The sequence below is a fragment of the Diabrotica virgifera genome, chromosome 1 (assembly GCF_917563875.1).
Source record: "Diabrotica virgifera virgifera chromosome 1, PGI_DIABVI_V3a".
Lineage (NCBI taxonomy): Eukaryota > Metazoa > Arthropoda > Insecta > Coleoptera > Chrysomelidae > Diabrotica > Diabrotica virgifera.
Window position 1 is genome coordinate 31612398 of NC_065443.1, and position 72089 is coordinate 31684486.

The 72089-nt window shown below is 33.0% G+C and overlaps 1 protein-coding gene across 1 annotated transcript; it reads left to right on the plus strand.

Annotated features, from left to right (window-relative positions):
• The first annotated feature begins 27615 nt into the window (after nt 1-27615).
• On the plus strand, nt 27616-43511 carry LOC114325633 (uncharacterized). The gene is made up of 3 exons (XM_050655704.1): nt 27616-27878; nt 38848-38955; nt 41997-43511. The coding sequence occupies exons 1-3, from the start codon at nt 27861-27863 to the stop codon at nt 42129-42131; spliced, it is 261 nt and encodes an 86-aa protein (XP_050511661.1). The 5' UTR covers nt 27616-27860; the 3' UTR covers nt 42132-43511.
• The last annotated feature ends 28578 nt before the right edge of the window (nt 43512-72089 follow it).

Genomic DNA, 72089 nt, shown 5'->3' on the forward strand with positions numbered 1-72089 from the left:
TTCCTCCTTGAGGTAAACCACCCATCGCTAGTCTTGGACCAAATGTGTTATTATTTACCGATATATAAATTTTTCTACAGTCATACAATTTTATTATTTTTTGAAACATTCTGGCAGATCTATTTGTATCATTTTGTTATATAGTATATTTAAATAAAATATACTAATTATTTATAATTATAATGACTAAAATATGTGTAAATGACAATAGTTGGCCTTTCTTTAATAAGTCTTTATTAGTTTATGAATAGACATGAAAAGCTATTATACATGTATCTTAAATTGGTGGTAATTCTATAAAACTACGAAGATTTAAAAAATTACATTTTTTGAGACGTCATATCATTTGAATTAAATTTTTGAGATTTTTTTTTAATGAAAAATTATTTAATAAGTTGCTTGAAAGATAAGTTGTGCAAAATTGAGGGATTTATAAGAACAATTGTATTAGTTACACATTTTTAAATCATTTTTAAACAAAATTCATGTAAGGCTCACTTTCCGCCCCCACCGTACTTATGCCCATACATTTTATTCCTTTTTATTATAACCATAAGATAGCTTAGTTATTTTTCTTTCATGTACAATTTGTAAAATTTCAATTGATCCATTAGTTATAGTTAACGAATTACATTAAAATAACTTAACCGTGCACTTCGCCGTACGCTAGTTTACAGTGCGCCAATGTTTGTGAGAAGGGTGCCTTTAGCGTTATAAATAAAAAATTATAGAAGATACAGATTTAATTTTAGAAAATTCTTTATATAAGTTTTTTTTGTAAAATTTTCTGAATTTTTCAATGGTCAAGTCAGTTTTTTTCTAAAATTTATATTTTCGGAGTTATTTAAAAAAAACATCAAATTTCGTAGTTCATTTGTTTAATAAAAAATGAAGCACCCACTTCTCGAGTAGAACTTTTTGATATGTTTGTTTATTAAACATTTCTTAATGAAATTACAAAAAGTTCTATCTTGTTTGATTTTTTCCGAAGTGGAAATACATATGCACTCCCCTAAATTGCACTAATTCACGGTCAAGTGAATGAAAATATCTATTATTGAAAGAAGAGAGACTCATTTCCTTTATGCTCATTTGCGTGTTGTATATGAATTCGTGGTCAAAAATAGATGCATCATATTTTAGTCTTCAGAAAACCTCCGAAAAGCACTCAGAAAACTGAAGAAGTGCGATAGAAAATGTGTTGCTACAGCGACATAAAAATTATCATGTTGTCATGAATGGTTTAGACATCCAATACCAGCATGGCTGCAGTTCTGCCATATCTTTAGAAAATTACTGAACAGTGGCGAATCTAGGGGGAATAGGGTAATTCCCCCCGTAACACGATCCAGAATTAAATTAGAAATTGTTGAAACTTAAAAAATACAAAAATAAAATAAAATTTTTATTTTTAATTCAGTTGCAATGCGAAGGCAAAACAATCTTACTTTTCAATTAGAATACGGAGCGCAGTCCAGTCCCTTGAATCGTGATTTTCGGCTCTTATTGGAGCCTCATCGGAAAGAACGTAGGCTTGTTCATGGATGGAGAACAAGCCTACGTTCTTTCCGATGAGGCTCCAATAAGAGCCGAAAATCGCGATTCAAGGGACTGGACTGCGCTCCGTATTCTAATTGAAAAGTAAGATTGTTTTGCCTTCGCATTGTAACTGAATTAAAAATAAAATTTTTATTTTATTTTTATATTGGTCTTTACTCCTTCGAGTAACTAGGTCCATTTTCTGTTGGAATTTACCAGCTGAACAGACGGGGTCGTGAATTGTAAATTTTTTGAATTCCCTCTTGTCTTCTTCGCTTCAGCATCCATTTGGCTTGCAAATTTTAGAAGCCTGGAGGTGTTACCAAGGAAATGGACCAATAAGTTTTCGATTTAAAAATCTTTTAGTAATATTTTAATATTTTCTAAATATTATTAATAATGCTATTAGGATCGAAAACTTCATCTTTTAAAAAATACAGTCTGTTCAAACGAAAATTTGACCTCCTCAGAAACTCAGAAACCAAGAGCTTCTTCAGAATTTAAAAAAACACGTCAATTTTTAATGGAAGGGGGACGAATTTTCATGCAAAATTCATGCCCTCAAATGTAACCCCCTACTGCCCCGCATCGACCGCCACTTTTATTAAATAGCAAGTGTGGTCGAGTGGCACATCATTTGAATGGTGTTTTTTTCTCTACACGACACTATATTTTTTATTTACGTAATAAGTGTGAAGAAAATTTTGGACTTAACAAATTTATTATAAATCAGTTAAATCCAAAATTATCTTTAAGGTTATTCCGCAAATAAAAAAAATACTCGACCACTCTTGCTATTTAAAATAACTGGGGGCTGACGCGGGGCAGGGAAAGCGGGACGAATTTTGCGTAAAAATTCGTCCATCCCCTCAATACAAATTGACGTGGGGATCAAATTTTCGTTGGAATACTCTATACAGGGTGTCCAGAAACTCTACCGACAAACGAAGACAGGAGATTTCTTAGATAATTTTAAGACAATTTAACCCAATTCACCTAGTCCGAAAATGCTTCTTAAGGGAGCTAGAGCTCTTTGAAGATGGCGTCATGAAATTAGTTTTTCTTAAATACCTCCCGAACGCGTCTATTTAGAAAAACTAAAATTGGTGTGCGTATTTACTTTTCAGAGATGAATCGATTCCATTCATTGCAAATTTCTAGTACTGGTCATAGGCGTCCGTTAAATTATCTTAAAATTACATTGCGTTTGTCATGTTTCTTATCTCTTTCAATGTTTTCGTTTAGAATATGGTGTGAAATGTGTAGTATGCACATTCCATGTAAATCAATAATTACACACATAATGCATTTTATTTTTAACAAAATGTGTTAAATTATCAACTTGTAAAAAAATCGTTATTTCTTTATTGAGTTAGGTGTTCCATTAAAAAACGGTGTGTCAGCCGGCCCAAAACCGGGGCTTTTAGTCAAAATAAGATAAAATAGGAAACTAGATGGAAAAACCCTACAACTATATGTCAAATATTTATCTCCGTGGCTTACATCCATCATGGCCTAAAATACCTAGCTCCTTGCTTTCACCCAGGTGAGCCGGGTTCCATTCATTCCCTACGTTGGAAATTTTTTTGTTTTTAAAATTGACATTTAGATTTGAAAAATAATTATTTTTATAATACCATGTTTTTAATATTTATACGACACAATATAAAAAAGTCTGTATGTTCTTTATATGTAGCATCATAAACTATGCATTTGATCATAATAATATGATGACCTCAAGCAGGGCCGGCGATAACGGGCCTGCAAGGGATGCACTGCAGGCGGGCGCCTCTGTTTGGGGGGCGCCAGAATGAGCTTTTTTTCTGCTGGTGTTATGCAAAATACTAAAATAGAAAAATTCATTTTTTTTTAATGTGGTTTAAATTCGTCATAATACCCGAATCAGTGTTTGTTAGTTTTGCATATCACACATGTAAAATATACAAAAATATGCAATGCCGCATAGAATTCTTACCATGTAGTAATATAATTTATTGGTCAAAGATATTATATTTCAACCAAACAACTTTGCTCTAAATGAGAATGCTTTGTTTATTTTCTTCAAATTTCTTGCAAGTTGTTAATTGTATCAGCAGTTATGAGAGGAAATGAATGATTTCTAGTAAAATGAACACGATTGTGATACTGTTTTCTTGCCGCCTGTGTAATTTAAGTATTATGTACTTATTAATAGGTATCGAGTATTAATCCCATAAAAACATAATATTTAAAATAAACATGTTACTATAGTTTAGTTTAGAGATTTTTAGATTTAGATTTAGTATTATTTCATGTGATTATACCTATACTATTAATACAGAATAGTTTGTCAGTTGTACTCTGCAGTTAAAGAATCTATAGACTAAGAGCCGCTATGGGCGAAATTTCTTAATAATTTTAGGCACGATGTGACCCTATAACTTAAATAGTAGAACCTAAAAGAAAACGTTTGAACACTGTGCCGTCACTTTTCAGTGGCACATGCGTCGACAGTGGCGCATCAAACTTTCCACTTATGGACGGGATAAATAAATTAAAAGTTGTCCTCCCTTACTAACAGAATTATTTTTTTTTATTTTTTTAAGTTCTATGTGATTAACACATAGGATTCAGCGTAATTTTAACCCACCACCCCCTTTCCCCTGCCACCACCATCAAAAACTTCATTTTTCGTTTTTATTTTTTTTTGTGGGATGCAATCAATTTTAAAATTTCAAAAAATTCACACGCATAGCTGAGGCTTTTATAAAACATGCTTATTTTTTATAGACCCATAGGTAGAGTGTATATCACCTCAAAAAATTAAACGAAATTTTTTTTTTCAAAAAAGCGTATAACTGTTTTTGAGGAATAGCTGCAGGTCTAATTTTTTTCTTAGTCTTGTGTGTTTTATCAAACACTATATTTTTAATTTTTTTCAGATTTTTCCGTAAGGCTCCCCACCTTCAAAAATCCGAAAAACTGTTTTTTGGGGGGTTATAGACTTCATAATATATCAAATCAATAGCTGTCATTTATTTGGATCAGCGACCAATACACTTCTAAATAAACTTGAAATTCAAAAAAATAAATGCTTAAGATTATGCCTAGGTTATTTAAAATCCACTCCAGTCCAAATAATGGAAAATGAAGCAGTGGAACCTCCATTGCATTTACGCCGCCAATTTCTCAGTGATAAATTTACAACTCGAATTCTGTCCAAAAAATGTAAATACCTTCAAGATCTACATGAGCTATCAGTTTTAGACCTCACTCATAGGTACTGGAGAACTAAAAAATCTATACCTTTGGTAGAAAGTTATCTAAGTACGGTAAAGTACAGTGAAGTTATCTATAAAAGCCAAATTCCGCCTTACTACAGTGCAATGACAAAAACATTATTTTCTAACAAGGTTAAAACATGTTATTTAAGCTCACATTTACCGCCAAATATGTTTGATATACTTATTAGAGAAAAATGGTCAAATTTTCAGTACATATTTACCGATGGGTCAAAACACGCAAATGGAACGGGCTGTGCAGTATTCCACGAAAATACAAATTACCATCATCAATATAGCCTACCTATTGAATGCTCAATATACACAGCAGAAATGATAGCAGTAATGTTTGCTGTTCAGTATGTACTACTGAATCCAACTAGCAATTATGTTATATTTACTGACAGTAAAAGCGTGGTGGACAGATTAAGTAACATTCAAACAGTCAAACACATAAACCACATTGAATTGAATATACTTAAAACTCTGTTTGAAATTACACAATTAGGAGTAAATGTAACAATTGCTTGGATTAAGGGTCATTCGGGAATAAAAGGCAATGAAATAGTTGACAATTTTGCTAAATCAGCTTATGTAATCGGAGAAAAAATAAACAAAAATTTAATTCCAGCTTCAGATATTGATACTTTTAGCAGACAAAAACTTAAAAATAATTGGCAATTGCATTACAGAGAATGTAATACTGGCTCAAATTTTGCTCATTGTAACCCTAGGATATTCTCAAAAAGATGGTTTTATACAGAATATAACAGACATTTTATAAAGACCATTAATCGGCTGAGAGCCAATCATGCTCTTACGCCATATTACATGCATAGAATCGGCTTGTCAGATACTCCCAATTGTACTTGTGGCAAAATCGGAGATCTAACACATGTCATATTAGAATGTCATTTAAACATAAATAACATAAACGACCTTTATAAAGAATTAAAAGATTTAAAATGTTTTTTCCCAATAAACCTTAATACTTTAATATTTACAAATGATATGGAAATTCTTCATCTCATTTATAAACATGTTAAATTATGTAAATACAAGTTGTAAACTTAATATAATAGGCATAATTTGTTAATGTGGTTTGAAAAAATAAAAAAAAAATATATATATAAAAAAAACACATAATAAAATAATAACAAAAAAAAATAATAAATAAAAAAAAAGAAAAAAAAAATAGAAACAAACATAAAAAAAAAAAATAGAAACAAACATAAATAAAAAAAGAAAAAAAAAAAAATAGAAACAAACATAAATAAAAAAAGAAAAAAAAATAGAAACAAACATAAAAAAAAGAAGTGTTTCGCACAAATTAAAATATATTTTATATTTAAAAAACAGTAAAATAATTTAAAAAAAAAAAACAAAATAAAAAAAAGCTACACAATGTACCAATGTATCTATAAAAATAATATTGTAGAATGTACTTATGTTTATAAGAAATTTATGACTATGAATCTGCAATCAATCACAAACAAGTCTGGCTAATTGGCTCTGCCAAAGCCATTTTTCAAAAAAAAAAAAAAAAAAAAAAAAATTTGTTTTTATAGGTTATATGTATGTAACTTGAAGTAACTGAGTCCTTTAGAATATTTAAAAATCATAAAAACACGTTCAAACCCCCAAAACCCCCTTAAAAAACAGTTTTTTTGGATTTTTGAAGGTGAAAAAAATTAAAAATTTTTTGAAGTTATGTACACTCAACCTACAGGTCTATAAAAGATAGACGTGTTTTATAAAAGCCTTAACTATGCTTGTGAATTTTTTGAAATTTTAAAATTGATTGCATCCGACAAAAAAAATAAAATCGAAAAATAAAGTTTTTGATGGTGGGGGCAGGGAGAAGGGGGTGGTGGGTTAAAATTACGATGAATCTTATGTCTTAATCACATAAAAAAATGAAAAAAATTAAATTCTGGTAATGAGGGAGGATATTTTTTAATTTATGAATCCCGTCCATAAGTGGAAAGTTTGATGCGCCACTGTAGACGCATGTGCCACTGAAAAGTGACGGCACAGTGCTCAAACGTTTTCTTTTAGGTTCTGCTATTTAAGTTATAGGGTCCCGTCGTGCCTAAAATGATTAAGAAATTTCACCTATAGCGGCTCTTAGTCTACTAGTGTTGCATTCAATTAATATAAAATTATATTTGTTAAGTACTCAGTACTATTATTAAATTACGGTTTCATATTACTGCAGGAACATAATCTTGAGGTTTTAAAGTTATTATTTTTATTTCGTTAAATAAAAATGGATTCAAAAAAAAATTATCTGGGGCACGAACCGAAGAAGACAAGCCGAAAAAGAAGAAATGACAAAAACAATCTTAGTTCTCTTAGCCAATTTCTTAAAAAAATTAAAATGAAGTTATTCTGTCAGATCATGGATCCAATAAAACTGTAACCGAACTTTATTTACCGGGGACATTTGCGGATAGGGGAACACCGACTAAGTCGATGCCTTGCTGCCTGGAACACACATTTTTAGGACACAAGTCCAAAATCAAGTCATTAATATGGAGAAAAGCTCTTCTAGGTACCCTTACAATCAGGTTGTTTAACCACCTAAAGTAATACAGAGGATGTCCCATTACCCAGGGTATCCAAGGAAACGTTCAGTACAAAGCCTTCTCATTCGTTATGTACTGCGATGGGGTGGGGTGGTGTTATAGCTTGGGGGTTAGATAGATACCACTCCAGGTTATGGGCGGTCAGATAGGTAGGTTAGTGACCAGTTTGATCTTCGGAAATGTGGGTCTCACTGTTTCATTAAAACACACATAATGTCCCCAAAGCTGGGGTTGTACGAGTATCTGCATGGGCGCCCATGCAGGCACGCTGTCAGGAAAGCCGTGCCGCCCCCTAGCTTTTCGGGTGCTTTAAACTATATATTGTCATCCAAAGTATACAAAATGTAATGTGCAACATCTTCACGTCTGGCCCCACCCTAAAAATTTTTATATGGGCGCCCATAAGAATGTGTGTGGGGGGGGGGGGCGCCTGTGCTAGTTTTGCAGGCGGGCACCTTATACCCTAGCGCCGGCACTGACCTCAAGCAAAGTTGTTGTACATGAACCCGGAAAGGTTTCTGAGTTAATACGACCAACCTAAGTAATCATTATTTGCGCAGACAGCACAAAAGACTATTGTTTATTTGAAAAAAGGGCTGTTTAGGGTTGTATGTATCTTTTGGTTCTACATCATATAAAATTAAGAAAAAACAGTTTGTCTAAAAAAATCTGTCAGTGCGCTTAACGTGAGATATTCTCTCATCGCGCGACCATCGTGTATAATATTATTCAGCATTACTTTATAGCATTATTTTATTTTGTATTTGCAATATGAATCGTGCAAAGATAATTTTAGAACTTACCCTGTTGCAGAACAATAAAATAAAGGTACTAGTACAAATTTGAAATTTATATTGAAATATTAAAATTAATATTATTTCTACATTTTTAGATTAGGTTAAAATGTAACAGCGCATTAACAGTCACATTGGGGTGTATTCTGTAACATTTCCGTTAAATTTAAGAGGCCTCTAAAATTTAACTTTTAACGGTCCCCTAAAACTTTTAGGTTAGATTGACATTCTGTAAACACATATATTATAGAGGACCGCTAAAATAATATCTTTTTAGAGGAATCCTCTAAAAGGTTTTGGAACAAATACGGCAACGTCGCACGTTTATCGTTTTTGAACTACTTTTAACCTAGAAATTGACCGAAAACTGACTGTCAGAGGCCAAAAACCTTAAGAAGGAGAAGAAATTCACAGTTTCCTAGAAAATAATATTTATTGTATTTAAGTAATTATTTTTTAGTAAAACTCCTATTTTCCAATTAATAGTACATTATATACCTCGGGACTGAAGTAGTACATTTAATCCTGAAGGTAAAGTTTATGGCCCGACCGCAGGGAGGGCCATAATTTACCTGAAGGATTAAATGTACTTCAGTCGCAAGGTATATACGATACTTTTCGTACTTCCGGTATGATTTTATTAATTATTTCAATAATTTCAATCAGTTTTTTCTCTCTTCAACTCATTTAATAAACTGTCTTTAAAATAAGTTACCATAGTAACATTGCGTTGTGACAGTTATAATTTAGAAACATTGTCATTACTAGTGTCATTGTAAAGAAACATTGTTATTGATAATTATTGGTATCATGAGTGAAGAAGGTGTATCTGATATTGATAAAAGAGCAGCCGAAGTAGGTGAAGAATTGTTACCACCGAAATCTAGAAAACTATACGAGCAGCAGTACGATGCTTTTAAAAAGTGGTGCCGCTTAAAAAATGTGAGACAACCTACTGAAAATGCGCTGTTAGTCTACTTCGATGATAAATCAAAAGCGGTTTGTGCCTCAACTCTCTGGGCACATTACTCAATGCTGAAATCGGTTATTAACATTAGAGAAGATATTGATATAAGTAAATTTCCAAAATTATTAGCTTTTTTGAAGAGAAGAAATGAGGGATTTAAGCCAAAGAAGTCAAGAATTCTCACGTCTGAGCAGGTAGATCAGTTCTTACGGGAGGCTCCGGATGATAAATATTTAATGCTTAAGGTAAATTTGGAAATTTGTTTATATTCAGAAATTTTAAGAAATCAATTTTTTTGTAGGTTGCACTTATTTTGGGCGTTGCGGGAGCTTGTCGTGGAAAAGAGTTGGTTGATTTAGAAATCGACGATGTGAGAGATTTGGGCGATTCCTTCCTAATTGCGATTAGAAACACCAAAAATAAAATTGACCGAAATTTTGTGATCAAAAATTCAGAAAACAGTGCCATCAGTTTTGTGGCGATATTTCGGAAATATGTGGCATTGCGAAAGACAGGGACAACTCATTCAAAATTTTTTGTTCAATACATCAACAAAGAATGTACTACGCGAGTAGTAGGAAAAAACATGTTTGGTACAATTCCACGGCAAATAGCAGCTTTCTTGAAATTAGAAAATGCGACGTCTTATACGGGACATTGTTTTAGACGCACATCTGCGTCTTTGTTAGCTGATTCGGGAGCAACAATAGACGTGCTGAAGAGACATGGAGGATGGAAATCCTCCAACGTGGCCGAGGGATATATTGAATCGTCTATTAAAAATAAACAAAAAATTTCAGATAAAATATTTGGTCAAGTCGCCGATTCGTCCACTATAGTTATGCCACAGTCCTCATTCTCGCTTCCTGTTTCCGCAGGATCTTCGAAACAAACACCAGTTCAATATGAAAAGGACCTATCTGTTACTCGTCAGTTACCTGCTGCATTAACCCAGGAAAGACTGGTCAATATGACGAACTGTCACAATATTAATTTGAATATTAACGTTAATTACCATTCTAATTAATTATATTTTTCAATAAAATATCCCTTAAATTCGTTTGTTTGTGATTTAATCGTTCCGGGAGTTTCGTCAATATTTAATCCCGGAGGGATTAAATGTGACACTTTAGTACCTGTCACAAGGGAGTGAAGTTGTCACTTTAGGCCCGGAAGTACGAAAACGTTTTTATTTATAAAGTTATACATTAAAATATTGCTGAAAAATTGCATATCTTATTTCTTCTCTCCTTCGACACTAATTTTGGTCAAATGTTATATTTTCAATAACATTAAGGTCATCTTATTAATCTGCATCTGGTTATATAAACCTTCTGAAACTTCACCTTTATAAACATTTGGTACGTTTTGTAATGTTCCACAATAACTTTAAATAATTTTACCTGCATTAATTCGCAAAATTAAATTCCAACAGAGGGCGCTCAAAATTTCAAAGATGGACGACAACGCTAGGAAAACAATTCATTTTGTCATTTGAATTCACAGTTCTAAAACGTTAAATTAAAATCATTTACAGGAGTGTTTTGCCAAAGTAACCACTAAGTTTTGCAACTAAGACATCTTATAACTTAAAGACGACTCAAAATTATGTTTAATCTGTATGCATTCATTAAAATTTGATGCTAACTACTGATTTGTTTTTACCTTTTTTTCATAAAAAAAATCTGGCCCCCGATATTCACACAGCGTTCTAAAAATTATTAATCTATCTTAGGATTTCTAATTTTGTTTTTAATTTAATTAATAGGTGTACTACAGTTTATTTTACACCGACGGATAAATTTTTAATTAAATAAAAACTGGAAACTAAGTAGGTGAATTTATTTTATAATAATTGTGTTCTGGAAATTACGAAGTGGTCGGGATATTTTTCATAACAATGTACATTCTATGTACATAATATATACTACATTTTATTCATTTATTTAATTTTGCAGTCGCTTAAATATTAAAAAAATACTACGTTTAATACAAACGTTAAATTAACAAAAGGTGTGATTTGGCATTGGTTAATTTAGGTCATTACGTAGAGTATATAGGAATGAATACTGAGGAACACTGCAATAGTTTTTTTTAAGTCGAAATTATTGTTAATTACAACATAAACTGACCGCAAATATGTACACAAGTTAATGGCAAACTCAATGTTTTCCTTGAGTTGATGCTTTTCAAAATCGCCACCAGGCGTCCCCCACTTTGCGGTTCCTCGCCAATAGGATTTAATTGCTTTGACACACATCTTTGACTTCCAACACTTTTTCAATCGCATTTCTAGGTAGGTAGGTACTTACTTCCTTTGAAATGGTAATTGTAGTTACTTTCAGGTCAATTACTTTTTGTTTTTGTTGTAATCTGAAATCAGCTCTACAAAAAGAAACAAAAATTTGAATTTTGTTACTTATAGGTGTAGTGTGTCGATTGTAAAGTAAAATGAGACTTACTATTCATTATTATTTATTAAGTACCGACTTCTTCACCAAATACATTATAAAAAGCCATTTGCCATTTAGCGGGTACGTTTTGACATCCTCTAAAATATTTTTATTTAGAGGGAGTTTTAACGGTTTAGGTTATGATTTTAACGGATGTATGATTTACAGAATACCAAAATATTTTTAGCGGGCGCTAAAATTTTAGAGGCCTCTAAAATTTAACGGAAGTGTTACAGAATACACCCCATTGTGTAAAGCTAATAATAACTTTATTAAGTTTAAAATCTATTTTGAAAATTATATTTCTTAAAAAAAGGCGAAAGTTGGATACCTTTGTGAGAAAATCTCACGCGCGACCACTCACGTAAGAACCAACCTAGCGACTAATGCCGGGTTAAGGACAGTTAAGGTCTAAGGTCAACATAATAATGATCATATGCATAGTTTACAATTTGTGTCGTATAAATAATAAAAACGTGGTATTGGCTCCGTGCGTCTCCCCTCTACTTACAGTCACGTGACACGCTGTCAGATTTTGTCAGGACGTTTTAACATTGAGTCTTATGGGATTATTTTGTTAAACTTGAATATTTTATTTTGTAGTGATAATAACCGAATACAATTGTTAGAATTCATTAGTTATTAATTTATACTGTAATTTATAGTGCAATAAAAATATTTTCTTTTTCGTTAATAAAGATTTATTGGCATAAACTGCGATAGTGAGGTTATGTATACAAAATCAAACTGGTAATCTTTTTTAAATGTCTCATTTAAACATCCCACATAACAATGATGTTCGCATCATGTTCAAAACATATACTACCAACATTCGTCGGAGTATATTCTTTTTAGTATATGCGTAGTACAAGCGTAGCATGTACCATAAAAAACATTCTAAATTTCATGTTCTTTGCATATACTTTAAGGAATATCCTCGTACCGAATATACTGAGTACATTCGTGTAAGTAGTATCTCGGAATATTCAAAAAAGTTTATTCTTAGAATATACCTTTATCGAATATTACATAAAAGTATATACTTGTCACATACTTATAAGTACTTTTAAAATATCTTAAAAGGAATATGTGTATGGATAGGAAGAATAATGTTAGCCTATATATATTATATAGGCTAACAGATTATCAACTTCGTTATGAATAATTAATAAAATTTAAAAATATATGTATGTAGGCAGTACTATTGAACTACCTACCGAATTCATTATTTAAAATTGTTTTAATTGTATGGTAAAAATGTTTAAAAATTAATTGTATTAACGAAAAAGGAGAAATTCTCGTTTCGCTTTCATCATTGAAATGCATTTACTATTTTGGTTTAATAAGTTTATCATGAGTATTCTTAGAATTTTATTTTTACATGGAATTGACATTCAGATAAGCTGAGCCAAAACCCACAAACAAAGAAGAAAGGACCGCTTCATACCTGCATAAGGGGTAAGGGGTTGGGAACAAAGGCAAAATACAAAATATGAAAAACAGTTAGGCAAGGCATTTGGCATTTGTATTTGTATCTACACTCAACACTATCACTGTCATGTCACTGTCTATGCGGGATGTGTATTTTGGTCTGTGCTGTGTTATGAGGAAGACCGAGTATTTCTACAAGGAATAGGAACATGCATAATTAACCTATTTATTTTGTTTGCGGTCAACTTACAAATAAAAAATTCATTTTGGTACTTCAATATTACTTAAATAGTAAGTATGTATATAGGTACATATAAATTTTAGTTATTTACATACATATTTTACATAATATATATTTGGGTACTATAGGTATATTCAGCATTTTTATTTTTATATGCAAATAAACTAAATATAATAAAAATGTGTGTACCATTTTAAAGGTAAGTTTAAAGTAAGTTTTCAATTTAAAAATCTTTTAGTAATTTTTGATATTTTTCAATATTAATTATTTGCTATTAGGATTGAAAACTTGCTTCGTAAACTAAATATAATATATACCTAAATATATATACCTACTTACCTATATAATATTTATATAACTAACAAAAATTTATATATTTCATATTTACTTTTTAAGTAATATTGTAGAATGTACAAACTACATTCTCATATATAATATGTAAATTTAGTAGAAAGTAGAACCTAGGATGAGATTCGGTGATGCTGAAAACGTACTTCTGAGCAATATATAGCACTTCCTTGGAATATTCTTCCCATATACTAAAAAGTGCATTCTTCCTATATACTAAAAAGATGTGCGGTAGTACATTCTAAGTATATAAATAGAAGGTTTACAGCACCTCCTTAGAATGTTCTAAAACGGATATTCTTGGTATATACTGAAAAGAAGTGCGGTAGTACATTCTAAGTATATACATAGAACGTTTAAGTACTGTAATGTAGTATATACTCAGCATCTGCTCTGCACATTCCCAATGGTAATTACGCATATTCTCAGCATATACTTTTTCTGAAAAGTATGTTCTATGAATATACTAAGAACATGAAATTGTTATGTGGGATACACAAAGCGTCCTGATAAAATTTCAAAAAACCGCCACCATGAGCAGGTCGGTCGATTTTGCTTTGACACTTTGTTAACGCTCAGAGCGAATTATAAACCTAATTATTTTTCGAATCAAAATGTCAATTTTAAAAACAAAAAAACTTCCAACTTCTCACCTGGGTGAAAGCCAGGAGCTAGGTATTTTAGGCCATGATGGATGTAAGTCACGAAGAAAAATATTTGACATATGAGCCGTTGCCGATAGTAAGAGCGAATTCAACATTAGGTCAAACATTTTTTTTTTGGTGATACTTACCATTTTAAATTAAATTTCCTACATTATAGAACTGTCGAATTGTTGAGTTCGACCTTGTTTCGCCAGAAAAATAAATCTTCAAAACTTGTTTTTGTTGAGTTTGCCCTTACTACCTGCATTTTTAAACCCAAATTTCCCAAAACTTGCTTTTGTTGAATTCGCCCTTACTATCCGCAACGCCTCATATAAGTTGTAGGCTTTTTCCATCTAATTTCATATTTTATCTTTTTTGCCTAAAAGCCCTAGTTTTGGGCCAGTTGGCACATCATTTGTTAATAAGCTTTAGAACACCTAACTAAATAAAGAAGAAACAGCCATGCTAAAATGCTCAGGTCAAATTTGACACTACCTATATAAAGGCCGCGTCTCACGATCAAATAATTTGATCAAACTGGTTTGAGCAAACTGAAAGTGACAGTTAGTGACGTCACATCCTGAGTGTTTATTGTGGATAATAATGAAAAATTTTAATTTTAAATAAAGTACAAACAAGTTAGACAACTCAATACAAAAAATTTGATCAAACTAGACTGATAGTGAGAGCACAGATTTTTAGAATTTCAAAAAAACTGCAATTGTGACGTCACTTTGACATACTTCCGGAGTTTGCTCAAACTGTTTGATCAAATTATTTGATCGTGAGACGCGGCCTTAAGTCTCCCCTTCCTATAAGTCCCCCATTCAATTAATACAAACGCTGAATTCTTTTGAATTCATCTAGCCCAAAGTGAAAGTAAACAACTGGCGTTTACCGTGTTAAAAAATCATAACAGCGTCCGTACGGGCCCATAACGCACCTTTGATCTTTACCGTCTTTCAACGGATCACTACAGACGTGTCTGTGCTACCACGGACGACAACTTCCCACGGTGCGTGTTGCGAGCTAATCTGTGTCCGTCGGCGAAATTGCCAATCCTGGGAAGCCGTTGAGGTCCATGTCACCAGCCCCCCCTTTTTCAATTTGAGGGTAAAAAAAAAGCACATTCGTTTGTATTGCGTTAGTACTGGATTGTATCACCCTTCATTCGTTTGTACTGCCCCCACCCTTTTAAATCTGCCTGGAGGGGCTGGTGACATGCCATCCCCCCTTTTTCGATCTGGGGGTCCGGGATGGGTATGTTCGTTTGTACTGCGTTAGTATCGGATTGTATCGCCCTTATTTTGTTTGTACTGCCCCCACCCGTCTAGATTGGCCTGGGGGGGCCAGTGACATGCTACCCTCTACTCTGCACTTTTTGCCTTCTGAATGTCAAAAATAGGCCATTTCGTTTGTACTGCGTTAGTACTGGATTGTATCACCCTTCATTCGTTTGTACTGCCTCCACCCTTTTAAATCTTCCTGGAGGGGCTGGTGACATGGCATCCCCCCTTTTCGATATGGGGGTCCGGGATGGGTATGTTCGTTTGTACTACGTTAGTATCGAATTGTATCGCCCTTATTTTGTTTGTACCACCCCCACCCGTCTAGATTGGCCTGGGGGGCCAGTGACATGCTACCCCTCTACTATGCATTCTTTGCCATCTGAATGTCAAAAATAGGCTATTTCGTTTGTACTGCATTAGTACTGGATTGTACCGCCCTTATTTTGTTTGTACTGTCCCTACCCTTCTACATTTAAAACAGAGAAGGATTAGTGCTAGGAGTAAGGTCACAAAATCAGCCAAACCTTGCACATAGTAACACCGCGGGTTTAAAATTTGGTAAATTCGTCAAAAATGAAACGAATTAAATTTTGAAACTGAAAAACAGGCTTGCAAGCCACTCTCCACTTTCCATGGGGAATGGAAATTTACCCCCTCAGATGGATCTCAGAGTAGTAGCGATTTGAAAAATGGTACATGTATTTGTTGGAGATATTTTGAACACCATTTCCAATCAGAAATCAGAGCAGCGACCTTGTCTTTTCCTACTAGGAAGAAATTTATCCATCCCCTCAATAAATTTTACAGTTTCAGACGCTATCGATATGAAAATCAAAGATCTTATGCGGCGCATTCCGAAATGCACTCTTCGTTGTATAATTTCAACCTCTCTGGATAACTGATTAACTGAAACATACATACGGCAGAATTCATTGGAATCGAAAATTATTAAAAGTATTTGGAACATTAAATGAAAAATTCCCACAATCAATATATTTCTTACCATCTAATGTCAGAGACCAGATAACAATAATTGCCGTTGCTATGTTATGGTAATTTGTTTTCTAGAAAGGTTTGTATTGTTCGTTTATGACTGCAGTAAGATTCAGAATTTCCGTATTTCATTTGTAAAATAAATATAGTGTCAAAAACTTGCTTATACATTTGACGCACTGTCCGTCAACGTGTTAATTGACTCTACAGATTCAGTGCCAAAACGAGACATTTTTATAGAAAAATATTTGCAAGTATATTAAACAAGAATAAAAAACCGCTAAACGCCGTAAAAATGAGTGGCGCATAAAATATTCCAGCTACAAAAGATCTGATATGAATGTTACGTGGCGCGAATATGGATTTTCATTTGATGCAAAACAAAATTCTAGTTTTATTTTAAAAGATTTTTCCATAATATTTGCTAAATTTGAAGTAAACGCGCCACAAAAGAGTAACTTTGATACAGTTTGAATTTTTAAACTCTTTTGTGGCGCGTTTACTTCAAATTTAGCAAATATTATGGAAAAATCTTTTAAAATAAAACTAGAATTTTGTTTTGCATCAAATGAAAATCCATTTTCGCGCCACGTAACATTCATATCAGATCTTTTGTAGCTGGAATATTTTATGCGCCACTCATTTTTACGGCGTTTAGCGGTTTTTTATTCTTGTATCAGGAGTTTTTCAAAGTTATTTATAAATTAAATGTATGAAGTTGAATGCAATGTTCCTCTATTACACGTCAAGCTTTATAATTGGTCACCTTTGTTGCATTATCTCCCAAATCATCTAGTGTCCATCGAATGTACACTAGATTTTTTTCTATTCGAAATAGATTGAAAAAAAAATATATTGAGATGGCCGGTAAATGAAGTCGGATTGCCCGTTGCCAGATCAAATTTAGCGTCGTAACCACTACAACCCATAAACCATTTGGTGAATAATCGTTAATTGGATTATACTTTTGTATTTTAATAACTTCTCTAAACGGCTTAACCGATTTTGATCAGTAAACATAAGTTTGAAACGTATTGACCAGTAGTATCTGATGGATCTAAGGTCAAGTATGATAACTGAAGCTATTAGGTACAGGAATTATTTAGCTTTCGAAACCGTTTTTCCCACAGAAAATAGATTTTATCATATTTATGAAGCCTATAACCTAAAAATTTGAATTTTCCCGGATATGAGGTATACATCGTTAGATTCGTCTTGAGTCCTTATACAAACGCTAAGTTATTGGCACAATTCGTACGTTGAAATGTTGAGTAATTGTCGAAAAACCAAAATTTTCAAAGTTTAGTTTTTCAGTTTTTCGGCTATACTGAGCCGTGTGTACGTCTGATTCTGACGGCTTGGACACCATTTGAAAGCTTAAGTCAACACTATTGATTTGATATATTTGCGGTTCTCATGCCTCTTCTTGATCCGAATATATATACCCCCAAAAAATATGCCGTTTTGTACCTACAAAGTCCTATAGCTGGCTTATGGGTGGTCAAAAGTCACAAACTACACCGGTTCTAAATCGGCCCTGACCCCCTCTTTAAATACAGAGAAAAAATATCAAATCGGTTTAACTTTCAAACACACATACATACATATCCACAAACATTTTCCCTTTTTTAAATAAAAATTGAGTCACATTTCTAAGCTCTATAACTTTTGAATGGTATAACCGATTTTCAAAATTAGACATGCGTTGGAAGGGTAATGATCAGTTCTATTAGAAACCGCAAAGGTTGGACTTAAATTTTCGAAGTTTTTGGGAGTTTTGGGGACCAGAACGAAAAACAGACCCTAAATAGGAAGGGCCGTAAAATCGACACCCTTGGACCAAAATGGATGGTTGATATATGAATGGGTGAGTCTTTTTCTGAACTTGAAGATGGGAGTTGGCACAATTTTCAATTCAGTCAGATTTAGAAAATTGAAAATTTCGTGTATATAATAGTGTCGCGTGTAGGGGGGTGTATTTCTGCCGAACTGGTTATCTGGTAACTGCCGTTATCTGGTAATCTTTCCGATATAAAACTAACAGCTTCGATAACTAATAAATCGAAAACTATTAATTTTATCAAAAAAATGTATAATGAACATTTTTTGTTTATAATTAATATTTTTACCAGCATTTGCGGTCAAAATATAAAAAAAAAAATTTCCACCCCCGAGATGAGGTGGCAACTACCCCCTTGGTAAAAGCGTCTTTCGGCATCATATAGATTTTGATCCTTGGACTATCCACTACTTATTGCCAAATTTTTAAACAAATTTATCCATTCTGTAAAAATTGCGAAGTGAAAAATTTCAGTTTCTGGACTTATTATACCTTTGGAGCTCTGTAATTTCTGAACGGCTTACCTGATGTTGATCACTAAACATGAATTTGAAACGTATTGACAAGTAGTATCTGATGCATCCAAGATCGAGTATGATAACTGAACGTATTACAGGAGTTATTGAGCTTGAAAAACCGTTTTTCCCGTAAGAAATAGATTTGATCATACTTATGAACCCTATAACTTAAAAATTCGAATTTTCCCAGATATAAGGTATACACCGTTAGACGCGTCCTGAGTCCTTCTACAAACGCTCAGTTATTGGCGCAATTCGTAGGTTGAAATTTTGAGTAATTGTCGAAAAACCAAAATTTTCAAAGTTTAATTTTTCAGTTTTTTGGCTATGGTGAGCAGTGCGTATGTCTCAGCTTGATCGCTTAAGGGCCACTTGAAAGCTTAACTCAACCCTATTAATTTGGTGTATTTGCGGTTTTCCTGTCTTTTCTTGAACCTAAGATATATACGCCCAAAAAATATGCTATTTTGTATCTAAAATAGCTAACTTACGGGTAGTCAGAAGTCAAAAATTAGACCGGTTCTGAATCGGCCCTCACACCCTCTTGAAACACAGAAAAAAAATTCAGATCGGTTTAACTTTTCCACATACATACATACATACAAACATACATATCCACAAACATTTTCCATTTTTAAATAAAAATTGAGTCATACTTCTGAGCTCGATAACTTTTGGATGGTACAACCGATTTTCAAAATTAAACATGCGTTGGAAAGGTAATGATCTATGCTATCAGAAGCCGCAAAGGTCGGGTTTAAATTTTTGAAATTTTTGGGAGTTTTGGGGACGAGAACGAAAAACAGGCTTTAAATGGGAATGGCCGTAAATTCCACACCGTTGGACCAAAATGGAGAGGTAACATATGGATGGACGAGTCTTTTCGTAAACTTTAAGATGGGATGTGGCCCAATTTTCCATTCAGTCAGGTTTAGAAAATCGAAAATTTCGTGTATATATAGTGTCGCTTGTAGGGGTGTTGTGCGCCACTGGTGAGAACTGCCGTTCTCTGTGGATGCCAAACTGACCTATTAAATAAACAATCATATTGCAATTTTCGATTTCTACTATGGAATTATCGCTGTATAGACCAGGGCGGATCTGTTTTGAGGTGGATGTGAGAGGTGGCATTCCGATTTTTGCAGATAAAATTAGGTGACAACTTCAGTAATTATAATTGACTTATGCTCCTTCTCAAATATGTTTGGAACATTATTAAAAAAATTTAAATACATAAAAATTTCAAAAAACATCGATTTTTTTCAACTTTCATTGCTTGTAACTTAAAAACGATTCATTTTGGAACAAAGTCATACGGAAATAAAATAAAGATAATTGAATTGTGTATGATATACGACACGACTGGTATAAAATATCTTAAATGATTATCCTTTCTGCAAAATAGCAATAAATACAAAATAAGAGGGCAAAATAAGCCTCTTTTTATTCAATGTTTTTCAACCACTTTGGTTGCACTTAGAACCTTCGTATTTTACTTAGAAAATTCTTACAACATACTCAATCCGTCCACCAAATTTCATTAAAATCGACATAATAGATTTTGCATAATAATTTTGCAATCTAAATTTTTTTAGAAAAAGTTCAAATTTTTTAAAAACTTTCTGAACAAAAAGTAGACCTGTTAGAAGTTTGCTAATTTTTTTACACATCGAGAGGTACTTTACCAATCCAATACACTTTACCACAAACCATACATACTCATAGACGTTTCACGTAAATTGTCAAGGTCAAGACAGCAAATTACTTACCATTCCAATCCAGAGATGTCGCTGTCAGTCAATTCTCTTGTCATATTTAACAACTGACAGTTGACAATTAAATTAATTTGTTATTTACTTTTTATTTTACAGTTTGTGGCTTAAATATTTTATTATAGTGGTGTTACGTTTTTAATTAGATTTAATCACAATTTTAATCAATTGTATTAACCTCCTCTCCGTTTTTGTGAGTAGAATTTTTAGTTTACATTGATCATCCCGTGTTGTGTTTCTCCACATTTAAAAAAACAATATAATAGATCCTGAAACAGTTTATTCCAATAGGCAAGTGTGTCATCAACATTTCGGGCCTATATATTTTTGGAAGTTTGTAAAAGATTATAAGGTATTTATCTAAACAATCATCCTACAAGATTCTTTCAAACATTTTCATTCAACTCAATATTACACATCAGTGCTTTCACGTGACATATGGCAGTAGTGTTTATAGCATTTTGAAAAAAAAATGGAACATTTGAAGTTTTCAGTAAAACATTGAATTGTCTTTCTGTTGTTTTAATTTCCTGCGAAATTTCATCAAAAATCCCGCAAAATTTATAATTTGAAATTCCCACGTAACTAAAATTTGTCAATTTAGTTCCCATTCCAATCAAGAGATGGCGTTAATTCGATCCGAAAGATTAACATGGTCGTGAAACGTCTATGAGTATGTATGGTTTGTGCACTTTACAAAATTAAAATAGGATTATTTAAGCGGCCTCAGCACTATTTTAAGGATATAAAGTTTTTAATAATAAAATAAATTTTATAATTTAAACAATTTTTTTGCTTATAAACAAATATAGTGGGGACGTTTGAGTTGGAATAAATTCATTTTCTCGAGAATGGGCAACTCTGGAGATAAATCCCTAAACAGGTCGATTTTTATATTTAAATTATAATTTTTGGGATATGTATCATACTACTAACGTCATCCATCTGGGTGTGATGACGTAATCGATGATTTTTTTTCAATGAAAATGTGGGTCATGTGCTAGCTTATTTGAAAGATTATTCAATTCTCTATTTATTACATAATTATTTATACAGGGTGCCCAAATTTTTTTTTAATTAATTGAGACAAACAGAAGAAAGTATTTAATTTAGTTAATTCGAGATACATTTTACTGTTGTCCTAAAACAAAAAAAAATGTTTATTTGATAAATAACAGAAAAATGAATTTATTCGTATTTATTAACTCAAACGTCCTCACTGTATTTGTTTATAAGCCAAAAAATTGTGTATAACTTTAAAACATTGCTGAGGCCGATTAAATAAACCAGCTTAAGTTCTGTAAAGTGTATTAGATAGGTAGGGCGTATCTTTATATGTAAAAAAATTAGCAAACTTCTAAATAATGGTTTACTTCTTGTTCAAAAAGTTTATAAAAAATTTTAACTTTTTAAAAAAAAATTAGGTTGCAAAATTATTATGCAAAATCTATTAAGTGTATTTTATAGTCGTATATCATAAAAAATTCAATTATCTTTATTTTATTTCCCTACGACTTTGTTCCAAAATGAATCGTGTTAAAAACGATTGAAAAGTTGAAAAAAATCGATGATTTTCGAAATTTTTAAATATTTGAATGTTTTTATTAATGTTCCGGACATATTTGAGAAGAAGCTTAAGCCAATTATAATTACTGAAGTTGTCACCTAATTTTATCTGCAAAAATCGGTATGATACCTCTCACATCCACTTCAAAACAGATCCGCCCTGGTCTATACGCTCTGAGCTTCGCTGGTGTCGCTCCTAGCGGACTACTAATTCAACTTTAACCGGTAATTTTTAAATTTATTATTTAATTGTTATCGCTTAATATTTACAACGCAAAAAAGTAATTAAATTGTAATCGATTTTTTTAAGATTTTGCTAATCATTTTGACGTTCTATTGATAAAATATGAATTTCTTACTTCGGATACTTTCACAATTATCGTGTAGATGGCGCTAGATTAATTTATAATTAGATATTACGGAACATTAAAAAAACTTAAATTCAGTATTTAAAACGTAAGTATATTTAAGGTAAAAATATGTACCACAGCTTTGACCAACTAATATTTTTTATAATTAATGTTTTTAATTTTAATTTTAAATTAATCACTTTGACATTTATGTCAAATTTCCGGTAAAGGTTTACAGACTTGTCACTACTGGCGCTCGCGAATTTGTAAAAATCCCCTCTACGTACGAGCTCACAGCGTATACAGTGATAATTCCATAGTAAAAAAATCGAAAATTGCACTGTCATTTTTTATTTAATAGGTCAGTTTGGTATTTCATATATTTGCAAATATTTTTCTATAAAAATGTCTCGTTTTGGCACTGAATCTGTAGAGTCAATTAACACGTTGACGGACAGTGCGTCAAATGTATTAAGCAAGTTTTTGACACTATATTTATTTTGCAAATGGAATACGGAAATTCTGAATCTCATTGCAGTCATAAATGAACAATACAAACTTTTCTAGAAAACAAATTACCATAACATAGCAACGGCAATTATTGTTATCTGGTCTCTCGCATTAGATGGTAGGAAAGACATTGATTGTGGGAATTTTTCATTTAATGTTCCAAATACTTTTAATAATTTTCGATTCCATTAAATTCTGCCGTATGTATGTTTCAGTTAATCAGTTATCCAGAGAGGTTGAAATTGTACAACGAAGAGTGCATTTCGGAATGCGCCGCATGAGATCTTTGATTTTCATATCGATAGCGTGTAAAACTGTAAAATTTATTGAGGGGATGGATAAATTTGTTCCTAGTAGGAAAAGGCAAGGTCGCTCCTCTGATTTCTGATCGAAAATGGTGTTCAAAATATCTCCAACAAATACATGTACCATTTTTCAAATGGGTAGCGTAGAACTACTCCGAGATCCATCTGAGGGTGTAACTTTCCATTCCCCATGGAGAGTGGCTTGCAAGCCTGTTTTTCAGTTTCAAAATGTAATTCGTTACATTTTTGACGAATTTACCAAATTTTACACCCGCGGTGTTACTATAATAGTTTTGGCTAATTTTGTGTCCTTACTCCTAGCATTAATCCTCCCCTGTTTTAAATGTAGAAGGGTAGCATGTCATGTCACTGGCCCCCCAGGCCAATCTAGACGGGTGGGGGCGGTACAAACAAAATAAGGGCGATACAATCCGATAATAACGTAGTACAAACGAACATACCTATCCCGGACCCCCATATCGAAAAAGGGGGGATGGCATGTCACCAGCCCCTCCAGGCAGATTTAAAAGGGTGAAGGCAGTACAAAAGAATGAAGGGTGATACAATCCAGTACTAACGCAGTACAAACGAAATAGCCTATTTTCGACATTCAGAAGGCAAAAAGTGCAGAGTAGAGGGTAGCATGTCACTGGCCCCCCCCAGGCCAATCTAGACGGGTGGGGGCAGTACAAACAAAATAAGGACGATACAATCCGATACTAACGCAGTACAAACGAACATACCCATCCCGGACCTTCAGATCGAAAAAGGGGGGGATGGCATGTCACCAGCCCCTCCAGGCGGATTTAAAAGGGCGGGGGCAGTACAAACGAATGAAGGGTGATACAATCCAGTACTAACGCAATACAAACGAATGAGCTTTTTTTACCCTCAAATCGAAAAAGGGGGGATGGCATGTCACCAGCCCCTCCAGGCAGATTTAAAAGGGTGGGGGCAGTACAAACGAATGAAGGGTGATACAATCAAGTACTAACGCAATACAAACGAATGAGCTTTTTTGACCCTCAAATTGAAAAAGGGGGGCTGGTGACATGGACCTAAGCCGTTGTTACTACGAAACAGCACAGACGCGTCTTTGCTACCACGGAAGATACACTTCCCACGGTGCGTGGTGTGAGCTGGTCCGTGTCCGTCCGCAATATTGCCAATCGTAGGAAGCCGCTATACGAAAAGAAAAAACAAAGTACATACATGTTATTTTTTTCTCATGATCATCTTTCAGTGCGTCAAAGTTTTTCGATTTCTTTTTAACGCATTAAATTGTATGTGACAGAAAAAAAAGGCACGTCCGTTATTACAGACATTTACAACATTTATTCTAGTTATTCTAGTTGTCGATAGATGGCTCCAAAATAAAAAAATAATTTTTTTTTAATTAGATAATAATATTACAAATATAATCTGTATAATTTATAAGACTATACAAATCAAAGAAAATACCATTTTATACATGCAAGAAACACATTTGATTTGTTTTTATTCCAAATTAAAAATAAAATGTGACAACTGTCAGATTTAACTCTAAAATGTCATGTTAGAATAAATGTCATAAATGTGTATTATCACGGACTTACCCTTTTTCCTATCATTTGTTACGCACTGAAAAATGCTCATGAAAAGGACAATAGTAGGTAAACGCGAAATTAATTACAATCTTCTATGGAAAAATCGGATTTATGTCACCTTCGACTATCTGTACGTTAAGATTTTGCTGATTTCGGTTCAACGACTCATGAGGATACTTCAGTAGCAGTGGTGGAACATTTGCCTTGGGCAAACTCCCAAACTATATACGCCAAAATATATAAAATAGATAAATCCAAACTACATAAAATACATAGGTAATAACATGTGCTATAAGTTCCTTTTATTTTCCTAACTGTAGAGATATTTGTGGTGAATTTGTCCGTCAGTAGTAAAAGTTGCACATCAGTAACCTATTTCAACGTGTAATATTCATGTTTCAACTACTGAACCATTGTTCAGTAGTTCTCTAAAGATAAGGTGGAAGTGTAGCTATGCTGGTATTGTATAAGTGTGAAGCATTCATGAAAACATGATAAAATTTTTATGTCAATCTAGCAGCACATTTTCTATCGTACTTCTTCAGTTTTCTGAGGACTGTTCGGAGGTTTTCTGAAGACTAAAACACGAACAAGTGATCTTATTTTTGACCACGAATTCATATGTAACACGCAAATATGCATGAAGAAAATGAGTCTCTCTTCTTTCAATAATACATGTTTTCATTCACTTGACCGTGAATTAGTGCATTTAACGTAAACCGAGTATACCTGAATTAAGGAACTTCAGGAGTCTGTAGCTCGAGAATAATAGTTCTTCAGACCAAGGTGCCATGGACTTTTTTAATTTACTTACTGTGGACTATCATCGACCAAAGTTTCGTTAAATTTGACCGGGGCCACTTTTCCATAAGGAGTGTTGCGGGGTCCTTTATCAGTCTGTCCTACACCTGTCCTAGCACTTGTTGTTACTCCCTTATAATATATGTCTCTAACAATCTTCACATATTCACCGGTGACTTTTCTTATTTCCCACCATAGAATCTCTCGAGGAACATTATCATATGCTTTCTCGAGATCAATAAGTACCATATTATGAGTGTTCGCTTCTTCACTCCTGTACTTTTCCTTAACATTTATAAAAATAATTGCTAAGACTCAGGACGGTAAGAACTACAGAGGGATAACATTTATGTCGCACACAATGAAAATTTGGCAGAAAACTGTAGAGCGAATGTCAAGGAGAGAAACATCGATAGGAAAAGAACAGTTTGGGTTTATGCCATGTAGGTGTTCGCTATAAGACAGTTGATAGAGAAATGCGGCGAGAAGAAAGAAGCTACATTTGGTTTGGCTATGGAGATGTAAGAGAGAGAAATGAATGCCTGAGAATTACGTAAGGCTCGTGAAGGTTATATATGAGGCAGCGTACATGAAAGTAAAGACTTGTGTCTGATTGCCCTAAAGTTTTTAGTGACAGTTGGTTTGCATCAAGGCTCTTCCTGTTGAATTAGTCCCTGTCCCTACCTGTTTATTCTTGTTATGGATGCTTTGACAGAGAAGGTAAGGGAGAGGCTCCTTGGTCAACGCTATTTTGCTAATGATGTCGTAGTCGTGTTAGTAGAGGACAGCAAAGAAATGTTTGAAGAGAAGTTGGAGGTTTGGAGAAATGCTATTGAAGAAGGAGAACTTAATGTTAGCAGGTCAAAAACGGAGTATATGGGGTTGGGAGGAGCAGGAACGGTTGGAGACATCAAATTGCTTGGAGAAAAACTAGTAGGAGAATTTTAATATTTTTTTAAGAAGAAAATAGGACACTAGATCGAGAAATTGCTCACAGGATACAGTCTGGTTGGTTTAAGTGGAAGGAAATGAGCGGGGAATTCTGTGATCGAGAATCACAGGCACGGCTGAAAGGAATGAGTGTAGTAAGGCCTGCGTTGATGTACGGCGGTGAAGTGTGGTGGATAAAGAAGATTCACGAACAGAAAATGAAGGTAGTTGAATCGAAAGTATTAAGGTGGATGTTGGGTAATACTAGAAGAGACAGGTCCAGGGACGACTTGATTAGGGAAAGAGCTAAGGTGACTATAGTCACCAAAAAGATTTAAGAACAAAGACTGCAATGGTTTGGGCACGTCAGACGTAAAACTGAAAACTATGCGTGATGAAGGACAAAACTGTAAAACTTAAGGGGAACAGAGCTAGAGCGACCCCTGAAAAGGGAAAAGCTTAGGGAGAAGAAGAAGAATGACTAAGACTCAATGATTTACTAACGTCCAAAAATAATAGAAAAAAAATGTTTATTGTACTTAAAATTACCGTTGAAATAGATTTCCCTAGTAAACAAAATTGATAGTGAAAGGAATTATCCAAGAACACATTTTTATCTTATTTTATAAAGGTATAACAAATTAGAAAGTTTATTTGTTAAACTTAAAATTCTTGATAAAAATATGCTGGTTTACAAACAATATTCATAAAAGCTTAGTCATTGCTCATAATACTAATCAATAGTTTATCAATACCGTTAAAAAATACACAAATTAAAATAACGTGAAGCGTGGCAATCAATTCTTCTTGCTGCAGAACAACATCAAACCAAAAGAACTGTCTCTCTTGATATCGAAAAACCTAGCTAGGCTACAAATTGGTCAGCAAGAGGCTCCTTCAGTCTTCCTGGATTGGACATGATGTCTCCTCAACTGTGATTTTTATACTTCCTTGTGAACGTAATATATCTTTTATCAGTTGGACTTTTAACCTAGATACCATATATAAATTATAAAGAAGCTTTTGCTGATCAATTTGACTTAAGATTCTGTAGTGTGAGGTTCCAGCATCTGTAGCGAGTTCTTCAAATTAGTGGGTGAATATTTTCGATATTTTGGAATAATTCCCAGACATGGCATTACCTTGTGAGGTTAGTCATTTTTTTGTTTTTATTTTGATGTCGCAGTTTTCAATTGTTTAGCAACTGTTTGGTGATAGGTAACTAAAAAATAACTATGTAGTAATTTATATAAAAAGATTTAAACTTTTTTATTCATTTTGTTCAAGCATTTCGAGCATTTTGTTCAAACTCCACATGTAGTTGTGTGATGTCTCTTGCGGTTCTTCCCATCAAGTTTACACCATCTGCGATCTGCGTACGTTGCAATCTGCTTAGACTTATTAAACAGTAAATTTTTTTGGGTTTACAGTCATTTTTCTGATGACATGTTCCACAAAATTATTGATGACATAATTCAACATAGTCGGCGCCAGCCGATCTCTCTGTTTTACTTTAGTTATCTGGAAGGGATCTGTCAATTCGTTTTGAACTCATACTTGCGCTTCTGTGTGAGTCGTGGTGGTACTAACTCTTTACCCATTTCTTTGGTATACCAAATTCTTGCATAATTGTATATATTTTATCTCTATGTATGTAACCACAGGCTTGTCAAAAATCTACAAAGATTTGGTAGATATATATATATATATATATATATATATATATATATATATATATATATATATATATATATATATATATATATATATAAACGTCCAAGGAGTAATTGGGTTACTAGTAAATAAAAAAGTACTGAGATAACAGCTGGGAAAACCCTGGTACTGAGGAAGCAATGAAAGACTGGTGCTTCAAAGTGAGTGCCTTTTATTTTGGTCAAGCACTCACTTTGAAGCACCAGTCTTTCATTGCTTCCTCAGTACCAGGGTTTTCCCAGCTGTTATCTCAGTACTTTTATATATATATATATATATATATATATATATATATATATTATGCCGTTTTCTTCTATTATCAATTGTTTTATAGTACTTGTTCTTCTCTGGCTATAAAACCAAAGTAATTTAGGCAGGCTGGGTTCAGTTTTTTATTAGCCTATTTTTTATATTAAGCTCTTCCAAATTTGACAGATTGGTTCCGTGTTCTGTCTAGGATATGGGTAAACTTCGTATGCAGTGTCGATCTTATTGTTATCGATGTTTTGAGAGACTTTATTGTTCTGAAGCTATTTCTGTGCGGCATTTATGTAATTTATTATTCTAAATGGGAAATAAGCCACAACTTAACTTAAAAAATGATTTTATTAACGTTTCAACTTCCAACTCAGATGTCGTTGTCAAAATACAAAATATTAAACAAAGTAAGTTATCAATCGAAGTAGCACAGAAAACGACAATAAATATCGTCTCCAAAGCACCAGATTGACAACAGGTGGAATACTTTCTTTGGTTACACCTCCTGAGATTTTCAAAATTTATAAATCATACAGGATGCCGAGGAAATTAAAATGAGAGAATTTTAAATAATTCATAACTCATCTGCTCAGCGTGGTAAAAGCTCTAACAAGAAAGATTCCTTAATACTCAAACAAGAGAGTAAATGAATTAAAAATGTATAAACATTTTCAATTTCTTTGCAACACGAAAATGCAGCAGCTGTATAATAACTATGGTCAAATCTGAGAGTGCAGGAAGAGTCTATACAAAGAAAGAAATGTCACGGATGAACTAGGGCCATCTACCGAAAAACAAAAAAGTAAGTTATTAATCGAAGTAGCACAGAAAACGACAATAAATATCGTCTCTATATTGGGAAAGGCCCAAAGTGTGGTACGTGGAAGAATCTGAGAGAGGAGGATATGGGACTACTGATGAGGGAGAAACAACCCCCGAAACCGGTATAGACTCTTCCTGCACTCTCATGTTGACCATAGTATTATACAGCTGCTGCATTTTCGTGTTGCAAAGAAATTGAAAATGTTTATACATTTTTAATTCATTTACTCTTTTGTTTGAGTATTAAGGAATCTTTCTTGTTAGAGCTTTTACCACGCTGAGCAGATGAGTTGTGAATTATTTAAAATTCTCTCATCTTAATTTTCTCGGCATCCTGTATGATTTATAAATTTTGAAAATCTCAGGAGGTGTAACCAAAGAAAGTATTCCACCTGTTGTTAATCTGTAGGTATGGAGAAGATATTTATTGTCGTTTTCTGTGCTACTTCGATTGATAACTTACTTTCTTTTTCGGTAGATGGCCCTAGTTCATCCGTGACATTTCTTTCTTTGCAATTCGGAAAGGCCCAAAGTGTGGTACGTGGAAGAATCTGAGAGAGGACAATTAAACAAAAATGTTGTTGCTTAGTAAAAAATTCTTCTAATAATTTAATTGAATCTGACTCATTCATAACGGCAATTCAGACATATATTATACTTTAAAGGCCGGTTGTTCGAACGCTAATCAACAATGATCATAATCAAATATTTAATTACTGTCACCAACTGTCAATGTCAACTTTGATTGGGTTGCTGAAATCATAATTATTGATTACAATTATGAAATTACTTAATAAATTATGTTAATAATTTTTATGTTAATTGATTAACTAATCTCATAATTATAATCAATTATGTTTTCAGCAACCCAATAAAAGTTGACATTGACAGTTGGTGACAGTAATTAAATATTTGATAGTGATCATTGTTGATTAGCGTTCGAACAACCGGCCCTAAGTCTTCCACTTTAAAATGATATTGCCAATGTTTATGAGTTGCGTTCCTGAGGCGACTTTATTGAAAGATAGTTCATTCAACTATATATTGAGAGACTATGTTTCAACCTCGTATGTATAGTAGGTTGTAATGGGAAGAATATGAGTATTGACCAAGTAGATAGCTCGGGTCGCTATTAGTCTACGCTTCATTTCTGAGGAGCTATCGCCATTTTTGGTTCTCATGAAGCCCAAGTATATAAATCTATATACCACATCGAAATTTATCACTTGGCGTATGTGCGACAGATTATTATTTGACAGAAAATATTTAATTGATTGCTTTTATCTCTGATGCACATAGATTTTATTTTTCTTCTTGGCTCTGCTATTTCTTGAGTGTTGTTTCGTGTTTTTATGGTAATCTGTAGGTTGTAGAAAGTCCTTCTTTCTTTAACTAATTTTTTCTACAACCGTGTTAAAATAGTTATGTCATTCTTTTCCGCACGCGACTGCAGTTTGCCGAACGACGTGAAGCGGGAGAGTTCGGCAAGCAGTCGAGTGCGGAAAAGAGACTTTCTGCAAGAGTTAGGAACAATATTTTTTCTAAGAGTCTTTAAAAAATTACCAAATCTTAGGGCTGGTTGTTCGAACGCTAATCAACAATGATCACTATCAAATATTTAATTACTGTCACAACTGTCAATGTCAACTTTGGTTGGGTTGCTGAAAACATAATTGATTATAATTATGAGATTAGTTAATTAATTAACATAACAATTATTAACATAATTGATTAACTAAATTCATAATTGTACTTAATAATTATATTTTCAGCAACAAAATCAAAGTTGACATTGACAGTTGTGACAGTAATTAAATATTTGATAATGATCATTTTTGATTAACGTTCGAACAACCGGCCCTTAATCAATTAATTTAATTAATATGAAAATACATACACAAATTAATTCTTTGACAAGGTTGTCAAAACCAAACTTTCAATATAATTAGTTAGCATGACGACGATCTTGGTTTCCATGACGATGATTCAAAAGGACTATTATTGTCTACCGATTTGACTTTCGAATATTATGTCAAAATAATTTTATTTCATCGAATTGTAGCGTTAATTTCATTAAAACAGGAACACAATAAGATATATTTGAAATAAATTAGTAAATAATATCTAGATATTAGTTTATTGCATGTATTATAATTACTTTAAGGCCATATTAACATATCTAAATTAACACGCGTGCGGAAAAGTAAAAACCGCGTGCGGAAAAGTGAAACTTTCTAAACTAAAATGCGTGCGCGAAAGTAGACATTTTTGCACGCTCGTAGAAAAATGCAATTTATCTACTCTATGTCATATTATGTATAAGTTTTTAGTTTGTGAAAACTGTCATTATAGATAAAAGTGCGTGAAGGGTTTAAAGTGTGCGTGTGCACACTTTCAATGGGTTTCTTGGCACACTTTCATATAATCAAATATCCTGAACTTTCGCGTTGTCATGGTGATGACAATATGAGCAAAGACTGACAATAAAATTCTTGACAGTTTTGTGGTTTGAAAGTAGTTAGAAATGTCAGAGTTCTAAAAATTGTGGAATAGAAATGAATTCCAGTGACGAAGAGTTACAGTTTTTTTATTTGTTTATCTTAGATAAAATATTGTATGAAACTGTACGTGAAGTACTTTTTGCGAACTTACGCGATTCATATCGCGTGCTCGCAAAAAGCATAGTTCACGAACTGTTCCATAAATAACTATTTTAGCTCCTATGGAGCGTTAAAAATGCTACTTTAAAGCACTACTGCTTTAAAAATTTTAAGGCACTGCAGTTAAAAGTGAATTGTCAAATTGTGAAACGTCAAAATATTTATATTTCATTTATTAACATTAATATTAATAGTGCAACTTGCGCAATTTGAAAAACGTGTTTTAAAAGGTTTTTTAAAATTTAATTTAAACTGTATTATTGCATTTTTAACACGTTTTTAAACTATTAAAATTTGTTAGAATATACAACAATAAAAGTAAGATGTTATTCTATAGTTGTTATGATTTACGTATAGACAGTATAGGCAGTTTTGATGTAATGTCAAGACAAAAATTTAAAAATGGAATGTCAGTCAAGTTCAAGTAAAAGTTTTTGTAGATATTGTCCTCTAATTGAGAATGAATAAATTATAATTGTTGATAAATATACAGTTCCTGCTCAATTTATTAGACTCACCCTAGAAACATCAGTTTTTTTCATTTGAAACACCTTAAAAGTATGTTCAAAGTCATACCAAACTGCTGAATGGGTTAAATAAAAGTGGGAATGGGAAAGTGTTACATAATTAAGAGCAAACAGTAGCGATCAACAAGTAGCAACAAACGCGTTCCAAGATTGCGGCTTTAATTTTGAATATTTTGTCGAGATATTTGGCACACATATTCGTAATATAATAAAGAATGGCGGTACAGAGCCCAATTTCAGAAATATGTTAGTTTGTGGAAATTACTCTATAACTAAATAAAATATTGAAAAAGGAGCCTGTACCGCCATTAAGAAAGACAAAAACACACTTTCTTCAAATAAACTTTTTTATCCCGTGCCTAGATATTGTGTCACATTCGAACTACTAAAAATCGATTTTTTATAACAAGAAATCGAACGTAACTGACTTGACAACATTTCGCGCCTATGTGTATAAAAATTATTGTTTCTGATAGTATAAACGTCACTGTCAGTGTCGAATTACCGACGCGCTGTTGCCACACTTTTGAAAGTTTGCAGAACTTTCGCAATCTTGGACCGCGTTTGTTGCTACCTGTTGATCGCTACTGTGTGCTCTTAAGTTAAAAATGGTGAAAGTTTTTTATTGAATTGTGAAAACTTGACAGATGGCAATAGAATGGGCTAAAAGGCCGTAATGACTAGACTTTTTTCAACTTTAGCTTTTCAATTAAATTAGTGATTGGTGTTCAATTTTCGTAAAATTTCCAGTGGTGAGTGTTAATATTGTTCTATGTGAACGTTAGTTTTTAATTTTATTAATTTATTTTAAGATATTTAGGGCCGGTTGTTCGAACGCTAATCAACAATTAACACTATCAAATATTTAATTACTGTCACAACTGTCAATGTCAACTTTGATTGGGTGGCTGAAAACATAATTGATTATAATTATGAGATTAGTTAATAATCAATTAATCTAACAACTATTAACTAATTTCATAATTGTAATCAATAATTATGTTTTCAGCAACCCAATCAAAGTTGACATTGACAGTTGCGACAGTAATTAAATATTTGATAATGATCATTTTTGATTAGCGTTCGAACAACCGGCCCTAATAGAAATCTGCTAATTTTTAAAAAATGAATATCTTCGATTGGAAATTTCTCATATGGGTGACTGTAAAAATCTTTTTGTTGAGCATATCTCTTCTGTTACTGCTCTTTTAGAAAATATCGCATGTTGTCAAAAAGAAATGTGTTCAGTATCGGAGTCCACTGTACGCCGAAATTTGTACACTATGGGATTCAAACGTCATAAACCAGTTAAGGAACCAACTAAACAACCAACTATCACCACAAATGCTCAAAAAGGCTTAGTTTTAGACAATTTGCATTAATATTTTAAAGTCATATATTTATGCAAATTGGACGAAACTAAGCGTTTCTTGAGCATTTGTGGTGATGGTTTTGGTTCCTTAACTGGCCTATGACATTTGAATACCATACCGTACAAATTTCGGCGTACAGTGGACTCTTCTGTGTTTTACAGTCAAATTCATTAAAAATCGTTGTCCTCTGAGAGTGACTGAAATCTTTCTGCCATACCAACCACTCCAAATCGACGTAACATGATGTTTCTCTTTAGGTTTTTGACTCAACATTCGAACTAAAAATTAAGATACACCGCATTTTTTTGCTATTTCTTTTTGACAGCATGCGATATTTTCTAAAAGAGCAGTAACAGAAGAGATTTGCTCAACAAAAAAATTTTACAGTGACCCATAAATGAAAAAGTTCCAATCGAAGATATTCATCTTTTAGAAATTAACATATTTCTATTAATATCTTAAACTAAATTAAAGAAATTAAAAACTAACGTTTACATAGAACAACATTAGAACAATATTAACACTCACCACTGCAAATTTTACGAAAATTGAACACAAATCACTAATTTAATTAAAAAACTAAATTTGAAAAAAGTTGACTCATTGCACACTTTTAGCTCATTGCCATCTATCAAGTTTTCACAATTCAATAAAAAATACCATTTTTAGCTTAATTATGTAGCATGATTAATAAGTAATGGTTATTTAACCCATTTAGCAGTTCCGTATCACTTTGAAGATACTTCAAGGTGCTTGAAATTAAAAAACTGATATTTCTCGGGTGAGTCTAAAAAATTGAGCAGGGACTGTATAAGACGCTTGTAGAAAAAATATTGTATGATATACGTGTTAAAAAGTACATTTTTAAGGCACTCATGTGAATTGCAGAATTCGCTTCGCTCATTCTGCAAACTTTCTCACATGCGTGCGTTAAAATTGTACTTTTAACACTTAGGTATAACATAAATAACTATTAAGGTTTCCCCTTATATCTAATATTTGTTTTTGCGAATTTTATACTTTTTTCGATGAATGAATCTGGCGTTTTATTTCATTCCATGCTTTATTTTTGTCTCTTATGGTTTTTCCTTGCTTTTCAGGTTTATCTTGAATTTCTTCGCATTATTTATCTTTAGCTGTTTTGTCTGATCTGTGTTTCTAGTTATAAGGAATTTGAGCATGCAGTATTTAGCAGCTTATGATCTGATCTATTAACAACATAAGACATGCAGATGATACCGTGACTATGGTAAGCTCTGCTGGAGAACTCCAATTACTACTAAACAAAACAGTTTATGTGAAGAATATGAACTAAAAATTAATATAAAAAGACAAAACACATGACAATAACTAAGAAAACAAACATACAAACAAGCATACATTTGGTAAACGTGCAGATAGAAAGGGTTGATTAACACAAATACATATAAATCTGAATTTCAGAGAAAAAAATGATCAAACAACATAAGAATAACAGAAATAAGGACCAGGATAGAAATAACAAGAAATGCGTTTGTAAAAATGAAAACAATTAGGTATCTGCAACAAAGACCTTAGATAAGAACTGAGAGTAAGGGCTTTGAGATGCTACGTGTTCTCGATACTGCAATATGGACTTGAAAACTAGACATTGAAGCAAGAATACATAAATAAGCTACAGTCATTTGAAATATGGTGTTACAGAAGGATGCTTATAATAGCATGGACATAGAAGAAAACGAACACGGAAGTATTGCGAGAAATGGGCAAATAATGCGAAATAATAAACACAATAAAAATAAGAAAGTTACAATATCTGGGACACGTAATGAGTGGAAGACAATATGCAATGCTAAGACTACTTATACAAGGAAAGGTAAGAGGCGAAAGGAGTATAGGAAGAAGGAGAGTGTCATGGTTGAAGAATTTGAGAAACCGGTTTAAATGCAGTTCTGTAGAACTCTTCAGAGCAGTGGTAGATAGAGTAAAGGTAGTGATGATGATATCTAACCTTCGATTCTGCGACAGCACTTAAAGAAGAAGAGTAATCTGATCCACAGTATCCTCCAATTATTGCTTTTGCGTTTGTTACTGAGGTTTTCCGTCTTTCCACACGTGTTTTCCTACGACCTATTAAATTTTTAGCTGTAACCATTTTCTTATATCGCAGCCGCTTAATACAAACGTGATACTGATAATTATTCGAGCGATTTAAAAAAAATAAGTAAACTGCAAAAATAAGGATACGAGATTTCTAATTTGTTTTCGAAATTCGAAACGCCAATTTTATTAAAATGAATTAACGTTTGAGATAATCTTAATGTAGGAGTCAAGTTTTATAAATAAATTATTATCTTATTTATGCAGTTTATTGGAATAAATCGATTAAAAAAGGATATAAATTACGCAGTTAGCATGTGCCACAACTTTAAAATGGTGGAAATTAGGACACCGAAATGACACGAGATGAAGTGGTTATTGCGACAGTTGTTTATTTAAACACGTTGCCATTAACATCAATTTATTTGGAACAAAAACAATAGAAAACTTACTTACTAACACAAATAAAAAATTATTGGCCATTTTTGGTCTTCTTAAGCTTTTAAGCTAGTTTCATCTACCAGGACTAACTTTTGTTCAAGTACTAATTACCTTCTTATTTTTATTTCTCTTTTATTTTTTATCTGTCTAGTATTTACCCTGCCGGTTTTTACCGTTCAATCATTGCTGTCATCCTGTCATCCGTTCTTTTAATGTACATACTCCGCTCCTTTCAGTTATTCTGGGCAGTTTTTCGCTTATTCTTGGCAGTTTGGGCAGTCTCTGAAGGAATCTTCTTCTTTACGTGTCATCTCCGCGGCGGAGGTTGGCAAAGATCATGGCTATTCTAATCTTGGATGCGGCTACCCTGAAAAATTCGATATATGCTCATCTACATCATTTACGCAAGTGCGCAGTCATGAGATTCTTTTCTCTCATCCATTTCTTCACTTGCATAACTAGGCTTTTCCTTGCATAACTAATTGAAGCATATCTTTTGCCATGCATATGTCCCAGTTACTAAAGCTTTCTGGTTTTGATGCTTTCTTACGCATTCTTCTCATGACTTCATTCTTTGTTACATGATCAATCCATGATATTTTCAGGATAATCTTGTATAAGTATAACCACAATTCAAATAAGTACTTTCAGTTTCTTAAAATTTGAACATGATTTTTCTACACGCACTCTAATTTTTTTGAAGTGATCATTCATGAGATTGATTATGATGCCAAGATAATTGTAAATATTTACTTGTTCAAGAGTTTCCCCGTTAACTGTTAATCTTTTTTATTATTATTTTGTGCTGATTTTGAAATCTTCATAAATTTTGTTTTCTTGATATTTATTGATTATAAAAGCTATTTATTGGAATCAGACAGTAATCATAAAAACCAATCGTAACATGTCAAGGCAAACTAAAATACAACGAGGTATCAGACAGGATTGTGTGCTATCACCAATACCGATTAAAATCTACTCTGAGGTAATATTTGCGAACGCATTATCGCACTCTTCAGAAGGAATCAGTATAAACGGTCAAAGAGTAAATAACATCCGCTATGAAGATGACACTGTTTTAATGACCGATTCGGACCATAGTCTTCAGATAATATTAAATAGGGTTACTGAGAGCGGTGAAAAAATGGGGATGAAGATCAATATTGCGAAAACCAAAGTTATGAAAATATCAAGGAACAAAAATTTGCCCCTTCCAATATTATGTGAACCACCAACAGCTTCAATACGTAAACGAACACAAATATCCTGGCTACTGGTTCAACAATCAACTTGATTATAAACAAGAAGTAAGAGCGAGACTAGAGGTAACCCGACAAGGCGTTATCAAAATGAAAGGGAGCTGCTTAAAATCATCAGAGTTAGAAAAGTTTGCTACCTGGTGACACATAATGAGAAACGAAAAGTACCGCCTCGAGCAAATGATCATCCAGGGCAAGTTTGAAGGAAAACGGGGTCCCGGTAGACGCCAGATTTCGTGGCTTAAAAATATCAGAGACTGGACATGCCTTGATGCAACATCTTTGTTTAGAGCCGCATTGGATAGATACTGATTTGCCAGTGTAGTCGCCAACTAAAGCTAAAGGAGACAGCACCACAAGAAAAAGAAAGTATTTTATTGAAAGGCCATATTCTTTTGCATGATCAAATATCTTGTTCGTCAGTCTCTGCAAATCTTCGAGGTTTTCTGCCAATATAACAGTATCACCCGAATACCTAATGTTATTGATTGATATTGGGGTACGTATTGGTTATTAGATCTTAAATTCTGTTTTCGTTTGAATATTTTATTTCATGTCAGTATCTTCAACTCAGAATATTCAAAATGGTTCAAGTGTTACTAATTGTTACAGTAGCAAAATTACAGTTTTCAACATTATTTTGTTATTTAAATTTTTATTTATTTACTTTCGTTCAGGAAATGTGAGCTGGTGTATATTGTTTTTAATGATCACAAAATATTATGTTTTATAAGAAAAACATTAAAAATAAAAATTCTTGACTTAAATTTGGCATACCAAGCAAAACAAGTTTTCTTTTCCTTTTTAAGTTTATAAGAAGGTAACCTTAAGATATTTTTAAATATTTATTTATATATTTTTTCATATAAATATTTCCAGACATTTTTGTTTAGAAAATATTCTTATCAGAAAGTACAACTTTGTTAGTTCATAACAGTCGTATTACGATTAAATTAGCACATAACTAATTTTTTCTATTTGTTACAGAAAATTCGCATATTGAATATAATAATCATTATAATGATGATCACTTATGAAATATCAGCTAGACCGGGAAATGAGTGGAGACAGAACAACTCATGTCAAGACAAAGATGTAAGTATACTTTATCAACTTTTCTGAATGTTTTTTCATTTTCATTAATTTTGAGTTAATCCTGCCTTTAGTTTACGATAAGCTAATAAAAACTTTATGAATTTTTTGTTTCCCATGTACAAATGATGAGTTCTGTTGTCCACCGCAAAATCCATTTTTTTGAGGTGTCTTTAAAAATTTGACTTCGTTGGCTTATTTTTCAATATTTTTCCTTGTTTTTTTAATAGTCTTTAAATTGTCTTATTTAATTTAAAAATAAAATATTTCTACCATACTTAAAAAAAATCACAAAAATATGCTCGACTTCAAACCCCCCTAAAGATAGCTATGATCATATTTTGATAGGCAACCCATGCAAGTCGTATGTGTCTATGTATGTTTAATAAAAAAATGTTTAATCTGGTAAACAGATGGGTGAAGGTCGATCTAGATTCGGATCTTTGACTACTATGACCATATAAAATATTGCAAGCTATAATTTATTAACACTTATAAAATAGTAAAATTTTGGATATCTTGGAATGTGCACGTTATGCTTCTATTTAACAATATTTTGTCATAAAACCCAAAATGACTTATATATCATAATTACATTGACTAGTGATTTTTTCTTCTTCTTTTTCCTCTTTATAGACAATTCTATTTGTTCATTGGCGGATTGATACCTCTATGGAAGATTGTCACTCCATCTTTTGCGCGGTCAGCTGATGCTTCACTACCGATTGGTGATTTATTTCTTGCTATTTTGACCACACGTATTTCCCCCATTCTGCTTATGTGGTTATTCTATCCTTTTTTTCTATTTAGTGTCCATTCGTTTATACACTGTACGTTACATAGTCTTCTAATGCCTTCACTCCTCTTTCGATTTCTCAGTCTAATGCCTTCACTCCTCTTTCGATTTCTCAGCGTATTTACTGTAATTCTACCCAGTACTTTCATGGCTGTCGTTTCCAGTAGTCTTTGTGTTGTGGCTGTATCGGGTCTTGTTGCTGATACATATCGCACACCTAGATCTAAAGAGAGTTAAGTCAAAAAAGCACTTTTTTCAAAAAACACGAAAAACTGTTTTCGGTGTCCATGTGCACTGCGGGAGTGTTTTGTTTTTATGGTTTGTTTTATTTATACACCAGAATATTATGTTGAAGTACTTTAATGTTTAATACACGTTTTAAGGCTAAAAATCGATATTTTTGAAATATTTCCCTTTTGCTTATTAATATATTTATATTTGTTATACTAACTTGAGTTGAGCCTGTTTTGGTGAATTAAGTTTGTAGTTGCCTCTCTTTTGAGGAAGCATTGTTCATTTATTTAGAACGAAGTGACTTTTTGGTTGGATGATGATTATTGTTTTCTTCTTAAATCGACTTGAATAATACCTAATCCTGTTTTTTTCGAATATGCTGTTTTTACCGCTTTATTACTCAAATCAAGAGTTTATTTGAAAAATGCCTTGCATATTTGTATTTTGGATCCATTACGCTCAAAGTAAAAAAGAATTGTTGAGAGCTCTAAAATTGTGTGTACTTACGTACCGATATTTAGACTTTATTTGTTGTGAGTGGCGTATTAAGAATTCTTTTTGCTTTCCAAGATCACCGAGTGCCCAATATTCATCAAAGTTCTGTTGTCTCGACATCTTGTCCACTTTATATTTGCATTTTAGGCGACATTTGTCTCCACAGGGTGGTCCAACCATTCTTGCTAGAATTAGTGTTTTAGATTTTGACAGGGTAGTTTATCTATCTCAATCTCAGTACCAGTTTCAGGAACCATAACACCTTCTGGGCCAACTTTATAACTATCATCTTCGGTATCCGATGCACTGGAGCTGCTGCTGCTGGATCAAGTTACCGATGATGAGAAGGTACGACCTTAGATGGGTGCGCATTTTTGTTTAACAATTGCAAATTATGATCTTTATCTTAGTTGTTAATATCACTTTCATCGCTCCAAATAAGTGAAATATAATAGTCCGAAGCTGCTGTTTAGATGTGCTAGGGATAGATGTATTAACCGGTGTCAAAACAGCATGAGTTTCTTTCGATGGAACTTTATCACTTAATGACATCTTCAAGTTATCTTCCACGGTTGCATGTTGACTAAAAGGTATATGAGTGATATTTTGTTTATATTGTTCTTCTACAATACTTACAAACAATCGTCGGCGAAGCATTGTTTTCCTGAAATATACAATGTTTATTTTACTAACTTACAGAGTCATGTGCTACAAATCAATTTAGAAAGCCCACAAAAAGCATGTTTAATCTTTTTGGCTATGTTGTAAAGATAAATTTGTCAGAAACCATCTAAAGGGATCCAACTTGAAAAATTGGCAGTAAAAGAGGAATCAATATTGTTAATGGTAAGATAAACATTAAACTGTACTACGACCTACAAACTCGAATCGTCAATAACGAAATAAGTTTAATTTTGATAAGATTTTACAGAAAAAAGGAAGTATCAAATATGACTCAGCAAAACAGGCACAACTACATAATCAAAAATATTTCAAGAGTAGGGTAACAACTAAAAATAAAAATAAAATCTTTACTTACCTTGCCAGCGATACAGGTTTAACTCAAACTGTTGTATCCTTGTAATTAGCACTAACCATTTAAAAGGTGACAACTCAAAATAACACTGCTTCAAATTTCAACTAAACAGGTACAACTCAAAATAACTCCATACTTTTTACAGAGGACACTTGCACTCCGCTTGTAATTCTGATTGCATCTAGCATTGTTCCCATTTATGCGCGGTGGGATATGGCTCGCTCGTTCAACAAAAGAGACTCTAGGTGCCATCTAGCGTTGAATTTTGCACATATTTTTAAATCTCTTTTATTGATCGATAGGTATCCGTACAGGGAATTAAATGGTGAGCTCAATTTCACATATTTTTGACTTAACTCTCTTTAGATCTAGGTGTGCGATATGTCATTGTTGGTCGTACATTTGATTTATAAATACTTGACTTGATTTTTTTTTAGTTAAAATAATTTAGATAAAATACTTATTTATATTTTTTTGTTACAGTCTATAAAGCGTGAAATCTGCCAGAGATGTGCCAAACAGACCAAATCCCTACTGGCATACCCTATGTGCTGTAATGAAGAAGATGCAGTCCATAAATGGTGCTATCATTACACCACCTATGGCAAGGTCGCATAGGAATAATAGCTATGCTACTTGTTAATAAATTAGTGTGATAGGGGATTCAGTACGAAGCCACCAACAATCAAATTTATCAAAAAGAAAATCTTTGATTTAGTCAGAGGAATGGTGCGTGTGGACGGACTTTTATTTGTGATATTGTAAAGTATACAAGTGTACGTTAAGAATCTCGTGTGTATATAAACCCCATATATTTTGTGTTTATACTAGAAGAGGTTCCGATATAAGGCTAACCTGCACCGATCTATTTAATGGATAAAAATTATTTGATATGAGATTTAGTACGTTAAAAATGATAAAAAACAAGGGATGCCGCATCTGATTTTGACATAACTATAATTAATTAATACATAATCGTCCCAGGCAGATATCATTTTAGATTTTTTGGTTCATTCGAAACAAAGAAGGTTTTTTGTAATTTTTCTCTTATTGATTGTTTTAGAGTTACAAACAATTTACAACTAAAAAAACGCAAGTTCACAATTTTCAAGGCTCAAAACACAAGTAGAAAATATTATATAAAGCACCTTAATTCAAGGTCAAACCTTCTTCTATCAGGTCATGATAATAATTTTTGCCACGTTTTATTCTAAAGTATATTTTTTTAATTATTAATGAGGAAGACGTGCGATCGAGCTGCATTAGCAAATGAAAAATAATGTTTTATAATGAAATAAGTCCAAAATACTACTTATCAAGAACTAATAAAATAAGGTTTGATCTTGAATTTAGGTACTTCGTAATTTCAAAAATGATATTTTTACTTATGTTTTTAGCTTTAAAAATCGTCATTTTCGTTTTTTTTTCAGTTTTAAATTGTTTATAACTCAAAAACAGTCAACTTAAAGAAAAATTACAAACGAACTTATTTGGTTCGAAAGATCCAAAAAATCTAAAATATCTGCCAGACCGAAATTTCTTTTAAAACTTATAAAAAAACAAGTTTTTTTCAATTATTAATTAATTATAATCAGGACAAAATTATTATATCGGGCACCCCATATTTTTTATAATTTTTAATTACAAATTAAAATTTTCAATTACATAATTAAATAAATTTTATTCATTAAACAAATCGGTGCAAGTCAACCTTATATCGTATCTTCGACTAAATTTGTGATATTTATAAGATTAACTCTTACATTTTGAGTTTGACAAAAATAGGATTAGACTATTATAACGATAAAAAAGCTTTATGAGCTTATTTCAACAAGAACAATTGGCTCCAGTCTGGAGTAAAATTTTGTAGCATCAAATTATTTCAATAAGACTTTGATAATACTTTTTTCTTCATGAGAGACTAACAAATGATTTTCTTGTAGTGTGTAGTGTACAATATTCTTGTTGTGATGTCATATTAAAGATTTTTTGTTGGTACCCCTGCTTATTTTGCTTATGTAAAGTACGCCTCAGCAAATTCAACTTTCAAAAACGCGCGTGTTTTAAAGTTACCATGACAACATCCACATTATTTAAATATTGATGTGACCTGAGGACAGGATCTTATGTGACAGATTGCAAATTAATTTTTGTTTTTCTCTCATTTACATAATAACGAAAGATATATTGATGTACACCTGGTTCCAAAAAAAACTGATACGACTCTTGAAGCGTATTTTGTAGAAAATTGAGCAGTGTATTTTGAAGGATAAATACTTAATATTTACATACTGTCAATGTCACTGCCAAATCTTAAAATTTGTCAGATAGCTTATTCCGTTCCACGGTTATTAGACTTTATTATTAATCTTTATTATTAATACTTTCTCCGCAACTGAGAGTATCTTATCAACTGTATTGTTTTTAAACAATAGATAATAAAATAAAAATATTGACAGTTCAAAAATGCGAACTTTATTGCATTGTGTGTGGCCTAAGTTTGGGCTGAAAACTGAAATGTATTACATTTTTACAAAATTTTGGAATATGTTTAATTACGTAGACCAATTTTAACAGTTGTTTTCAATACAGATTTCAATCCTCTACAAATAGTTTCTAATGTCTTTTGATGTCAAATAATTAGGGAAGCTGGAATTTAACAGTTTAGAATTTTACATTGAGTTAATGCAAAATTGTGACGCATGTCAAAATTCTCAATGTATTTTAATTGTATTCATTTTCTTCGAATCCTGAGAAAACTAATAAATATTTTTGAAAAATTTAAACTCAGAATGAAAGACTACATTATTACCGAGGGCTGAAAGTCCCTGGAAACTTCTATAATATTTATTTTAATAAGTTACAGGGCTGAATTGAATATTAATTTGTTTTGTTGTATAATCCACGTTTACAATGATTATGTGATCTATTTGATGTAAAAACTATCATTTAGATAGTTAATATAAAAGTTTAGATAGATTTAAAATAATATAAACATTTAGACCTTAATAATTAGTACAATTTATGAATTAACATAATAAGTAATCAGTTGTTTGTTGTTCGTTTATTTTATTGTTTGTATGTCATAATAAATATAATGTCAGATCAATCAAATACACTGCTCAACATGATCAAATCTTACTAAGAGTCGTATCAGTTTTTTTAGGAACCGGCTGTACAGGAAAAAGAAGAAGAAAAAATCACTAGTCAATGTAATTATGATATATAAGTCATTTTGGGTTTTATGACAAAATATTGTTCTTACAGCCGGTTCCTAAAAAAACTGATACGACTCTTAGTAAGATTTGATCATGTTGAGCAGTGTATTTGATTGATCTGACATTATATTTATTATGACATACAAACAATAAAATAAACGAACAACAAACAACTGATTACTTATTATGTTAATTCATAAATTGTACTAATTATTAAGGTCTAAATGTTTATATTATTTTAAATCTATCTAAACTTTTATATTAACTATCTAAATGATAGTTTTTACATCAAATAGATCACATAATCATTGTAAACGTGGATTATACAACAAAACAAATTAATATTCAATTCAGCCCTGTAACTTATTAAAATAAATATTATAGAAGTTTCCAGGGACTTTCAGCCCTCGGTAATAATGTAGTCTTTCATTCTGAGTTTAAATTTTTCAAAAATATTTATTAGTTTTCTCAGGATTCGAAGAAAATGAATACAATTAAAATACATTGAGAATTTTGACATGCGTCACAATTTTGCATTAACTCAATGTAAAATTCTAAACTGTTAAATTCCAGCTTCCCTAATTATTTGACATCAAAAGACATTAGAAACTATTTGTAGAGGATTGAAATCTGTATTGAAAACAACTGTTAAAATTGGTCTACGTAATTAAACATATTCCAAAATTTTGTAAAAATTTAATACATTTCAGTTTTCAGCCCAAACTTAGGCCACACACAATGCAATAATGTTCACATTTTTGAACTGTCAATATTTTTATTTTATCATCTATTGTTTAAAAACAATACAGTTGATAAGATACTCTCAGTTGCGGAGAAAGTATTAATAATAAAGATTAATAATAAAATCCTATAACCGTGGAACAGAATAAGCTATATGACAAATTTTAAGATTTGGCAGTGACATTGACAGTATGTAAATATTAAGTATTTATCCTTCAAAATATACTGCTCAATTTTCTACAAAATACGCTTCAAGAGTCGTATCAGTTTTTTTTGGAACCAGGTGTACATCACAAATTCAATCATTTTATATTATTAGCTTATTTGATTTTTTTGTAGTAATGTAATACATGATTTCAAAGTGTACCAGTAAAAAAATAAAGTAAACTATTCGTGGATAACTGGTCTTTAAAACACAAAGTTTCAGAACCAACTAAAGATTTAACTCAAAACCAAAAGTGCCCCCAAAGACTTTTAAATAGAACGAGAGATCAAATGACCCATAATTTCGGTTCTCACAGTTTGGAAGAGTTTTGCATAACCGTGTTTATTTTTTTTTAATCTAAAAGTTAGTTACCAAAAATATAAAATTAAAACGGCGGAAGACTAAAAATTCGGATTATTGCCCACTAATGCCTTTTAAGATGTAAGTATAAAGCAAAACAGAGTGATGAATTAGTCGACAAGCAGGGCTGGATTTACATATGGGCTGAATGGGCTATAGCCCAGGGCGGCAGAATTAAGGAGGCGGCAAATTAAGCCTACATGGATGGGGGCGGGGCGGTAAATCTTCAAAGCCGCCACTGTCGACAAGAATATCTAAAATTTCATTCACGACTTGTCGTTCACCGTGACAATAATCTTTCGCGAACTAGTTCCTTTATATCCACAAAAGTGGATAAAAATAAACTGAAAGTAAAGATGAGATGTGCTCTGAGATTTATTTTAAAATCGAAATAAGTATAAAAACAAATAGTGGGGCCCTGTGCTGTAATCAAATCTGAATCAACTTTGCATTTACCAAAAATAATTTCGTCCCATTTAAAAATTTGTAGAGGTCGCAACCTCCAGCACAGAGACTACATTGCAAGTATTATTTTTGCCCAAAAAAGCGCCCCCCTCGATATAAAAATAAATCGATTTTTGGATTTTCGCAGAGTTTTGGAGTTTTAGAGAGTGCAAATTTTCAGTGGAGCACTGGTCTACTGGTAGCTGGTCTGATTAACGTATATACTTCAGGAGCGTCATTTGAAATTTTGTTGGGGGGGGGGGCAAGCACAATATATACAATACATTATACAGGGTGTCAGGAGATTCCTCAGATAATTTTAAGACATTTTAACCAAATTTACCTAGTCCGAAAATGCTTCCTAAGGGAGCTAGAGCTCTTTGAAGATGGCGTCTTGTAATTAGTTTTCTTAAATACCTCCAGAACACTTCTAGTTAGAAAAACGAAAATTGGTACACATATTTATATTCCAGAGATAAATCGATTTCATCCATTGCCAATTTCTAGTACCAGTCATAGGCGCCCGTTTTGGGTGGTGCAACGGCTGTTTTATCGAATAACTTTTTTGTCTTTAACTTTTAAGCATTTTTGATACTAGATTATTAAATTGTGAGGTATTTTAGTACTAAAAGGTACTCTTGCTTTAAGTCGGTAGGACACACCATTTTCTAGAAAAATCGATTTGAAAATTTTTCGTTTCCTGAATTTGAAGAAAAATTTAAAAAATTTTTCAAAAAAAACGGTGTATTTTACCAACTTAAAGCAAGACTAACTTTTAGTACTAGAATACCTCATAATTTAATAATCTAATGTCAAAAATTTTTAGGAATTAAACACAAAATAGTTATGCGATAAAATAACCCTTGACCTACCCAAAACGGATGCATATGACCAGTACTAGAAATTCGCAATTAATAAAATCGATTCATCTCTGGAATATAAATAAACGTACCAGTTTTCGTTTTTTTTAATGGTTTTTTTTTAAATTTTTTTTTGGAAATTCAATAAACGAAAAATTTCAAATCGATTTTTCTAGAAGACGGTGTATTCTACCAACTTAAAGCGAGAGTACCTTTAGTACTATCATACCTCATAATTTAATAATCCAGTGTCAAAAATGCTTGAAAGTTAAAGACATAAAAGTTATGCGATAAAATAACCGTTGCCCTACCCAAAACGGACACCTATGACGGGTACTAGAAATTCTCAATAAATGTAATCGATTTATCTCTGATATGCGTACCAATTTTCATTTTTCTAAATGAAAGCGTTCTGGAGTTATTTAAGAAAAACTAATTACAAGACGCCATTTTCAAAGAGCTCTAGCTCCCTTAGGAAGCATTTTCGGACTAGAAGAATTAGGCTAAAATATCTTAAATTTATCTGAAGAATCTTCTGTGTTCGTTTGTCGGTAGAGTTTCTGGACACCCTGTATATGATGTTATGATGAATATTGATGTATTTTCTGTAAATTTCAGTCATTTTCAGGGCCAGGGGGGCAAATGCCCCCCTGGACGCCCAAATGACGCCCCTGATATACTTCAACAATTTTTAATTCGTTTTAGAATACTGAACTGTTTTATTCTGTTTCAAGGACCGCATATTCGTACCAAAGGTACGACAACAATGAGTTGATATAATTTGATAGTTATTAGTTACGCCTAAACTACTATAAACAAGTTACCAAAAGAGCTTACCTGAGAAGTTGCCCTTTACCCAGTGGCGGTTCTAGACAAAAAAACTAAGGGGGCAAGTCACAATAGATTTTGGGTGACCGGTGGTTTCATTTGGTTTTCAAAAACCCCAATCATTGAGAGGGGATGTAAACATTCAAAAAATCAATTATACAAAAAAATAGTTATTAAGGTGATACAATAGCGATCAACAGGTAGCAAAAACGCGTTCCAAGATTGCGACTGTAATTTTGAATATTTTTTCGAGATATTTGGCGCACTTATTCGCAATATAATAAAGAATGACGATACAGAGCCCAATTTAAAAAATATATTAATATGTGGAAATTACTCTGTAATTAAAGACAATATTCAAAAAACGAGCCTGTACCGCCATTAAGAAGAACAAAAAAATACACTTTCTTCAAATAAACTATTTTATCCGATGCCTAGATTTTGTGTCATTTTGGAACTACTAAAATTTTTTATTTCATTCAAATCTTATTTTCCTGAACCTTCTTTATAAGGTACCTACACTTCACCGCCGTACACCAATGCAGAACGCAGGTCTTGCAAGCAGAAGCAAGCAAGCAATTTGATTCAACCCGACCTGTGGGAGATGTCCACCCTATCGAAAAAGTACATTCGGGTGTAACAGTTCATTGGGGCGAGGTGTTTTGACCCGAGTATAAAAACAGGGATCACCCCACCTCGCACCAATGCCCCAGACCATCACTCCCTCCCCCCCCCCATAGCACGCTGATGCGCGATGGGGGCACAACTATCGTAGCCAAATGCTCTTCACAATGGAATCCTGGGTAATAAGATTCCATGTGGTACCCTAATCGAATGCAAAAAACTAGGCCAGCGTGAAGCGCTCTATGCCTTTATCTTCTTAATTACTTATCCGCGGAACTAAAATTGCTTACTTGGGCCCCAAGTCATTGTACCAAGCCCCATTGAGCTCAGTCCAATGGCTTGGAACTCAAGAATTTTATGACTTTTTTGTTTTTGTGATTTTTTTGGTGGCTTACGCCTTTTCTAAAAAATTTTTTTATATCTGACTTACCTTAAAGGTGATCGTGGTATTGGAAGTACGTGTGTTACGTTTTCTTCGCCACTTGTTTTCGAGCTACGAACCGTTCACTGTTTACACTACTTTATTTATTTATCCCACTTTACAATATTTGTTGTTTTGGACGTTTGTGCTTCCACCGGTGGAAAGCGTCGTACCTTAGCATCTCTCGCAGTATTGGGCTTGGATGGTGCTCCAGTTCTGCAAATTTTACCCTGGCCTTGTCTGTCATCATCTCCGTGACTCTTACTTGCTGTAGTTCTCTGAAGAGGAACCGTTCGGCTACGTATTTTGGGACTTTGGCTGCTTCTCTTAGGCTGTTGTTGTGGACTGCCTGTATCTTCTTTTTTGTTGTATTACACACGTGTCCCCATGCGAGAGATGCGTACGTTAGTATCGGAAGTATTATGCTATTTATGAGCCTTATTTTAGTCTTCAGTCTTAGTTTACTTCTCTTTCCTGTTAGTCCTCTTAGTGTTGCTCTTGCCATGTTGGTTTTTTGGACTATGGCTTCTACGTGTTTCTTGAAGGTTAATCCTTTGTCCATGATGACTCCTAGATATTTGGCTTCGTCTTTCCACTCGATGGGGGTGTTCTGCACCGTCAGTTGTTCTCCTGGCTGTTGTCTTCCAACGCAGGTCTTGGTCTTACCACTCTCTTTTATATCTTTCCTTTCAGACCTTTCTCGATTGTTCGGTTACGGAGCACTGTGTTATGATCTAATCATGGTTCAATTATGATTTACGATCTGGGTGTATTCGCACGCTTCTTACATTATATTGGTGCGCTTTAATTTATTATCATTATATTTAATTACTTTTGATTAAAGAAGAAAGTGCACGCTCGGGAAAAATTATTGCCCAGAATAACGCAATTTTAGGCAAACATTTATAGCTAGACAAGGCGAAAACGGCGGGTTCGTTGGGAAAAATATTCCCATGAGATTTTTTTCACATTCGTGAAATTCTCACATTCTCATATTCTCACATTCGTGAGACATCCCAGAATAAGGTTCAAGAAGTCGCCCACGTGAAAAGTGGGCCAAATTTTTTTAACAATTTTTTTAATCAAATTGCAAAAGTCAATATTTTTTGTTCGAACAATTTTTTTGTAGGTTTTTTGGACCATTCTGGATAAAAAAGGTCTCCTATAATTTTTCTCTAAAGTTGATCGTTTTTGAGTTATAAGCAATTTAAAATGTAAAAAACGAAAAATGGCGATTTTCAAGGCTTAATAACTCGGTTAAAAGTTATTATTATGAAAGTCAGAAAGTGACTAAATCAAAGTTTAATGCCCTCCCCCCCCCCCCACAGGATCCCGAAGAAATTTTTGTCATTATTTTATTACTAAGCTGTTATTTTTAAGTAATAATATCGAGCGCCATTCACGTGGTAGACGGCCGTAAATGTGAGTGCAAGTAAGAAGCACAATTGGACTGCCGGAGTGGCATCTCTCTCGAACTCAGCATTTACGGTCCGCTACCACGTGCATGGCGCTCAATATTATTACTTAAAAATAAGAGCTTAGTAATAAAATAATGACAAAAATTTCTTCGGGATCTTATAGGGGGGCATTAAACTTTGATTTAGTCACTTTCTGACTTTCATAATAATAACTTTTAACCGAGTTATTAAGCCTTGAAAATCGCCATTTTTCGTTTTTTTCAATTTGAAATTGCTTATAACTCGAAAACGATCAACTTTAGAGAAAAATTATAAGAGACCTTTTTTATCCAGAATGGTCCAAAAAACCTACAAAAAACGCTGGACGGAAGGGCCGCCCGAGAACTTTATCGTACCGATCTATTATCGTTATGGTACTAGATACTGTTCTATATTCTATAAAAATAACAAAGTTACTCGTTATTTTGATATTTTAGAAACACCTACTGTACTTAGAAGTATTTTATGGTTCTACGCATAATTAATTCCTGCATTTGAGAAAATGTTCGATGCCATATTTCGAGGACACACTATAGATGTGTAGATTATTGCATAAATCAATAGAATATTATAGTCATACTTTCATTTCAAATTAGTTAATTTTTCTGAGAAATTAATAGTTTACAATATTTGCATTTCATTCTATTTCGATTACGCCAGTCAATGCGCGAGATTAAGAACAAGATATTATCTCCAAATTCTATCCTACTGCATGGATTTTAATGAAATTTTGGGAGTAGCCCAATCTGCTAATTCAAAGTCTATCCTATATACTATGGCGCTTCTATCATGGGGAAAGTTCCCACCACTTCTCAGGGGTGAAATATTTTTATTTTCAAATTACATGGAGAAAAAGGAAGATTTTTAAGAAAATTTAAAAATTCATTCTATAATTTGATCACATTTTTTACAAAAACCATTCATTTTAAACCCGTTCAACTTTTTGAAAGTAGAAATAACACTATATATATTAAAAGGTATTGTAGAAGGAAAACAATGCATTTAAATTATGGTGGATGGGGAGTTAAATGTATATACTTTTCATTTTTCCTTAAAGTACATTAGTCATATATTTTTTTGCACCATATCTCGCTTAGTTTGTAAGTAAGCGACATTTAACGGTGCTCGTTTTAAAGGCCTTTTCAAACACTACAAAAGGTGTTGGTAGCATTATACACCTAAAAACTACCGTTCCTCTGTTATTTCAAGTTGAATACACCAATTTGAGCATGCACCAAAAAACAAACTATTTTCACCTACCATATCTCTTTTTGTATTATAAATAGAACATTTACGAAGGAACGAATTTCTTTATTATTTATAATCTAAAAAATGTTTTATATAGTGTTTTTAGTTCGATGCATAGTTTTTAAGGTATTCACAAAAAATCCGTCCGAAAAGGTGTCATTTTTCATTGAAAATGGCCAATTTTCAACTACGCATAACTCAAAAAGTATTGAGTTCTCAAAAAAAAGTATAGACCAGTTTTTGCTTAGAAATAGGTTCTTTAGCCACTTCCGTGCTTATTTTGACCAACAAATTTTCCACCCCCTTGAAGAAGTGGGAACCGCCCCAAGATAAAAGCGCCATAGTATATAGGGTAGATTTTGTTTCTTGAGCTATTCCCTACTTACTGTGAAAATATCAAGTACATCAATGTAGTAGGATGGAATTCGGAGCCAAATACCCTCATTGACTGCCCTACAATAATGCTCTGCTATGAACGCGTGAGAGAGGACACACATAAGATTATAGCAAAATTTCTATTTACCGTAACTTTTCGAGTTTTTGAGCTACAGCAATGAATTTTATGTCATTGGAAAGGTAATTTTGCATTCTTTCAAAATATGTTAAAATATACAGGGAGTATCTAAAAAAATTAAGATTTTTTATTCATTTCCGGTTCAACCGGAAGCCATATTTTTGGTAAAATTTATTGTGATAATAGATAATAAAGTACCATATATGTCTGCAAAATTTCAAATTTTAGTTTCTATTAAGAAGGAAGTTATGGGCACTCGAATATTTTTTTATAAAAAATTCATAACTCCCCTCCTATGGGGAGTTAAGATATATGACTAATGTCATTCAATTTACTGATAGGATATCAAAAATATATCAAAAAATAAAAAAATTCCTTGGAGCCCTTTTTGAGAAAATCTAGTTCAAATTTATGTCAAAATTTGACCCCTTAAATATAGGCAACCCGTAACTTTTTCTGAAAAACGATAACATCCTTCTTATAGCCCCATCTTTAGGCTATATAAAGACTTTTTCAAATTAAACTTATCTTAAACAAGTTTTTAGATAGATAGGGAAATGTGTCGGGTGGGCGGTCGGCCATGTTAGCCGCCATTTTGAATTTGGAAATGTCAAATTCCGTATTTTTATTTACCTATCGATGAGCTTACTTTGAGTTGAATTTCATTCATTTCGGTCAAAATTTGCTAAAATGGGCCCTAAATAACCTCCCTATTTCGGCCCCCCTTTGAGAGGTTTTTTTGAAAAGCTTAGTTTCTCGACAAAATTCTCTTAAACTTACTCATGCCGAATTTCATCAAAATCGGTCCAGTAGTTTTTGCTGGGCGGTGGCGACATACGTACGTACGTACATACGTACGTACGTACCGACGTACATACTTCCGACATGTTTTTTTTATTTGCTTTTTAGACTCAGGGGGACTCAAAACGTCGAAAAAAAGTGAAATCTGAAAAAATTTTTTTTGCATGATCCTATAACTTTATCTATTATACTATACTACGTATATAGTATGATAAAGTAAAAATTGTCTGGGCCAAAAATATTGATTTTTACAATTTGATTAAAACAAAATGTTAAAAAAAGTTTGGCCCACTTTTCACGTGGGCGACTTCTTGAACCTTATTCTGAGATGTCTCACGAATGTAATTATGCAAAAAAATCTCATGGGAATATTTTTCCCAAAGAGCCCGCCGTTTTCGCCTTGTCTAAGCAGAATAATTCTGTATCAGTAACAAACAATAGACAAACTTAAAATTTCGCTAACTTCCTTAGATCACAAATTGCTCATGCTTTATCAATATTTTCCATTATAGGCCTGGATCGCGCGTACTAAAAATAATTTATTAATAGCAAGCTGAAAATTTGTTAATAGCTTAATGGTGTCTAGTCGGACAAACTTTGTATATTGATATATGGGAACACTGGAACAGAGGAAGTTTTAATTGTGGAACGTGATTTTACTTGTGGAACGTATCATCCTGACAAGTTTATGATTGTGAAAACTAGCAGGTTGTTTTTAAGTTTATTCAATAGCTAACTTTATAATACAATATATGAAAAAAATGTTTGTCCGACGAATATGTTGGGCATTTTAATAAGTCCGACACGTATAACATGTCAAATGACAGGAATTATGTTGGTGATAAATAGCAGTCTAATTTTTGTATGAGAGTTTAATGAGAGGTTAACAAATCAATTGGAAGTTCTGTCCGAAAAAATACATGTAGTCTGGTCTGATTATCGGAGAATAGGCAATTTTTGGGAAAAGTTATTTACCAGCAATTTCATTGCTGGAATCGAATCTTATGATTGTATATATTAATAATATAGATATGCAAAGTCCGCAGATAGTGTGCTACTTTTTTATAAACAAAATGGCGCGCGAAAATCGTGTTTTTTTCAATTTTTGCTCTATAATTCCAAAGATTTTAACTTTAGACCAAAAACACTCAAATAAAAATTCACCGCAATTAAATTCTGCATAGAGACTTGTTTTTTTCCGGTTTACTTCGACGAAAACTTTCCCCGGAAAAAGCGGGTTTTTCCAACAAAATCTTTAATTTTCAACTAAACTTTTAGATAAGTAGTTGTTAATCAATAATTATTGGATATATAATTTAATAAAAGAATAGACGAAACAAGCTGTAGATGGATAGACTGCATGCTGAGAAGCCGTGTGATATATGCTACGTTGCTAGGGGATACAGTGTCAGCTCAGGTAGCCAGAGGCTGCCCACACGGGGAGTCTTATCTCCTCTATTGTGGAATCTGGTCATGGATGGCCTGATAGCTAGACTCGACAACGATAGACATCACGTCCTGGGCTATGCGGATGACTTAGTCATCTTAGCCCACGGAAAATTTAATGGTACAGTCAGAGATCGAATGCAACAGGCTCTGACCGTAGTTGCAGAATGGACTTCAAATGTAGGGCTTAACATCAGTCCTCTAAAGTCCAAAATCATGAAATTTACTAAAAGAAGGAATTCAGAGGAATTGGATCCTCTAAGTCTAAAAGGTGTACATTTAAATCTGGTGAGTGAAGTAAAGTATCTCGGGATAATATTAAACTCAAGACTTACTTGGAATCAGCAGATAGAAAGAATAACGAAGAGAGCGGTATCTACGTTAATGGTAGCCAGACGTACTCATGGAAAAATGTGGGGTTTGAGACCAGACATGGTATATTGGACTTATAACATGGTGGTAAAACCCACAATTACATATGCATCAGTGGTATGGTGGCCAAAAGTGCAGCAAAAAAGTGCCATCATCAAATTAAGCAAGGTGCAAAGACTTGCTTGTCTCGGGATCACGGGGGCTATGAGGGGCACACCTACGGCAGCTATGAAGGCACTACTGGATCTCCCTCCTTTACATATAACAATAAGAGGTGAGGCGAGAATGGGCTATTATAGACTGCGAGAAAACGTGAGCAACGTACCAGTTAAATCAGGACATAGTAAAATAACGAATGAAATTAATGATGCTGAATGGATGATGATTTTTGACCATATGACATCAAGATATATGCCTGAAGTACCTTTTCAAGTGGATATTTGCCCACGAGACGAATGGGACAGAGGAAACTCTCGACACAGACTGCAGGGTTGCACCTGGTATACGGACGGGTCTAAAACTGCAGACGGTTCGGGCGCAGGAATATTCTATAGTGGTGGAAATTTCAACATTTCTATTCCACTGGGGGAATGTACGTCCGTATTTCAGGCAGAGATTTTTGCAATCTTGCAGTGTGCAAGAGAAAACAACCTGAGGGCATTCGAACTGCAGCGGGTTAACATATGCACAGATAGCCAAGCAGCCATTGGGGCTCTTATAAGCCCTAAGGTGAACTCTAGGCTGGTGTGGGAATGTCGACAAGAACTTGATAGACTGGCACAACATAACAGTGTTATACTGGTATGGGTTCCAGGTCATCGGGGCATATACGGCAATGAAAGAGCTGATGCACTTGCCAAGAGAGCATCAGCTACAAAATACCTGGGTCCAGAGCCGGCCGTGGGAGTGCCAAAAAGCACCGTCCGCGAACGAAAAAAAGCCTGGATCCGAAGCCAACACAACTCACACTGGGAGAGTGTACCCGGTCAAACACATGGCAAGATGTATATCGGACGGACAGGTGCTAGTAGAGCTGAGTTACTGCTGAAAACAAGCAGGAATCAGCTCAGAATCATAACAGGTTTCCTCACTGGACATGCGCCAGTTAAGGGTCACCTACATACAATGGGGCTGGTTCATGGAGACTTGAGCTGCAGACTCTGTAACAGAGCACCTGAAACAGTCAACCATATCTTGCATGACTGTGAGGCATTGGATCGGAGGCGACAAACACTTTTCGGAGACATCGAAATGTCTCCAAATTTATATGGCACCCACCCACTAGACCTGTACAAGCTGGTACAGGGTTCCAGAATTCTGGAATGGGTTTCATAAACAATGGAAGATGTACAATAAGCCAAGTGGCTGCAGTACAACCGGTTCACAACAGACGGCTTTCAGGGGAAAAAAATAATATAGATATGCAAAGTCCGCAGATAGTGTGCTACTTTTTTTATAAACAAAATGGCGCGCGAAAATCGTGTTTTTTTCAATTTTGTGCTCTATAATTCCAAATATTTTAACTTTAGACCAAAAACACTCAAATAAAAATTCACCGCAATTAAATTCTGCATAGAGACTTGTTTTTTTCGGTTTACTTCGACGAAAACTTTCCCCGGAAAAAGCGGATTTTTCCAACAAAATCTTTAATTTTCAACTGAACTTTTAGGTAAGTAGTTGTTAATCAATAATTAAATAACTTGGTAACGTAAAAGCCCTTTCCGTATATATTATAATTCCAGAAGTCGATGGAAAGTGAATGAACAGTTTAGCAACAATTGAAATGTTAATTAAAAATTTACGGTCGCTATAATAACGACAATAATTATGATGCATAAGAATAACTATGATTTTTTCATAAAAAGACACTATACCTATCTAATGTACTTTACAGAATTGAAATTGGACTATTTAAGCGGCCTCAGGAATATTTTAAAATTATAAACAATTTTTTGGCTTATAAACAAGTAGAATATCTCGGAAAATATTAAACTAAATTAAATTGCAAAAACGGTACTCGAAAGACAGCGGCAGGATGCTTCTTTTAAAAGAAACAACGTTTAATTATGATGAGTGGTTCCTGAGATACAACCGGTCAAAGTTGACCGAAATTTACGGCAAAGATATAAACAATAGGATCATAATTTTCAAACCATCACCTTTTTATTTTTGTCTTCTTTCTCCACACCAATTTTCATATCTTTAAAATTCTCATAACATATATTATTATAATAAAAACTATCGATAATACGTGTGAAAATTGCTAAAAATAGCAAAATTCCAATCAAAAATTAGGTTGGAGAAAATGTAACCCTCAAAGTTCAAAATCGGTATACGTTAAAAAAATGCATTTTCTCGGCTTCCCATGGAGCAATTTCCTTCATTCTTTTTTTGTTGCCAAGTAACTCGAGTAGAGCCATCGAACTAACGCATTATTAGATGTCAAACTTGCTTTTCTTTTGTTATAATAAATTAATTTATTTATTATAACACAATATTTTAATTTATTTAAATAAAAATTGTTTAAATAATTATACAGTTTTCAAATGAGAATATTTATGTTTTTAACTTGGACTGGACAACTTTTAAATCTCACTAACATGTTCAATGTATTATAAATTTATTTATTTTTTTTTGGGAAAACTAATAAATATTTTTGAAAAATTTAAACGCAGAATGAAGAATTACGTTATTACCGAGGGTAGAAAGTACCTGAAAACCTTTATAATGTTTGTTTTAATAAGTTACAGGGGTAAAAAAGAGAAAATTTAGTGTGATTTTGAATTTTAAATATCTCATTCAAAAGAAACATTTTGTTTATTCTAGGCACTTTCTACCCTCGGTAATAATGTAGTCTTTCATTCTGCGTTTAAATTTTTCAAAAATCCTTAGTTTTCTTAATAATAATATGTAAGCACTACGAGCCTAGTAGGCCCATGGCTTGATGTACTATTCTTTTCCACTCCCTTTTGTCAGTCGCTTTTCTTTCCCAGTTCCTTACGTTAATTATTCTTCTCATATATTCTCTAACTCCATAACTCCATCGTGACCTCGGTCTTCCTCTTCGCCTTTTCCCTGCCAATGCACTAGATAGTACCATTCTGGGAATTCTAGATGGATTCATCCTCTGCAAATGGCCCAACCATCTAAGTCTTTGCGCCTTAATTACTGCTAGTATGTTAGGATCTTGATAGAGCTCAGTTAGTTCCGTATTTGTTCTTCTTACCCATTGTCCATTGAAGTTTTTCCCACCGAAGATTTTGCGCAGTATTTTCCTCTCCCAAACTAATAACAACTCTTGCTGTTTTTTGTTGTGACCCATGTTTCAGAAGCATACGTTACTATCGGCCTTATTACGGTTTGTAAGTTCTTAGTTTTGCTCTTCGTGATATATTTTTACTTCTTAATAACCCATTAAGAGCAAATATAGCGCGGTTGCCCGACATAATTCTCTTTTGTATTTCTTCTTCACAGTTAGGATCTCTTGTGAAGACAGTTCCTAAGTACTCAAATCTCTCAACTTCTTCGAATTTATACTATGTTTCCTTCGCTGTTGTCATTGTTATGTATTGCCCCCGAAAGAATTGCTTATTTGTCCATTCCATATACTTTGTTTTTGCCTTATTTATATACAATCCTTTGGTTGCTGCCCTCTCCCCGAGTTTCATGACTGTTTCTATAAGTTCTATTTTGCTCCTAGCCAAGATTACCAAATTGTCTGCGAATGCCAAGCACTGATGTTTTTTGTGGTAGATCAGACCTGTTCTATTAATGTTTGCTTCCTGTATAACCTTTTCTAGTAATATGCTAAACATTATAGATGATAATGGATCACCCTGCCGCACTTATTGTTTGACCTCAAAGCTTTCTGTTATAGTATTGTTTATCTTGACTTTATTCATTGTTCTTTGGAGAGTTAATTTTATAATTATAATAAGCTTTGGAGAAACGTCCATGTCTTGCAATGCTGTGAATAATTCGCTTCTTTTCACTCGATCGAAAGCCTGTTTAAACTCAATGAAAAGAACCATGGTGTCTTTATTATATTCGTAACTTTCAGCCTGTATTTCTCATAGTGTGAATACCTGATCCACAGTACTTCTGCCTTTTCTGAACCCACATTTATATTCTCCTATGATTTTATCAACCTTCGTTGTTAAGCTGTTATTAATATGCATAGCCAATATTTTATATAGTCCGTCCGCTATAACTTTTCCCATGCGGTACGATTCATTTTCAATCAAATTAAGTCAAAACCTAAATTGAAACGAACGTCGATGTGTATATACATTTTGTATACTATATACTATATACTACACACATCGGCGTACGTTTCACTTTCTGTTTTGACTTAATTTGATTGAAAATGAATCGTACCGCATGGGAAAAGTTATAGCGGACGGACTATATAAAATATTGGCTATGCATAAATGCGAATAATCAATTTTGATGATTTTTCATATCTACCTCGACATATCGTTGGTTACTGTAAATATTTTCTTTTGAAAATTTAGCTGTGTCATCTCTGAAGAATTTAGATAACAACTAGATTTGTTCGAGGTGTTTAAACAAATTAAAAGAGAAGTTGTTAATTTTTAAACATTTTGTAATCAGATTTCTATACTTTCATTTTTACTTAAAAAAGTTGAGTGATAAACTTTTTAGAGTTAATAATTTTAATCAAAACAGCATTAAAACATAAGTCATGAAGAAGTTTTCTGGAAAATTTCAAGTCAAAATATGCAATATAAAAAATGTTATGTGACTTTATAAACGAGTGGCACTCCTCCCCAAAAAATGGCTAATTTTGGTCTTACTTTATGTTTTTGATGGTTTCCTAAAAATCAAAATGAAGTTTACTTTGAATTTTAGATGAGGGAACATTGTCAAAATCGCAATTTTACTCTAAGAATAAAAAAATGAAATCACGTGTTTTTTAAATTAAAAGTCGCACCATTTTTTTTCATAAAAGATTTTGTTCTTTGTACTCTATATTTTAACATAAACTTGATTAAAAAGCTAAATTTCAAATTTTGTCACTTAACTTTTGCGATTAATAATTGCAATTCAAAAATCTGCACCTTTTACTTTAAGCAATTCATAACTTTTATTATAATAGAACAGAAAGATGGAAACAGGTCCCGTTGTCTTCAAAAAGATGAGAGATATTTGTAAAAATTTCAGAACAAAATATTAAAATGAAACAGATTTGTAGCTAGTTAAACGCAAAAAAAGTGATCCAATTTTTTTTATTTTTATAGTAAAATTGCGATTTTGACAATGTTCCCCCATGTATAATTCAAAATAACCATTAAAAACATTAAGTATGACCAAAATTAGCTATTCACAACATCGTGATCACTATCTCGAGAAATAAGCGTTTTGTGGAGTGTGCCGCTCGTATATAAAGTCACATAACTTTTTTTCTATTGCATATTTTGGCTTAAAATTTTTCAGAAAACTTCTTCATAGAGTATATTATTTATTGCTGTGTTGGCTGAAATTATAATCTAAAAATTTTGTCACTCAACTTTTTTTAGTAAACATGAAACGAACGAAATCTGACGACAAAATGTTTAAAAATTAACAACTCCTCTATTAATAATTTGTATAAAGTTTTTTAACAACTCTCATTGTTATTTAAATACTTCAAGAATGACACAGTAAAATTTTCAAAAGGAAATATTTACAGCGACCAAAGATACAGCGAGGTTAAATTAAAAAATGATTAAAATTGATTTTTTGCATAAAATTTGTTTTTTGAACCTGTTCTACCAATTCTAAAAAAAAATAAACTTCATAGTCGGAGCGGCCTCGAAAACGTAAAAAGTGATCAAAATTAGGAAAGATTAAAGACATTTCACTCAAGACAAGTTGAAGAAAAGTAAAATGTGAAGGCCCTTATGATGCGCCAAGTGCGTTCCATAAGGGTATGAGTATTGATACACTTTGTGTTCCCGCTCATACCTCGGGGTGTTGACTACAGACTGTATGGCTCGTCCAGCATGTCATAGCATGGAGGATTGGTGCACGCCGTTTTTACAATGTAGACACCCAAATTCCATGGCCTGACCCTATTGAGTTAAGTATTACATATTTATTTGCTGTTTTGGTTCTAGTAACCTAAAAAAAAAGAAAAATGTCCGTAGACCCAAAAAATGTATTGCTTAAGCTGATTGTAATTGATTGAGACTTGCAGAATTTGACAATAGATAGACGACGCTAATATTGAAGTAGTAAAACAGCTCACATACCTGGGGGTGCAGATAACTGGGGACGGCAGCGAGGAGGAGGAAATGCGGAAAGGGATAATGCTTGCTAACAAAACATACTTCTCTTTGCAGCAGGTTCTTAGCTCCAAAGACATCCATAGGGAAGTAAAGTTTAAAATATATAAAACAAACATACGGCCAATAGCAACATATGGCGTAGAAACGTAGATCATGAATCATGACAGAAAAGACAATGAACCTTATTAGTAATTTTGAAAGAAAGATATTAAGGAGGATATTGGGACCTATTTTCGACAATGGTACATGGAGAATAAGGTTCAATTACGAGTTATACCAATATTATTGTTAGTTATTATAGTTAGAGGGAAGATGATAATACTGGGGGATTTTAACGCTCGATTAGGTAACCAAGTAATAACCGGAATTAAGCAAAAACACAATGAAAATATTAAAAACGAGAATGGAGAACTGATGATAAACTTCTGCACGAATAACGAACTTAGAATAAACATCACACTTTTTGACCACAAAAACCAACACAAATATACATTCAATAACACCCGTGGACAAAGATCTATGATAGATTATGTTGTAACCAAAAGAGATATACATCCATCAAAAATAATCGACGTAAGATGCCTCAACTCAGCAGATGTAGGTAGCGACCGTAGAGTATTATGTAAAATAGGAATCATTATGAAATATTTCAAGATAAAGATTCAAGAACTTTCTTTAATAACCTGCTCAAAATCAGGGCAGAACATAGTTCAAGACGAGTTATTGTTACCCTTTTCAAAGGTGCCACCCTAGATTTGGCGCAGAGCAATTCGATTTGAACTTATCTAAATGCATTAATGGAGCGAACGTAAATGCATGAGCCATAAGCAAGCTCAGATGTATCACAGAAACCGTGAAGTTCATTTAGGAGAGGATCATGTAACTTGACGTTACGAGGTACCTCAAGATCATTTAATTTAAGCAGTTGCTCCCGAAAGGCCATCCGTTCAGTATGAATTTGTGAAGGTACTGATTCATCCCAACTTAAGTTCTCTAACCACAATTGTTGCATTAACACTTTGGCCTTGATAATGACTGGACTTAAAAGTCCTAACGGATCAAATATACTGGTAATACTTGAAAGTATCGTGCGCTTCGTTATCACACTAGAAAAAACTTCGGAAGAAATAGTATATTTAAGCGAATCGGAGCTTTGAAGCCAATGAAGACCCAAAGCTTTCGTCCCATTATTGGAACCAAAGGTATACGTAGAGCCTGAGATTCAATAATTTGTTTGATACCATTTAGAACCAAGACTTCATTGGATACCCATTTACAAAGAGGAAAACAACCTTTAGCTAAAATGGCTACGATTTGGTTACAATGCAAAATAAGTTCAGAAATGGAATCGGAGCCAGTTAGCAGATCAACCACATAGAAATCATTAGCTATAATTTTAGATGCTTCAGGACACTCATTTAAGTGTTCCTCAGAAAGTTGTATTAAACATCGAGTAGCTAAAAACTTGCCGAAGCAGTACCATAGGTCACAGTATTTAGACAAAAAGTTTGCACAGGTTTTGAAGGATCTGATCGCCAAACTATTTGCTGAAGGTTTCTTTGAGAAGGATCGATTAAAATTTGACGGTACATTTTTGCAATATCAGCGGATACCACATAAGAATGTTGTCTAAATCTCAGAATTATTGTAATTAAATCATTTTGAACTACTGGACCTACCATTTGTAAGTCATTCAACGAAACTCCAGATGTAGTGGGTGATGAACCATCATTGAATACAACTCGAAGTTTTGTAGTTAGGCTATCTTCTTTTTCCACTCCATGATGAGGAAAATAGAAATTAACTGGAGACTCGTTACTACATGGAGACATGTGACCCATAGATAAGTATTCGTTCATAAAATGAGAATAATTTTGCTTTAACATAGCATTCTTTTGAAACTTACGCTCAAGAGACATACATTTACTTCTAGCAATAGATTTTGACTCACCTAATTGATCAAGAGAGTCCTTAAAGGGAATTGTTACGATAAACCTGCCATTTTTTTCCTCTTATGAAATGACTGAAAATGTTCCTCGCAAGAGATTTCTTCCTTCGAACGTGGGGAAGATGTAGAAATTTCCTCTATTTCCCAAAAGCGAGATAGATCGTTTACATCAGATAAACGGGAAATATTACAGATTTTCCGGTTAGATGTAGTTTGAGCAATTGGACCAGAAACAATTCATTCTAATCTCGTTTTCTGCAAAATGGGACCAACGCGATTTAATTTTATCTGTCCCACACACAGCAGGTTATAAAATAGACCTGCTCCAATTAACAAATCTATCGATGAGTTAATATGAGAGTTAGGGTCAGATAGCTGAATATTAGAAGGAACTCGTAAGGAAGATATATCAACATTACAACCAGGGAGCTGATCATATATTGAGTTAGTAATTAGACAATTGATAGAACTTTGGAACGATGCATAGCAAGAACCAATTCTTAAATTACAATTGTATTTTAAATTCGATGAAACTTGACCAAAACCAGATACTGATAAATTCAAATGGTTTTTTGCTATTGACAATTTATCAAAAAAAGTAGATACAATATAATTTGATTGTGAAGCACTATCCAGGAGGGCACGACATTTGTTCGCAACTCCTGCGCTGTCAGAAACATTCACTAGAACTGTTGACAACAGAACAGACTTGTATTCTGGGACATAGTTTAATAGTGTTTGAGTATTGTGTACAGTCGAGTCAGATTGAATATTCGAAGATGACTGCACTGGATTGGAATATGAAGTTAAGTTATTTGAGTTGTCCGTATTGATATGCTTTGAGAGAATGATGCATTTTACCACATTTAGTACACTTTCCGTACTTACAATGTAAATTAATGTGGCCTGAATGTAGACAATTGAAACATAATTTAAGCCTTTTAATTTTCGGCCCGATCAGAAATACTTAAATGATTGAAATCGGGACACAGACTTATTTTATGATTGATGGATTTGCAGAAAGCACAAGAAGTTTGGGTGGCTACTAGAGCTCTTGAGGATTTCTTATCGGAACTGAATCGTTCTTTATTATTCTGTCCAAGGTTTGCATCAATTTTTTCCAAAACGTCAGCCTTACCTTTTAGAAAATTAATAAGATCCTTTAACGTTGCGTTTGAAGGTTTCTTAGATTCCCACTCCTGTGTGGTGTAGGAATCAAGTTTTTCTATTATAATAAATATAAGTAGGGTATCCCAAGTATCAACTAGTTGGTCCAATGATTTAAGTGACCTTAAATTACCTTGAAGTTCATCTATTAATTGCCTGATGCTTGATGCAGATGGCTTTGTGATTTTTGGGAGAGAAAAAAGAGACTTGGTGTGATTGTATATTAATAAATCTTTGTTTGCAAATCTTTCACATATCATTTTCCACGCGACTGAGAAATTATCCGAAAACACTGGAAAACTGCTAATGGCCTTTTCGGCAACACCGCTAAGAGAGGATATCAAGTAGTGGAATTTTTGAATAGCATTTATATCTGAATTATCCAAGATAATTGACTGAAACGAATCTCTATACTCTAACCATTTCTGATAGTTTCCGCTATATTTTACAAGTTGAAGAGTAGGTAATTTAATGTTACAATTGACGTTAGGTCCTGCTTGGGATTGAACATCGTTTTCTGAATTAATGTTATGCATAACTTCATTGGGATTGGACTTTGATAGCAGCGATCGTGCTTTAGTAAAAATAGAGAAATAATCTTTTTCGAAGAGCTCTTTTGGGACGCTTCCTCCTCTAAATCGTTCACATGACATTCAATTTCGGATTGAATTTCATCGAAATTATCTAATAAATCTACAGCTTTATTTAACCTTAATTTGATTTCCTCAGACGGAATATTATAATCATCGTTGGAAATATTGGACTCTACATCTGTTATATAATTTTTAAAAATTGTCAGTTTAGATTTAAGCCCTGCTCTCTTTCTCTTGTACCTCTCAACGTTAGAAACTTGACTATGATTTTCAGTTTCGGACATTGTGACTTATATTGAAGTAAAAAGAAGAAAATAAAATATGACAATAATTCTGTAACGAGAAATGTCACGTAAACTCACGTAAATGTCAGATAGTTTTGACAAACCAAATTAAATGCAGAATTGTCAAATATGAAGGATTGATATTAAAGAAGTAGTTAATAAGTTACAAAGTAACAACAAAAAATAATATCCAACTGGAAACTTAGGCGTCACAAGTGAATGATTAGACACTGTCACCTTAAATATCAAATAATCGATCATAGCCCCATAAATGACCGTTTTGGAGTGTAATTTCCAGGGGCAACTCCGAATTGCATGAAAATTTGGATTTAGGTTCCACTTACCCTCCACTTCAAAGTTTAATCTGTGTTGTTGGTTGCTTTTACTTGGGGGGTGACATTTACCCCTTCTCGGGGGTGAAAAATGCGTGTTTAAAATAAGGCCGGAAATGGATAAATTGACTTATTTTAAGCACCTTTTTTTCTATAAAGTTTTTTACGTAAGTCAATACTTTTCGAGTTATTCGCGATTTAAAATGTTGATTTTTCGACAAAAAAACTACGTTTTCAGACCGTTTTTCCCAAATAACTCAAAAAGTAAATATTTTATCGAAAAAATATTTTTAGCAAAATGTAGCCTATAAAAAAACGAAAAAAACGGTGTACCAGTAAAGTCTACAAATTGAGTAGAAGCAAAGTTGTAGCTCATGAAAAATACGTTCTTATTCGTCTAATTCCAAATCGAATTAATTCAACGCGAAATCACAGAAGAAGGAAGCGTTTTTCGGGAAAACCTTATTAACATTTTTAAAGTATCGAAAAATCTTATTACTTGTTTTATACAAAAGTTTACAGCATTAAAAATAAACGAGTTACACTGAAAAAAAAGTTGGCCCCTTTTTTTTGGTAAAAATAATCGTGAAAACCTCCCTCTATTTAGCACCCTAAATGAAATTAATCGTTTGGCTTTACCATCTTTTTTAACTGTATGTGTATTGTTTATATGATCTGTAAGTTTGATTGGTTTGAAGTGCTTATTTTTGAAAACATTTGGTTTTATAGTAAAAAAAAAATTCTAAAAATTTTTGAAAAATTTCATTTTTTCAAAATAACTTAAAAAGTATTAGTGATATGAAAAATCTTAAAGAGTAAAAAAATGTAGGTTTTGCTATTATAAATATGCTAGTTTCATTTTGTTTCTCCGTAAGACAAAAATTGGTTACGATATGGCTGTTCAAAATTTGCATACGCTCGTGATTAGTGACCCATTCAAGCTTTTTCAATTATAACCCTTTCAAAAATAAACACTTTAAACCAGAGAGACTGACAGATCATATAAAAAATAGATAGGTAAGTAAATTGTTTGTAAAGCGGTAGCGATTAATTTCATTTGGGGAGCTAAACACGGCGAAATTTTCATTATTTTTTACAATAAAAAAGAGGGCCAACTTTATTTTTAGCGTAACTCGCTTATTTTTAATGCTAAAACTTTTGTTAACAATTAAAACAAAGCTTTTTATAAACACTTTAAAAAAGTTTAAATTGGTTTTTCCCGAAAAGTGCTTAATTTTTCGGTGATTTCACCTTGAAATATTCGATTTGGAATTAGACGAATAAGAACGTATTTTTCATGAGCTACAACTTTGTTTTTATTTGATTGATAGACTTTACTGATACACCATTTTTTTGGGTTTTTATAAGCTACACTTTTGCTAACGATATTTTTTTCGATAAAATATTTACTTTTTGCGTTATTTGCGAAAAACCGCCAGAAAACGTAGTTTTTTTGTCGAAAAATCAACATTTTCAATGGCAAATAATTCGAAAAGTATTGACTTACGTAAAAAACTCTATAGAACAAAAGTTGCTTAAAATCAGTCAATTTATCCATTTCCGGTCTTATCTTGAACGTATGTTTTTTCACCCCCGAGAAGGGGTGACTGTCACCCCCCAAGTAAAAGCAACCAACGGCACAATTTCAACTTTGAAGTGGAGTGTAAGTAGAAACTAAATCCAAATTTTCATGCAATTCGGAGTTGCCCCTGAAAATTACACGGTATCGCCGAATTTCCCGTTCATTTACTGGGCTATCAATAAAATAAAGCAAAGAAATGTGAATAAATTTTGTGACACTGGCGGATGATTAGACGTCGAAATTGTCAATTAAATAGGAAAATTAAATATAATTAATTACATATAATTAAATTTTATAACACTGGCGAATGACTAGACGCCGAAATTGTTAATTTAATTATATCCAAAGTACAAATTCGAAAAATAACAAGTACTTATGAGTCAATTCTTATTCAACAAGAAAGTGGAATATAAGAAAAGGAATATAAGTTCTAACCTTTTAACTTCAACGGCTAAAAGTCGGCTTCTCGTTATTTTTCTTACATGCGGTTCGAATAGGACCAATGAATAAACTTGGGCTGGCGCTGGACTGTATATAGGTGTGGTTTTCTTTTTTGTGTTTCCAATGGTTAAATAAATTTATACTGATTTACATCTATTAATTGAACATGTATTATGGAAAAAGTTACAAACCAGTATATAAAACAAATTTTTCTTACATTAAACATTAAAATAGCTATGGCAATAAATTATAATTGTTCTTCTATTCTTCTTTCAAATTCAAGAAAAGGAAAACTGTACAGGAAGCTTGGTGGCGCCTGGTGTAAAATATTGGGGGTGCACACATAATGTTAACATATAAAAAGACCTTGAGACCCTATTTCCGTAGGTAAAGGTTTTTGAGTGTCTTCAAAGTACCTTATTAAAAATTACAATAAATAATGTATTTTATTGACTTAAAATTATAATTTAGCTTTTAAATGTTACAAGCAAGTTTTGTAACGAAAGTCAGTCACCTGTTATTTTTTAGATAAATTATTCACAAACGAATTCAGTAAAATTTGGAATTTCTTGAATCATTTTTTTTTTGAAAATATTGCGAGTGCAGTTAATCGATCCTGGCCCATAGCTATTCTAAGGAAAGTTTTGATATGTTTCAATGCAGAGAGACATCGTTCTGTTTCTGCAGTTGTCACTGGCATCGTAACAAGTACATAATTGGAGAATTCCAATCTGGAATTCCAACTGGATAGTTAAAATCGTATCTTCTATTTTATTCATTATGCTTCCTCTTCTACAAATATGTGCTTCACACCTACACAATTTGTAAGTTTTTACACAAATCTCCATTTTAAATAATCATTTATAATCCCGACGTTTGCACTTTGGTACATTCTTAATTAATAAATTTGGTTTCGGCATTTTTAATTTTTCTTCTAAATATAATGAAGAAAATTTAATTGATTTTAAATATTCCACGCTAACATTTACGTCCACAAATCCTTCTATTCTTAATATTAATATAGTTCCGAAATTCGAACTTCATGAAAGCAAAATTTAAACATACGTGTGCCGTGCACGTTGAAAACACCAAAGATCATGCCATAAGATCACATCCAACTTGTGATCCTGTGGCCATCTAAACTTTTGGGCTATAGCGGGTAGCGGGGTGGGTGGTGAGTTGTATTTTATAGTATGAAAAGTCATTGGTATAGGAACCACTGTGAGAGCGGTGAACGCGGGGTTCTGTCTAAGGCCTCGCATCCGTGAACTTTCTCCTTTGAAATAGAATAATAATAATTAAATGTTACCTATTAGATACTTATAAACTCCTTGGATCTGTTATTTCGAATTTCAATTACTAGTTAGATTAAAATGTTATTTATAGAATGATAAATATTACATATATGAATGTTGGTGTGAAAATAATTTTGGGGGTTCACTTGCACATGTGCACTTATGGAGAAACCGCCACTGACAGGAAGCATTAAGAAAATTAAAATATAGAAAATCTCCAGGAGAGGACAGAATATCGAACGAACTCCTAAAGTACGAAGGACAAGATCTAACTAAACAACTATTAAAACGAATACAAAAAATAATAGAACAAAACAGAATATCACAAGAATGGAGATCAAGCATCCTAATACCTCTCTTCAAAAAAGGAGACCAATCGGACCCGGAGAATTACAGAGGAATTAACTTATTAAACATAACATTAAAATTAACAACCAAAGTTATAACAAACAAATTGAATGAAATTATAACATTAGCAGAAGAACAACAAGGTTTTAGGTCGGGAAGGTCATGCACTGACTCTATATTTATAATGAGGCAAGTTCAAGAGACATCGTTGGAATACAACAAACCGGCATATTTATGTTTCGTGGACCTTAAGAAAGCATTTGACAGGGTCACATTAAAGGACGTTATCCATTTATTATACTCAAGAGAGGTATCTCTAGGAATAATTAAAACGATCGAAAACATCTACCAGAACAACACAATAAAAGTAAAAGTGGAAGATGAACTAACAGACCCAATTAAAGCCGGCAATGGGATAAGACAGGGGATTCCTTGAGTCCTTTATTGTTCAACATGATCATGGATGAAATAATAAAAAATGTAAGAACTAAAAAAGAATACCAAATGGGAGAAAAACAACTTAAAATAATCTGCTATGCGGACGATGCAATAATGCTAACCTCTCAAAGTGAAGATGATTTACAACGTATGCTGCACCAATTCAACATAATCGCCAGAAAATTTAACATGTTAATTTCCTCAAAAAAGACAAAATGCATGGTTACAACAGCAGATCCAATAAGATGTAAATTGGAGCTGGAAGGTCAGATAATAGAAGAAGTGATGGAGTTTAAATACCTAGGCATCACACTATCTAGCTACGGAAGGCTCGAAACAGAAGTGGAAGATCAAGTGAATAGAGCAAACAGAGCCACAGGTTGCTTGAATGACACAATATGGAGAAAAAAATATCGGAAAGAAATGAAAGGCAGAATTTACAAAACAGTTATCAAACCAATATTGACATACGCGGCAGAAACTCGACCCGACACAGAGAGGACAAAAAGATTGTTTGAAACAGCGGAGATGAAAACTCTTCGAAAAATAAATTTATGGGACAGAGCTAGAAGTACAGATATACGACGGAGATGCAAGGTGGATAACATTAATAACCGGGTAAGAAACAGAAGAATAGAGTGGAATAATCACATAAGCGGAATGACAATAAATAGGGTAGTCAGGACAGCGAGAGACGGTTTCCCCAATAGGAAGACGATCAGTGGGAAGACCACTAAAACGATGGAACCACAACTTACTAGAGGCACATTGAAAAAACAGACAGAGTCATGTCTATAAAAAAGAAGAAGAAGACCAATATTACAAGGAACTCTCTATAGCAAATTATGAAAAAATACAAAAATTGGGACTTATAATAATAGATAATGACAGAATACCTAGTAGAACGCTTAGTGGAACTACGGTGGGACATCGGCCAGTGGGAAGACCAAGCAAGAGCTGGATAGACGAAGTTAGAATGGGTACTAAAGAGATATTAAGGGTGAATAACTGGAGAAGATCAGCCAGGATAACAGAGATAATGGAGATGAATGATGTGGTAGGTTAGGACCCGACTTGGGCTGTAGCGCCATAAGAGAAAGCATCTAAGAAAAGACAGCGAAGCCGAGGATCCCCAACGCTATAAACCGACGACCTTAAAAGAATTGTGACCAATTGGATAGCAGAGGCTCAAAACAAAAGGCTGATTGATGATGATGATGAATTTAATATTAGTGTTTCTAAAAACCAGGTCCAAAGTATGATAAATTATCTATAATTTAAGTAGTCCATTCTTTCACGGTTTTTGCTCTAAATTTTAAAGAACCGCTTGGATTTACATGAAATTTGGCATTCGTATAGCTTACATGTCAAAGAAAAAAAAGTGATATTGTGCCGATATGTGCTTTTGCCCTGGGGGTGACTTTCACCCCCTCTTGGGGGTGAAAAAATATATGTCCAAAGTAAGTCCGGAAATGGGTAAACTGACTAATTTTAAGTAACTTTTGTTCTATAGAGCTTTTTCGCCAAGTAAACACTTTTGGAGTTATTTGCGAGTGAATATGTTCATTTTTCAACAAAATAACCACATTTTTAGACGCTTTTTCGCAAATAACTCAAAAAGTAAGTATTTTGTCGAAAAAAACGTTCTTAGCAAAAATATAGCTTATAAAAAAGTAAAAAAAATGGTGTACACGTTAGGTCTCTGGATCCCGTAGAACCAGAGTTATAGCCAATGAAAAATAGATTCATATTCATTAAATTTCAAATAGAATATTTCGACGTGAAATATCCAAAAAATTAAGAACTTTCTGGGGAAAACTCATTATAACTTTTTTGAAGTGTTTAAAAAAAGCTTTATTTTTGTTTTTACAAGAAGTCTCTAGAATTAAATTTAAGCAAGTTACACTCAAAATAAAGTTGGTCCCTTTTGTTTTTACAAAAAAAAAATCGGGAAAACCAACCCCTAATTAGCAACTTAAATGAAATTAATCGTTACCGCTCCACAAATTATTTTACTTATGTTGTGTTTATATGATCTGTAAGTGCTTATTTTTGAAAAAATTTGGTTTCAAAGTAAAATTTTTAAAAATTTAAATTTTGAAAAATATGCTTTTTTTTTCAAAATAACTTAAAAATTGTTAGAGATACCAAAAATCTTGAAAAACAAAAAAAGTCAGATTTGCTTTTCTGAATATCATGTATTTTTTTGTTTTTCTGTTAGACAAAAATTGATTAAGATTTGGTGTTCCTAAATTTGCATATATTCGTGATCAGTGACTCGTTCAACCCCTTTTAACTACAGCCCTTTCAATAATAAGG

Coding starts and splice junctions, on each gene's coding strand:
- LOC114325633 (XM_050655704.1), top strand. Junction 38,956..41,996: donor ACTCATGTCAAGACAAAGAT/GTAAGTATACTT, acceptor TTTTTGTTACAG/TCTATAAAGCGTGAAATCTG.